Below are 72089 nucleotides of genomic sequence, written 5' to 3' on the forward strand. Positions count from 1 at the left end.
CCATAGCTTATGTTTAGATATAACTAGGGGGAGATGACTGCAAGTTTCAACTCACACAAATTGAGTAAATCAAAACTCAAAATAAGAACAACATTCTGAACCTTTCAAGAAAGTAGAGAATTATCAAAGATTGAACAGAGGAAAGAAGGATGAGAGGGGAATACCACTGTGAATGCAGTTTGAATCATGTCAGTCAGTGCTGTGTGAAGCTGATTATGAAAAAATCTGATAAAGAGTGCAATTAAATAAAAGGTAGGAACTTAGAATGTGCTTTGGACCAGAGAATGTGTCATTTTTGAGGAGAATAGTACCTCTATGAGATCAAGTAGCAGCATAGAAATAGGAGGTACTAACCAGAGGTTTTCTTGCAAGAAAAAAAGAGGAAGAATTTGATGAAAAAGAGCCAATGAAACAGGAAAATGCTCAGTTATTAATTAGACCATCTGTGAATATACATCCAAACCATAAGATTCAAAACAGACTCATATATAAAACCAAAAAACCTAATCAATAAATGGACTAAGGAACTGAACGGAAAATTCACAGAAGAATATATATAATCTATAACAAATATATGAAAAAATGTTCAACATCTCTAGCAATTAGAGCAACTTTGACTTGTATTTCTGTAAGATTTCATCTCACTCTAGTAAGAATGACAATTATCAAGTATACTAGCAACAATAAGTGTTGGCAAGGAAGTGGGGATTGCTGTTGGGATTGCAAATTAGTGCAACCACTCTGGAAAGCAGTATGGAGATTCCCTAGAAAACTTGGAATAGAAGCACCATTTATCCAGCTATCCCACTCCTCGGTCTGTACCCAAAGGACTTTAAATCAACATACGGTAGTGACACAACCACATCAATGTTTGTATCAGCTCAATCACAATAGCTAAAATATGGAACCAACAGAGATGCCCTTCAATAAATGAATGGATAAATAAACTGTAGAATGAATATATGAATATATGGATACACACACACACACACACACACACACACAAACACGATGGAATATTCAGCCTTAAAGAAGAGTGAATAATGGCATTTTCAGTTAAATGAATATAGTTGGAAAATATCATGCTAAGTGAAATAAGCCAGTCCCAAAAACCAAAGGCCAAATTATCTCTCTGATATGTTGATGCTAATCCCTAATGGGATGGGGTGGCAAGGGAAGATTGGAAGAACTTTGGATTGAGCAGAATGGTGTGAGGGTAGGGAAGTGGGTATTGGGGTGGAAAGATGGTGAGTGAAATGGACATTATTATCCTGTGTACATGTATGATTGCATGAATGGTGTGAATCTGCATCCTGTATAGCCAAAGAAATGAAAAGCTGTGCTTCATTTGTATATAATGAGTCATAATGCATTCTGCTGTCATGTATAACTAATTGCAACAAATTTAAAAAATAAAATTTTTTAAAAATAAGAGCTGACCAAACTAAGGAAATAATTTAAGGAAAGAATAACCATATCAATGATTCAGATTCATTACAATGTGCCCACAGGAAAGTAGGTACATTTGATAAAAGCAAAAAAAAAATAGTAATGAGAACAAAAAAGCTGAAAGAATAGAATGATCAAGAGCAATGCAGACAATCATGGAGAAAGGGACTGTTGTAATTGGAGTCCAAGAACAAGAACATCAAAAAATGTGATGATGGAAGTGAACTACAATTTAAATTGATGATCTAAGAAAATATCCCAGAAATAAAAGAAGACACGATTATACACACTGATAAATGTCTTCCATACACTGAAAAACTTGTTTTTGAAATGTATTCTAGTAAAATTAGTGTACTATAAGGATTAATTTTTATCTCCAGGTTTTTAAGACTTAAAAGGCCACTTAAAAAGAAAGGAGTACCAGCTCACCTCTGGAATTCTTGATAGCAATATACAAATCAAGACAATTGAAAAATGAATAAATGTTTTCAAGAAACGCTAGGGTAGAATGACTAAGATTTCATATCTAGTCAAATTTTCTTCAAAAAGTTATTCTTAGGGATCGATATTGGCCAAATTAAATTGTTATATTGTGTGCATGTATTAATGCATAACAACAAATTTCCATCATTATTCACAACTATAATGCACCAATAAAATCTCTGGAAAGAGAACAAAAGTTATGCTTAAGAACTGGATATGGAGATTACTGAAACACAGTAGGAATCCCAAGGACTTTGGGAAGCTAAGGAAGAACTATCATAAGTTATAGGGAAGCCTTAGGATCTTAGTGAGATCTTAAGCAATTTACCAAAACCTGATCCTAAAGTGAAAAATAAAAAGGCACTGGGGATATAGCTCAGTGGTAACGTGTCCTGGGTTTAATCTCCAGGACTACACTACACACACACACACACACACACACACACACACACACATATGGTTTGGGGTGTATATATTTGTGTCTGGCAAGTGGAGAGCTATCTCTCTGCTCTCTGATCATAATGTGAGCCACTTCCCTCTGCCACACTCTTCTGTCATGGTGTTCTGCCTCACCTCAAGCCCGGAGGAATGGAGCCTGTTGTCTATGGATTGAGACCTCTGAAGCTGTGAGCGAACAAATAAACTTTTTCTCCTCTACAATTGATCTGGTTGGGTCCTTTAGTCACAGCGGTGAAAAAGTTGACTAAAACAGAGCTCAATATATATATATATATATATATATATATATATATATATATATATATATATATATATATATATATATCACAATATATTCCTGAAGAAGAATCCACACTTTGGAGCTATCTACTCATTTTGCTAAAGGAATTTGTGACAAATACAATAGATAGTGAAAGTTAAAAATGTTCAGATGGATTAAAGTATGGAATAGGAGCATCGACTTTGGAACAGTGCTTGACAAAAAAATAGTACAACTAAAAAGGAAATGAGAGGAGACGGGAGAAAGTGTTAGTAGTAAAAGCTCATGAAATAGTATATCATTAGGATTTTGGAGTAAAAAATCACTAAATTACTATTTCAAGCTGAGAAATCAAGTAGGAGAATCTTAAGTAAAGAAAAAGAAGAATAAGGACAACATAAGTAAATATTATCCCAAAGTAATAATTAGGAAAAATACAAAGCTTTTTATCAAAAAAATAAAAAAAAGACTCCTGACCTCCATGAAGTGAGAACAGGAATCCTATGGGTTAAATAAGTTGTTCCAAGCCCTGCAGTACCTATCACAGAGGTGGTTGGGTATTTTTCATGACTCCAGGACACATACTCTACCCCCCACAATCAGTTGGCCTCTAATTTGAGAAGCAGGGCAGTATTAACTGCAGACCCATTTTATCTATCCTGGTTCTCAGGAAGGGTGTCCAGGCCACCATGACATTAGGCCAATGAGGTTCATGGGCACATACTTTGGACTCCATCTTGGACTGCTCCCTGTATGGGAACCTCCAGCCAAAGTTTAGGATGAATTTCTATATGGAAGAAGATGAAGGCCTTGTGGGAGTTTTGGTTGGAATTGTGGTCATTTGTGTGGTGGTTGTAAAAGATGACTGGGTCAACCTCAGCTTGAACTCTGTTGTGATTCCCATTAGAGACTCAGTTCTGGAACTGACCTCAGAGAAGTATTTCCATGAATAGTGTTGGGATTTGAGGAGGCCAAGCATGAGAGATGCCCTTGGAACCTAAGATCTAGGCCCAGGGTGGCTTTCTCCACTGCACTGAGAATCTCAGCCATGATGTCACATGATTTTCTTGTGAAAGCCTTGTCAGCCATAGTTGAGAGGCAAAACACACATGGACCTCACATTTTGCACCCCAATGGGCCTGGCTTCCTGTGACCTTTTGGCCACTCTTTCGAAAGACTTCCCTGTGTGAGTTGTACAGAGCTTTCTTTGAAAGAATATTCCTCACCAATTAATGGTTACTGAAAGAATCAAAAACTACAGTGCCACCTCCTTCATTCTTGAATGATGGTTAGACCAATAGCATGAAATATTTGAAATTCCCATGACCAGGAAGCACTGGAGAACTTTTGGATCTCTTTTTGCTCATCATGACTGAACCAGATAGTGCCTTTATTGACTAGAATTCATGAAAAAGGTTTAGAACAGAGATTCCATTGAGTTGGATTCTGCTGGGAACTGGGTTTGGAGTAGTGAAGTGCAGGTATGTGATAAAACATCTGTGGTGGGGCCATGTGGATCTGCCTTTGGCCTCCAAATGACATGTGACTGACATGGGGCAGCCATCAAACCCTTATATGTAAAGGCATCTTGTTGTGGGGAGAGGTTTTGGGGTGATGCTCAGAATCAGGTTACTATGCTCAAGTGGGAAAGATGTATGGGATAGCAACCCAGTTGGTGTTTTCTCCTTCAGACCATGACTCACCACCCATGACAGAACTTCCTCCAGTGCTGTGTCCCAGTTGATAGTCTTGTATTTCATGAAGCAACTACCAAATTCCCAGTGAAACTGAAAGAAAAGCCATTGGAGGATGACCCAATGGCTTCACAATTCACCCGGGGAAACATTAAACCCCCAGTGGACACCATTTATCTACAAAGAAAGGATTTAGCTCTGCTGCCTCAATTTCACTGGAAAATATTAAACCACGTTCTCCAGTTCACATAGATGCAAACCAGCTTTGATGGTCTCCCTACAAAGGAAGCTAATGCTCCTAACACGAACATATATTTCAAGAGCCCAAAGATCAGAGGCAGGTTGTCAAGAAGTCACTAGGACAGCACAGTGCCATATTTGTGGAATATTTACCCTTTCCCCTACTTTTGTAATCTCCTCTGCCACCTCCAGTTGTGAGCTCCTGAGGATTTTTCATTCCCGATATGTATTCACAGGTTTTCTTCCTCTTTTGCTCTAATTGTGTCTTGGGTGATGGTAATGTCAAGGCATTGTTCTGGATGACTGTGGGAAGTTTTTTGTGTAGCACATATTCGCATACACATTGGATACATTTTCCTATTTTCCATTCAACATATTGAATCTCTGACATTAACCCTTACCCTACTAGACTCTGACTACTAATCCTAACATTATGGATAAAAATAACCTAAATGAAAAGAAGTACAGGCAGTTTATAGGAGGCATGTTGTATACTTGGACTTTCCTTTTGCTTTATCAAGGGTATGTTATAAAACTAGTCATTTTTTTATTCTAATACTTCTCCATGAATTTTCAAAGTTAACACTGTGTAACTTTATAACTCCCTTTCTCTGTAGCCTGGGTCAGACTATATATATATTTACTCTTCACGTTTTTCCCAATATTAAATATATGTGTCATATGATACACTACCTTGATTCTTCAATGTTCATGTATGTGGATTTATAATCAACTTTTCACAAGATCATTCTCAGAAATATTCATTTTCCCGACATAGATATTCATTTCCTAGTACTCAAAACTAACTTCAGTGAATATTGAGTACTAATCCTAATATTTCTACTGTAACTGACCCCCTTTTAACATCATTGCAAGCATATTTATATGGGACATGATGTTTATTTTTACATTAATTTTCATTCAACATTGGTACCTTAGGATTTCTTCAGTATATATACTTCATAGGATATATCCTTTCATCTACAGGTTCACATATTTTTATGCATATGATTCACATTCAATCACTTCCTGCATTAGAACACATGTATTCCTCCATGTTTCTTTACTTGCTTTTTCATGAGACTTCTTTCATAACACAGTTTTCTATTTCTATAATCTTTTTCAAAGCAAAACTCACACACATTTCAGTATAAATAGTAACCCTAATACTAGCACAAGATGTATAACTAGTTGGAATGAATGTATGAATGTGAATACCAGATTTCCTGTATATTTTAAAATACCAATTCAATCCATTACTTACTATTGGAACCAGTTATATTATTCATTCCCAGTATGGTCTATTCATACATCATGTCTATATTCATAGACACAGGGTATACCTATTTGTATCCCCAAATACTAATTTAAGAGTTTCAAAACATGCTCCTAGACATAGTGGAAGAAATACTCATGTCACCTGATCTACATATCTCTTTCATCACAGTAATATTCTGGACACAAAATGCAAAGCTCACACTTATCTTATGATACTACCAAAGCCTAATTTTAATGAGAGCCTGGATAACTAAAACATCCATGTCTACATTGCCTAATGTGTTCAAATTTTAATCCTATTTGCGACTATATATTAGATTCCTTCTAAGATTATATATTCAACTGCCCGCATTTGAAAATATTTCTAATCCTATCACTTACTTTATACTTTGCCTTATCTCCTAACTTCTATATTGATATCTATTTTTCTACATATTTTCCCAAGTCCATTCTTGTGACTGACTCTTCAAGTGTGCTGACATTCACATTCACTCTCTAACAGAAACCCTATTGCAAAAGGACTTTTTGTCAAAATCCTAAACTCACTCATCTTCCTAAACCTACACTTCAATCCTACCTACTAACTATTTCTCAGGATTTCTCTTCTACATTCAAAAATCCAAGGTACCAGATTCTTTGCCATTGTATATTGATTAATATGATACATCTGTGCAGAACCTATTTCAAAACTATGTATCCATGTCAAGAGCCCAATGTCCTTCTGTGCTTCAAATCTTACCTAGATTTCTGTTTTCATACTTATATTTCACCTTACATTCTTATAAATATCAAAGTTTCTCAATACCAGTATTCATCCAGCAGAATGACTCCTAACCCATATTGAACATAATATTAACCCTAACCATACTCTGTTCCCTGTATCTCATTTCATTTAAGACCAGGTACAGAGTTTATCTTGAAATTCAGGTATGAAGAAGATCCTACACCTGCTGAAAACCTCAAAGATAGATGCAGAAATGATCCCTGGAGAAGATGTAGGCAACTATGTAGGATCTGAGAGGCCTAAAGTCATCTTTCATGGCAAACAACCTGTCAGGATGATGGGATCTGTTTGAATCAGCCTCTCTCTTCTCAATGCAGGCAAGATGGACCAAACCAGGCCTGTGTGGATAGCTGATCCTGGGGCGCCTATGGTATGTATACCTTTCTAACTTTTGAAAAGGTTACAGGAACATGGGGTAGCCACCATCTCATGGAACCCTTGGAAACCTCTGTTAGGACAAAGTGGTGGCCAAGGGAGTGACCTTCCTTGAAAAAGTGACCTCACCTCACTTCCTCTCTAACTTTGGATCCAGGTATCCAGGTACCCAGAGCCAGCCCCACTACCAGTGGGCTCACTTTTTTGGATTTACCAAGGACAGAGTCATTCTTCCTTGGCACCTACTGATGTGGGGATGGCCAAATGCCAGGAAAGCTCTGAAGAGGGGTCTTTTCTGAGAAATAAGGTACTGACTCATTGTTGGTTCCTGACAACTTCACAGTGTTGTCCAAGGAGACCAGAGCTGAGACAGGATAGGCCACTCCTGGGGAACACAGTGTCACCCATCAGTCAGAGGACACTTTGGATAGATGCAGACCAACTCAAGATGGTGTGTGTGTGTGTGTGTGTGTGTGTGTGTGTGTCCTTGTGGTTTTGTCTCATGTTCTAAGAATATGGAGGAAATATAAATTGTTTGGTTTGGAGTGGACTGTTTATTAGTGAGTCCTTTTGCTCAAGGCGAGTGTTTCTAGGTTGATGTATCCCAGTGTGTCTGTGGTCATAGAAAGTAGAAAAAAGAATGTATCATTGGATGTGTCCTGTGTAGTGGAAAGCTTTCCAGCACTCATCCTGGCCAATTTAGGAATGGACTGCTGCTTGCCTTGCAGATAGGCAACACCTACTATGGTCCTTATTTCCTGTGTTCTTCCTGAATTTTGGACACTCTCTGGAAGGGGCTTGTGGTTTTGCATCCAAGATATGTACCACCTTCAAGCTCTGTGACATGGCAATGGACTTGATTGCTGAAGAGAATGCCAAGCATCTCAGAAAACTCAGAAATCAGTGTGAGCAGTAAGGCTCTGAGTGGAGAAATCCTGCTTGGCTAGATAGCAACCCAAGTAGCATGATCAAGAGCTGTCAGTGCCCTAGTGTTAACCTTGTGGAAAAGTCTGCCCCAGGGCTTTTATCTTACCTATTGTTCTGTTCCTCTGAATGTCAGGAAAGTCTTTGCCTCAGGCCACCCCTTTGTGAAACCTCAAGAAAACAGTTTCAAAATGAGAATAAAGGGGCCTCACTGTGGCTCTTTGGTAAAGTGCTTTGTAAAGGGATGTGTCTGAATCAAACTCTTGGCCCTGTGTGAGGCTGTGCCTTAGATTCTCAGCACCCCATGAAACTAAATAAAGATACCATGAGTCTATCCAAAACTAAAATGACCAAAAGAACAGTAATTTTGGATGAAGTCTCTCACCTTCCTCTGGTAAGGCTCCTGACTCCATGAAGTGAGAACAGGGATCCTTTGGGTTAAATGAGTTGTTCCAAGCCCTGAAGTAGCTAGCACAATTGTGGTTGGGTTTTTTCATGACTCCAGGATACAAAGAATCTACCCCCGGCAGTCAGTAGGCCTCTAATTTGAGAAGCAGAGCAGTATTAACTGCAGGCCCATTTTATCTATCCTGGTTCTCAGAAAGGTTGTCCAGGCCACCATGACATTAGGCAAATGAGAGGCATGGGAGCTTACTTTGGACACCATCTAGGACTGCTCCCATATGGGAACTTCCAGAGAGAAGGTTATGATGAGTGTCTATATGGAAGAAGATGAGGACCATGTAGAAGTGTTTTTGTTGGAATTGTGGTCATTTGTGAGGTGGTTGGAAGAGATAACTGTGTCAATCTCAGCATGAACTCTGGTGTGATTCCCATTAGAGACTGAGTTCTGGAACTGACCTTAGGAAGTATTGCCATGAAGACTGTTGGTATTTGAGGAGGCCAAGCATGAGAGACACCCTTGGAAACTGAGATCTAGCTCATGGTGGCTTTCTCCACTGCACTGGGAATCTCAGCCATGATGTCACATGATTTTCTTTGAAAGCCTTGTCAGCCATAGTTGAGAGCCAAAACACACATGGACCTCACATTTTGCACCCCAATGGGCCTGGCTTCCTGTGACATTTTGGTCACTCTTTCAGAAGCCTTGCCTATGTGAGTTGTCCAGAGCTTTCATTGAACGGATATTCCTCACCACTTAATGGTTACTGAAAGAATCAAAACCCACAGAGCCACCTACTTCATCCTTGAATGATAGATGAATAACATGAAATATTTAAAATTCCCATAACCAGGAAGCACTGGAGAACCTTCCAATCTCCTGTTGCTCATCATGACTGAACCAGATAGTGCCTTTATTGACTGGAATTCATAAAAATGGTGTATAATAGAGATGTCATTGAGTTGGATTCTTCTGGGAACTGGGCCTGGAGCAGTGGAGTGCAGGTATGTGATAAAACATCTGTGATGGAGCCATGTGGATCTGCCATTGTCTTCCAAATGACATGTGACTGACATGGGGCAGCCATCAGACCCTTATATATAAAGGCATCTTTTTGTGGGGAGAGGTTTTGGGTGATGCTCAGAATCAGTTGCTATGCTCAAATGGGAAAGATGTATGGGATAGCAGCCCAGTTGGTTTTTTCTCTTGCAGACTCTGACTCACCACATGTGAGAGAACTCCTTCCCGCAATGTGTCCCAGTTTGTTGTAGGGACAAATGAGTCAAGGCATTGAACATAGCAGGAAACAGTTTTATTTGACTGCAGCCAGGTTCAGAGATCACAGCGATTGTTTGTAATCAATCAATTTTCTGAACCCTGGGTTTAGGGAGTTTCAGAGTTTTATACCCAGCATGTAAGGGGAGAGGCTTAGAAGTTCACAGTCTGCAGAAGTTCACATAAAAGCAGCTTTTTCTTTCACTGTTCTGGGCAAGTTAACTCTTTATGGACAACACCTGAGAATAGGAGAGCTTCTTCTCCCCTGCTTTTCTCCCCCTGCCAGCTGTTACCATGGAGCCCATTTGTAACTTATCTCAAAAATGTAGACACCTCTGTGAAGCCCAGCTCAAGGCCAGAGTCCTTGTTTGCACATTTCTTCAAAGTACTATACTGGATACGTTTGTGAAAAACTAGTAAAGGGGTGTCCAACACCTCGAGTGCTGGTATCTTCCCAGCCAGTGGCCAAGTAAACAGGGCAAGATGAAAATGGGAAGTTTATCTACATTGATCTCTTTTGCAGAGACTCTTTGGCTGAGGGTCCCCAAATCAGCCATAGAGAAGAGGGAATCTGTGGAGAAAGGGGGTGCCACTCCTTTGGGTCCCCTTCTTCCTCCAGGGAGATGTCTTTTCTGCTGTCCTTTAATAAAGCTTCAACTTTCCACTCTAAACTTGCCTTGGCCTACTTCTCTGGTGTTATACTTCAGCATTGTGGAAGCAAGGCCTCGTTACCAGTAAACAGCAGTAACAATAACAGTCAAAGTACAGATATAATGCCAAAAATAAAATCAACATTTAGAATTGAAGATAAAAATAATCTTTAGTGAAAAGAATTCCTTAATTTGATACTTATAAATAATAACAACTGTCTCCAGGGGGTAAATTTGTGACATATGCAGTCAAGGGGAGAAATAAAGAATGTGCAAAATGTATAAGACTTTACTCAGAAAATCCTGAGATTGCTACTCATTAGCATTTGTTTTATCTCAGTGAAGTTTAAAACATGAGTAAATATAAAATAAGGGAAATAAATGGATCATATGTATTAGGGACAAATACTTACCAGTAACTTATTTCTAAGAACACATTATGGTATGCCACTGTTTCCAAAATTGTTTTGTACTGAAGTAGGAGATTACTTGAAGCAAAGTGTTTGTTTCTCTTCTCGAAAGTGAGAAAATGATACACAAAACCAGGGTATTTGCTGTCCCCACCTTTTCTCTTTACTTAACAGTGTGAGTAGTAATACACATTAACACAACAAGAGAGTGAAGTCACTTTCCCAAACTATAAGATCTACTATTAGAAGCAAGGGTTTTGAGATCATAAAAAAATCATCTCTTCCTGTGGAAAATATTAAAAGTCTTTTCTCTTTATAAGGCTACTCTGAAAGTCATCATGGGACTTCTTCAGAGAAATAGAGTTGAATTAAGAACTTTACTTAATTCAATGGGACAAACAATGCCACTCTCACCTCCAAAATACGTACATTATGGTTATAAACATATAGATTTAAAACACCCTATACTTTCCCATGATTAATAGAGTTACTCTTTAACCATGTTACACACACACACACACACACACACACACACACACACACACACATTTGAAAACAGAAGAAAATAATTGAGGAAACATTTTCTTTCTGCACATGTCTATCTCTTTTTGTTTGCCAAAGTGTATTACTGAAATTTCTTTGTATAAATTCTGGCATTCTGGTCTCATGGAAATTGTAGGTTTCATTTTGTTCTGCTAAACTCTACAAATTTATTTCAGCAAGGTTTTGGCTGTATATCAGAAGGTGATAGAAGTCTAAAAGCTTAATTTAAGAGTGGTACCTTCAAGGTTAAAAAATAACACAAAAAGACTTATTCTTTATGAGTCAGTATCTTAAATTTCAACTGCACAAATGACAGACAAATTTGGGTGAGTGAAAACATTTCTTAAATACAGGCAGATATGTAATTATGAAACCTTTTAAAAAATTTTAAAGCAGTTGGAGAGCTATTTAGTCTGTATCTTAACATAAAAACTCCTAAATTGGGGGCTGGGGATATGGCTTAAGCAGTAGTGCGCTTGCCTTGCATGCGTGCGGCCCAGGTTCGATCCTCAGCATCACAAACAAAACAAAGATGTTGTGTCCACCCAAAAACTAAAAAAACATATTAAATATCCCTCTCTCTCTCTCTCTCTCTCTCTCTCTCTCTCTCTCTCTCTGTCTCTCTCTCTCTCTATGTCTCTCTCTCTCTCTTTAAAAAAATCTCCTAAATTGGTATTTTTTTCAGTGATTAAACTAAATTTCTTCATTCAGAAAACAAATGCTGAACATCTATCAGATGCTAGGATTTGCTGTAACTAGTTTTGTCATAAATGTCATCATTTAATTTTAGAGTCAGATAACATTGTGTTTTAAATCAAAATAGGAGTTCACACTCCACATACCAAAGCTTTGGAAAACAGCAGACTTCATATAAACAGAGGTCCTGTAAGTCTGTATTTCTTGGCATTGTGAGAGATCTGATGTGTGTGGGTGTTCACACCCATAATGACTGCATGTTTTTTTGAGTTATTGCATCTTCTTTTGAGGTATATCTGAAGTTAAATATGGTTACCTTTAAATTGATTTTTCCTAGAAAAAAATGTATTTTTATGTTCTGGCTCTTTGTATACTGTTTTAGTATCCTAATGAAAATTCTATATTCTCTGAAGCTTTTCTAGTTTAACACTTTTAATTTCTCCTTTAATCTTGTCTAAAACAAACAAAATTGAAAGTAGATCGTACAGAAAAGGAATTTTGAAATAATTTGGTAAATTTGAAAGTTTAACATGACTTTTTTGCCCTCTCTTAGATCCTCCCCAGTTAAAAAGATAATTTCAAGTCAAATAAGTTTTAAAGACTTATTGTTTATATACAAATTCATGAATTAAGTAGTAATAGATTTATCTTCATAAAATATGTCAGGTATACCTATAACTGGCTTACAGTGTAAAAGCATATTCAGAAATTCTTCTTTCAATATGTATCTTTTGGGGCTGGGGCTGAAGCTCAGCAGTACAGTGCTTGCCTAGCATGAGTGAGGTGCTGGGTTCAATCCTTAGCACCATAGATAAATAAAATAAAGATGTAAGAAATTTATCTTTTGTATTACTATAACCCCAAACTGGGATAAGAAATCTAAAACCTGTTATACAGTTTTTATGTTTCTTTTATGGTAATACTTTCAGCTTACCTTGGTGATCACTATGTATTTTACAAACAACTTAATAACCACTTTTGAACAAGAAAGGACCTAGTATTTCATCTAATAATGAAGACTAATATCCTTCAAGAGAAGAATGAAGAATATGTCTGTGTGTGTAGACACACACACACACACACACACACACACAATAGAGTATTAGCCATAACAATATATAGTCTATTGTCATGTATACCTAAAAAACATAAAAAAGTATATGTCCATTCAATATAGAAATCTGAACAAATTTAATTTATTAACAAGAGTGAATTTGAGTAAAATAACTTATAATCAGTTTCCATTTCATTGTTTAATGAATGTTATTGTTAAAAGTATAGCTGAGGGTCTAGCTCAGCACAAGCATATCACATTACCACAAAACCCTGGTTTGTTCCCAAGCATCAGAATAAAATCTATAAATGTATAAAAACATGTTTTAGGGCAGTAAAAAATGCCTCATTGGTGGAATACAAACTTTCCTGAGAGCAACTTATAAATCCTGAAATCTTTTTAAAGTTTCCCAACTTTAACCAAATAACTCTATATTAAATTTTTTTCAAAAGTAAACAGAAATATAGGAAATTATTTTTTCTTTTGTTCTCATTCCCATCTTTGGTACCAGGAATTGAACCCGCAGAAGATAAATCACATACCTATATCTCAAAGCCTTTTTCATTTTATTTTTAGTTGAAGACAGGGTCTCACTAATTTTCTAAGGAACTTGTTAAGTTGATGACACTTGCTTTAAACTTTTGATCCTTTTGTCTCTGTCTCCCAAGCTGCTGGAATTATAGGCACATGCCATGGTATCTGAGTAGAAAATGATTTTTTTCTAAATTTCTTGAAACATTAATTGTTTCAAGAAATTTTTTGAAACATTAATTGTAATAAAAAGTTAAAATATAAACAAATAACAATCCCATATTCTGTTTGTTAAATAAGTAGGTTTCTAACAGATGGGGTTCCATGGAGCCATTAAAATTGTGATGGGGAAAAATAAGCACTTAGTTTTTAGTAATCACATTTAATAATATGTTATCATATTTGTAAGAATTTTATAATTTATTCAAGTTTTCTCCCTTGCAAAGTGCTAACAGATAAGTCAGCAGTTAAAAAAAATCTCCTTTTTTCTACTGGAACAAAGGAAAGATTCCACCCATTCTTTCAATGAAGTATATAATACCCCAAATTGTTTCAATTATATATTTTCATGCTTAAACTCTGATACCCTTGTTTTTAAGCTCACAAATCTCATTTTCCAGTTGTGCATTTTTTTAACATATAGTGAACACTTTGTGCAGTGACTTTTTTGCGTTTTATTATTTTTTGAAGTAAAGAAACTGCTTTCTGGGTTTTGACCGGTTAACAAAATCTGTCAGAAATAAAAGAAGATAGAAGTAAAATACTTGACTAATTTACATATATGAATGCTGTATATTTCACATGCATTATTTATACACTAAACCAATGAGTGCATAAAACATGTGACACAATATGGTGTACTCTGCACATATAGCAGATGAGATTAGTCCCCTTTTATTATTTAGCTTAAAGTCTAATGGAGAAGACAGACACATAAAAAAGATCATTATAATTTCAGACAGATGATTTTAGAAAAGAGGTTTGTGATCTAATAGAGGAATCTGAGCTACAGAAAAGATTCCCTGAGGAAAATGAGAATAAACTGAGAAATGAATAGAAAACAAGTAGAATATAAAGAAGAGTATTCTTTCAAACATGAAAATTCAAGTTTTCCAACTTCCCTGTGGTCTCTGCATGTATTGTATAGAAATGAAAGGGACACTCCCTCTATAACCTGCTGCAGGACTTTGGTCTTAAGATAGGCAACTCCTTATCTTTCTTGATTTTTCATTATTCCCTGTTTATTAGGTTCATTTCTTTTTAGTTCTCTCTCAGAGCAACATTTTGTTTACTCTACCCGGATTCTGTGTGCTGCTTTCTGTTAGAGTCTGTAAACAAGTCAGGATGGCGCCTGGCAAATGTTAGAGTCTGTAAACAAGTCTGGATGGCGCCTGGCATTTTGCCAGATGGAGCGGCTTGTGAAGTAGCGCCAGCAAGCCATTAAGTGTGGAGATTCCTTATTGTTTGACTGCTGTATCAAGTTTATGTTAAGTAGACAAGCTATGTGGAATGTATAAATACCTCTGTTGTCCTACAATAAATGGCTTCCACTCCTGCTGTATCAATCTACACAAGTTGCTCGTCACCCCCCAGTTCTTTTGCTGCAGCTGGACATTCTTGAGAAATATAATTAATATTATGTTGCATTACATGTTTTAAACAATAGACCTACAGAATTCTTTAGTGTCCAAATATGAAACTTGGTTTGATAAGAGAGTGGGAATTATATGATGTTTAGCAGGAACAAACCCTTGGTGGGCTTACCTCATTTTGATCATCACAGTGTCACAGGATCTAAAGATCTTTTAGTAATTGTTTAACTGAGAGGAAATCCAGTTTAATAAAATGACAATGTAGGATTAAGAAATGTTTTTATCATACAGTTAGAAAGCAGCACACAGAATTTGGGTAGAGTAAACAACATTTTTCTCCAAGAGAGAACTAAAAAGTACACCAATGAAGAAAGATGACAGCAAAAAAAAAATGTACAGCACTTCCTGACTATTTTTCAGAGCTTGAGTCATATTGGCTCATGTGTGTTTTCTGGATAAAAAACAGGATCTGTGGGGGGGGGGACCTAGAGCAGCACTGTAGAGAGCCTCAGACCAAATGAAACCCAGAATTTTGGCTTTTAGAATTGTAAATGAATTTATGGGATGTCACCAGCCATCCATGGGCTTTGTGTGTGAGCTATGCACATTGGAATATATGAGGAAAACTGGTCTGAAATTGCTGCCTGATTGGGCTCTGCAATGTATGTGTGTCTTCTCACTCTCCCTGCCTGTGATCCCCACACAGCACCTGAGATGGGTGTGATTTTCCAAGATTTCAAATGCTGACCAACACATCACCAAGCAAGACTTCACACTCTGCAACCTGACCCCTTGCCTTATTTGGGTGAAATATTCTATAACTGGCTTCCCCCCAATAAATAGGTGGATTTCAGGCATGCTCTCTTTTGCATGCCTCTCTTAATTTTGTCTGGCTCCCTTTTATGAGCTGAGGTTGATGAGGAGCCATCCTGACACTCATAGAAAAGTATTTTCTGTGTCTGTGTAGTTATTTAGTGTCAGGACAATTCACCTTAAGTGATAATAATTCTGTCACACGTCAGGACAATAGGAGAAATATTCTGATGCAGTGTTAGAGGAAAATTACATGGTGTAAACAAAGGGAAGCTCCTCTCTACGAACCTGAGAAGAAGAATTCTACCAACCCCATTAATTATTAGAGGATACAGTAAACACTTACTCACCTACATTGTTGGTGAGTCTGAAAATAAGAACTTCCACTCTGGGAAGCAGTGTGGAGTTTCCTCAAGATATCTAGGAATACAACCACCTCAACCCCAAGTCATACTAAACCTTGATATTTATCATGAGGAACTAAAAATCAGTTTATAAGTAATTTAGACACATCAACATCACTGTTTATAGCAGTGCAATTTACAGTACACAAGTTATACAACAAGCCCAGTGAAATGAATGGACTAAAAATTTCTGCTAGGAGCATCAGGGTGCTGGAAAGAAGCAATATTTTCTCAGGGTCATTTTTCTAGTTATTTATCATAGGAGATAAAAATCCCCAGAATTTTTTAAAAATATTTTCAAGATTTTACTGTATCATTAATTCAGTGGCTTTGGAGGCATATCCCAACACTATTCTGATTGGTTTTTAGAGAGAAAATGAGTGGCAGAGACACTGAAAGCTCTGGGCAGCCACAGCATGTCTTGTGGTCTATGGAAGAACTAGAAAAACCCAGTGCACTTTCATTCTGATGTAGGTGTTTGCAGTTATGTGAAACATTCAGGAATGGATGTTTCTGGTATAAAACTCACACCATGCATCACCATATATGTGAGCAGATATCCCAGGTAAAGTCAACCCACCATGATCAGTGGCTTTTGGAATATTTGCTCCCATTTCTGCCACAGAGGTGTTTCTAAGCTCTTCCCTTAAAAGAAAAGAGTGATTGCAATAGACTCATGTGGTCCACCTCCTTTTGGAAGTATCTCTCTGTGTGAAACATCAAAAAGAACTGCCTGTCTTGTTTCACTGAGAGGAAATCCAGTTTAATAAAAATGACAAAGTAGGGTGAAGAAATGTTTCTATCATACTGTTAGAAAGCAGCACACAGAATCCAGGTAAAGTTCTCCTCACAGGATGGCAGCTCCTCTACCTGATACTAGGGGTTTATGACAGAGACTGAAGGGAATGTGCTGAATACTCTCATTAGCAAAAGGTTTGTTGTGCCAACTAGACAATCTATACAATAGAGGCCAACAGGGACACTGCACATTTCAAATAGGTACTTTGAGAATAGTGGTTGTGAGGTACAAAACCTGTGTAGTAATTCAAGAGACAGAAGGATCCAGGAGACCTGGGGCAAGTTCTGGTGAGAAGGTAGTTTCTTGCATTTTCCAGAACAAAGCACAGATTCCATCAACAAACCTCATCTACCATGCTCTAAGAAAGTGTCAGAAAACCCCTCAAGACACTGGGAATCTTGCATACCCCTGAGATAACTTACTGCAGGAGTCTCCAGCTGGGGTATGACAGGCCAGTCCCCAGACACCATGGTGAAAGGGTTTATCAGAGAGACATACTCCATCTCTGAGTGAAAAAAAAAATTACTGAGGGTGAGTTTTCATCTGCACTTGAAATCTTCCCTAAGAGCCCTCTGCAAGTATCTGGGCATAACCGAGAGAAGATCAGCTTGTGTACTTCACCATCACATCACTACCAGATTAGGTGTGTTTCAGCTGGAAAGACCAGGAAAGGGTTGGCCTACATCTTCCTTGAAGCAATCACACCATGGTTTTGGTTTCTATAATTGAAGATTCTGAACAGAAATTCCCCAATTTTATTAACAAGGAAAAATTTTATGCTTTTCTTGCTGCTCTGGGATGATGTGTGAGTCATTGTGTAAGGGGTTTTCTCATTATTTCTTTCTTCATGTTCCATCTCATTTTCTAAGATTTTGTATTATTTCTTGTATGTTTTCCCCTAAATCACCTCTTCTTGTCACTTCAAATCCAATACTTTCTCGGTTTTGTTTCTTTTTTTCCTTGTTTCCTCCTATAGCTATTTTTAGTGACATCAGTTTTATTCTTTTTTCTTATTGAATTGCACCCAAATAATTTTATGAACACTACTGCCTATTTTTTTCAGCCAGGTGTATACCGCTATTTTGCACCATAACTCACCAGTTTGTGGACTTATAAAGATCACTTTTAAACAAGCAATTTCTGAATAAGTGATATGTGTTCTGCTTTAAATTGTCATTCTTACTGGAGCTTATTCTCCACTCTTAGAAAGGTCCTGGTGAAAAAAACTAGCAAATCAGTCATGTCAAGTTGGGTAGTTGATGCTAAGATATCACCCCTGCCCAGGGTGCTTTCCAAAGGGAAAGCTTTGCATTAAAGGACACACAAATATACTAGGAAGAGAAATACATGACAATGCATAAAATACATCGACCTTACTAACACAGACAACATAAAAAAATGCAAAAAAACACATCAAATTTCTTAATTCCCCAATAACAGCATTCAAAGACTTCTTTTCCTATCCTTCACTAAAGAAGTTGGATACAAATGTTTAATAATATTGACTGCTTTATGGTATGGAAAGAAAAAAAATTAGGGAGTTCCTCCTTTTACCCAAAAGCAATGGTTCATTCTGGGAGGATTTAATTTCCTTAATGGGCCATTGTGTATCTTATTTGAGGGTACAATTTGAATTGAAGGAAACACTGATATTTAGGCTATATGAAAATCTTTCACTTTGGAATGAAAACTTGTTCATATTTAACTAAAACTGAGCCACTGGGATAAATCATCTTTACCATAAATGCATTGAATTACAATCACCAATATATATGTTCATTAATTAAAATCAGTATTCACAGGGCTGGGGATGTGGCTCAAGCGGTAGCGTGCTCGCCTGGCATGCATGCGGCCCAGGTTTGATCCTCAGCACCACATACAAACAATGATGTTGTGTCTCCCAAAAACTAAAAAATAAATATTAAAAAAATTCTCTCTCTCTCTCTTTCTCTCTCTCTCTCTCTCTCTCTCACTCCCTCCCTCCCTCCCTCCCTGTCTCTATCACTCTCTCTTTAAAAAAAATTTTAAAAAAGGGTATTCACAAATCCACCTAACTTTAACTTCTTTATCATTTAAGGGGGTTAGAAAAATGGAAGTCCAAAAAATATTCAGAAAAAAATTCTGCCTCAATCACAAGGATAATGTATACCTACATGTTATGCTGAATTCTAATGCCATTTTCAGATACATAATCAGTTAAATATTTTTAGGCTTGAAAATCATCTTTAGATTTCAAAACACTGTTATGAAAGATAATTGAATTTGCCTGTATTTACTTACTTAAAACAAGGAATACAGGGGGAAATCAGAAATTTAAATATATGTATAAACACACCTGTGGCTGCTTATTTTTGGTGTCATCAAGACCTTCCTTCTCTTCTTCAGATGATGAGAACCAAAAAGGTTCAGCTGTAAAGTGTATGTAGATTTACTTAAACTACTTAGAACATTTAGAGAGAATGATTGTCTGTCAAAAATAAAAAGTAATAATCAGCTTGAATTTTAGGTGATATTAGTTTCTAACTCTTTATTGGTGAGGTATACTTGTGTGTACTCAGTGATTTAACCTCAGGAATATTGCAACATTGGCAAATGCTCTTCCAAAGTTTTATATTTATTTATTTTTGGACTGTTACACAAGGTTTCAAATGACATTTTCAAAGTGTTTGTACTGGCATGGGACTTGCCATGCTCTTGTCTCAGTCTCCCAGGTAGCTGTGTTTGTGACTCACTGTACCAAGCAGATACTGAGTATTTCAGGGAATGATTTTAGTGATATAAAACTTTAACATTTTACTTGGGGGGGGGGGACACTACATATCACCAGGTTTAAGACACAAAAATATCTCAAAGTTATGTGTCCATCTTATAAAATGCTGCAACTCATAAACATCAAACCTGCTGCTGTTTGCAACAATCCTGGTCTCCTGCGTACCTGGGCAGCACCTTGACCTCTGCATGACCTGCCTCCTCTGTGTGACTGAGGAGTGAACAGACAGGTTCCATTATTTAAAATAGTAACCTGTTATATTTTATTCACCGTATGGTCTATTCATGCATCATCTCTATATACATAAACCCAGGGTACACCTATTTTTATCCCCAAACTCTAAATGATAGGGTTTCAAAACATGCTCCCAGAAATGGTGGAAGAAATACGCATGTCACCTGCTCTATGTATTCCTTTCATCACATCATCTTCTGGACACACAATGCAAAACTCACACTTATCTTATTCTTCTACCAAAGCCTCATTTTAATCAGAGCATGAATTACTAAAATCATCTACATCTGCATTGCCTATTGTTTTCAAATCTCAATCCTATGGTGAGTATACACTTGTTTCTTTCGAAGATAGTGTGTTCATCCACCCCCCTGTTGAAAATATCCCTGATCTTCTCACTCATTTTGTACTTTGCCTCTTCTCCTAACATCCTTATTGATATCTATTTCCCCAAGTGCCTTGTTGTGACTGACTCTTCATGTGTGCTGACATTCCCATTTATACTTTAATAGAAATTCATTGGATTGCAAAAAGGGCCTTTGGTCCAAATCCTAAACTCACTCTTTTGCCTTACCCTACACTGGAATCCTGCCTGCTATCTCTATTTTACTGCAAGTTCTCTTTTACATTCAGTAGTCCCAGGTACAAGACCTTAGGCCATTGTCTATGGATTTAGAGGATTCATCTCTGCAGAACATAATTCAAAACTATGTATCCAAATCAAGGGCCCAACAAACTTGTGTGCTTCAGATCTTACCTAGTTTTCTATTTTCATACTTACATTTCACCTTACATTCGTATAAATATCCCAGTTGCCCAATACCCGTATTCATCCAGCAGAATGACTCCTAACCCAAATCGAACATGATATGACCCTTAACCATACTCTGTTCCCTCAATCTATTTTCACATAACAGCAGGTCCTGAGTTGATCTTGCCATACAGGTATGTAGGGAATCCTCCAGCTGCTGAGAAGCTCAAGGGTAGATGCAAAAATGATCCCTGGAGAAAATGTAGGCAGCTAGGTAGGACCTGTGAGGTCTAAAGTCATCTTCCATGGCCAACAACCCAGTCAGGATGAAGGGATGAGGCTGAATCAGCCTCTCTCTTCTCAATTCAGGGAAGCTGGGCACAATCAGGTCTGTGTGGATTGCTGATCCCGGGCTCCTAGGGTATATAGACCTTTATGTCTTGTGAAAATGTCACAGGGAGGTGGGGCAGCCTCCATCTCATGGGACCCTTGGAAACAACTGTTAGGACAAAGTGGTTGCCAAGGCAGTGACCTCATTCACTTCCCTGAAGGAAGTGACCTCACCTCACTTCCTTGGTGATGGAACTCTCTGAACTTGGGATCCAGGAGGTGAGGCATCCAGAGGCACTTCCACTCCCAGTGGGCTCACTTGCTTGTCTGTACCAAGGCCAGAGTCATTCTTTGTTGGTACCTAGTGATGTGTGGATAGCCAAATGCCTTGAATGGTCTCAACAGGGGCCTTTCCTGAGAAAATAGTGTTGGCTCATTGCTGGCTCCTGAAAACTACACAGAAATGGCCAAGGAGAACACAGCTGAGACAGGACAGGCCACTGGTGGGGAACATATTTTCACCCATCAGTCAGAGGACAGGGTGGATACAAGCAGACCAAATACAGGGGTGGTTTGTGTGTCTCAGTGGGTGTGTGATTCAATTTGTCGTTTTTTCTCATGTTCTGAGAACATGAAGGAAAATCGTTTTTTGTTGTTGTTGTTCTTGTTGGTGGTTAACTAGTGAGTCTTTTTATGTCAGTGGATCCCACTGGGTTTGTGGTTAAAGAGAGTAGAGAGAAGAATGCAGCCGTGAATGTGTCCTGTCTAGTGGAAATCTTTGCAGGACTCCTCATGGCCAATTGATGAATGGACTGCTGCTTGCCTTGCAGATGGGCAACACCTACCAAGATCCTAAGTTCCTGTATTCTTCCTGAATTTTGGCCACTCTCTGAAGGGGTTCGTGGTTTTGTGTCCAAGATGTGTACCACATTCAAGCTCTGTGACATGGCCATGGACTGGATTGCTGAAGGGCATGCCAAGCATCTCAGAAAACTCAAAAATTAGCATGACTGGTAAGGATCTCTCTGGAGAATCCCCGCTTGGATAGATAGTAACCCAAGTTGCATGATTAGGAGCTGTCAGTGCCACAGTGTTAAATTAAAGAAAAGTTTTTCTCTAGGCTTCTTTCTTCCCTATTGTTCTTTTCCCCTGAATGTCAGGGAGGTGTTTGCCTTAGGGTACTCCTTTGGAACTCCTTAAAAAAACAGTTTCAAATGGAAATGAAGAGGCCTAATCTGTGCCTTTTAAGTAAAGTGCTATGTAAAAGCTGTATGTGATTCAGACTCTTGGCCCTGTGTGTGGCTTTGAATTACATTCTCAGCACCCCAGGAAACTCAAGAAAAATCACATGTGTTCAACCAAATCCAAAATAATGAAAAACAAGTGTACTATTAGATGAAGTCTCTTGCCTTCCTCTGGTGTGCCCTAAGGCAAACACCTCCTAAGGAGTGCCCTAAGGCAAACACCTCCCTGACATTCAGAGGAAAAGAACAATAGGGAAGAAAGAAGCCTGGAGAAAAACTTTTCTTTAATTTAACACTGTGGCACTGACAGCTCCTAATCATGCAACTTGGGTTACTATCTATCCAAGCGGGGATTCTCCAGAGAGATCCTTACCAGTCATGCTAATTTTTGAGTTTTCTGAGATGCTTGGCATGCCCTTCAGCAATCCAGTCCATGGCCATGTCACAGAGCTTGAATGTGGTACACATCTTGGACACAAAACCACGAACCCCTTCAGAGAGTGGCCAAAATTCAGGAAGAATACAGGAACTTAGGATCTTGGTAGGTGTTGCCCATCTGCAAGGCAAGCAGCAGTCCATTCATCAATTGGCCATGAGGAGTCCTGCAAAGATTTCCACTAGACAGGACACATTCACGGCTGCATTCTTCTCTCTACTCTCTTTAACCACAAACCCAGTGGGATCCACTGACATAAAAAGACTCACTAGTTAACCACCAACAAGAACAACAACAACAAAAAACGATTTTCCTTCATGTTCTCAGAACATGAGAAAAAACGACAAATTGAATCACACACCCACTGAGACACACAAACCACCCCTGTATTTGGTCTGCTTGTATCCACCCTGTCCTCTGACTGATGGGTGAAAATATGTTCCCCACCAGTGGCCTGTCCTGTCTCAGCTGTGTTCTCCTTGGCCATTTCTGTGTAGTTTTCAGGAGCCAGCAATGAGCCAACACTATTTTCTCAGGAAAGGCCCCTGTTGAGACCATTCAAGGCATTTGGCTATCCACACATCACTAGGTACCAACAAAGAATGACTCTGGCCTTGGTACAGACAAGCAAGTGAGCCCACTGGGAGTGGAAGTGCCTCTGGATGCCTCACCTCCTGGATCCCAAGTTCAGAGAGTTCCATCACCAAGGAAGTGAGGTGAGGTCACTTCCTTCAGGGAAGTGAATGAGGTCACTGCCTTGGCAACCACTTTGTCCTAACAGTTGTTTCCAAGGGTCCCATGAGATGGAGGCTGCCCCACCTCCCTGTGACATTTTCACAAGACATAAAGGTCTATATACCCTAGGAGCCCGGGATCAGCAATCCACACAGACCTGATTGTGCCCAGCTTCCCTGAATTGAGAAGAGAGAGGCTGATTCAGCCTCATCCCTTCATCCTGACTGGGTTGTTGGCCATGGAAGATGACTTTAGACCTCACAGGTCCTACCTAGCTGCCTACATTTTCTCCAGGGATCATTTTTGCATCTACCCTTGAGCTTCTCAGCAGCTGGAGGATTCCCTACATACCTGTATGGCAAGATCAACTCAGGACCTGCTGTTATGTGAAAATAGATTGAGGGAACAGAGTATGGTTAAGGGTCATATCATGTTCGATTTGGGTTAGGAGTCATTCTGCTGGATGAATACGGGTATTGGGCAACTGGGATATTTATACGAATGTAAGGTGAAATGTAAGTATGAAAATAGAAAACTAGGTAAGATCTGAAGCACACAAGTTTGTTGGGCCCTTGATTTGGATACATAGTTTTGAATTATGTTCTGCAGAGATGAATCCTCTAAATCCATAGACAATGGCCTAAGGTCTTGTACCTGGGACTACTGAATGTAAAAGAGAACTTGCAGTAAAATAGAGATAGCAGGCAGGATTCCAGTGTAGGGTAAGGCAAAAGAGTGAGTTTAGGATTTGGACCAAAGGCCCTTTTTGCAATCCAATGAATTTCTATTAAAGTATAAATGGGAATGTCAGCACACATGAAGAGTCAGTCACAACAAGGCACTTGGGGAAATAGATATCAATAAGGATGTTAGGAGAAGAGGCAAAGTACAAAATGAGTGAGAAGATCAGGGATATTTTCAACAGGGGGGTGGATGAACACACTATCTTCGAAAGAAACAAGTGTATACTCACCATAGGATTGAGATTTGAAAACAATAGGCAATGCAGATGTAGATGATTTTAGTAATTCATGCTCTGATTAAAATGAGGCTTTGGTAGAAGAATAAGATAAGTGTGAGTTTTGCATTGTGTGTCCAGAAGATGATGTGATGAAAGGAATACATAGAGCAGGTGACATGCGTATTTCTTCCACCATTTCTGGGAGCATGTTTTGAAACCCTATCATTTAGAGTTTGGGGATAAAAATAGGTGTACCCTGGGTTTATGTATATAGAGATGATGCATGAATAGACCATACGGTGAATAAAATATAACAGGTTACTATTTTAAATAATGGAACCTGTCTGTTCACTCCTCAGTCACACAGAGGAGGCAGGTCATGCAGAGGTCAAGGTGCTGCCCAGGTACGCAGGAGACCAGGATTGTTGCAAACAGCAGCAGGTTTGATGTTTATGAGTTGCAGCATTTTATAAGATGGACACATAACTTTGAGATATTTTTGTGTCTTAAACCTGGTGATATGTAGTGTCCCCCCCCCCAAGTAAAATGTTAAAGTTTTATATCACTAAAATCATTCCCTGAAATACTCAGTATCTGCTTGGTACAGTGAGTCACAAACACAGCTACCTGGGAGACTGAGACAAGAGCATGGCAAGTCCCATGCCAGTACAAACACTTTGAAAATGTCATTTGAAACCTTGTGTAACAGTCCAAAAATAAATAAATATAAAACTTTGGAAGAGCATTTGCCAATGTTGCAATATTCCTGAGGTTAAATCACTGAGTACACACAAGTATACCTCACCAATAAAGAGTTAGAAACTAATATCACCTAAAATTCAAGCTGATTATTACTTTTTATTTTTGACAGACAATCATTCTCTCTAAATGTTCTAAGTAGTTTAAGTAAATCTACATACACTTTACAGCTGAACCTTTTTGGTTCTCATCATCTGAAGAAGAGAAGGAAGGTCTTGATGACACCAAAAATAAGCAGCCACAGGTGTGTTTATACATATATTTAAATTTCTGATTTCCCCCTGTATTCCTTGTTTTAAGTAAGTAAATACAGGCAAATTCAATTATCTTTCATAACAGTGTTTTGAAATCTAAAGATGATTTTCAAGCCTAAAAATATTTAACTGATTATGTATCTGAAAATGGCATTAGAATTCAGCATAACATGTAGGTATACATTATCCTTGTGATTGAGGCAGAATTTTTTTCTGAATATTTTTTGGACTTCCATTTTTCTAACCCCCTTAAATGATAAAGAAGTTAAAGTTAGGTGGATTTGTGAATACCCTTTTTTAAAATTTTTTTTAAAGAGAGAGTGATAGAGACCGGGAGGGAAGGAGGGAGGGAGGGAGGGAGAGAGAAAGAGAGAGAGAGAGAGAGAGAGAAACCTCCTTGCAGATTTCTATGTGCCTTTACTTCTGCTCAGGCCAACTCTTGATTTCCTTGAGTCAACATAGGTTATTTTTTTCCTCTTCACAGTAAACCATGTCTACTCTACTTGTAAACACACTGCTGAAGCTAGGAGTGTAGCTCAGTGGTAGTGCACCTGCCTAATATGCATGTGGCCCTGGGTTCCACCCCAGCACCAAAAGCAAAACCAAAAATGTAGGTTTGTAGCAAATGATTTGTTTCTCTAGCTCTTCCCCTCACCTGATAGATCTTAAGTGACCATTTCAGCTTGACAACTATTTCAATTCTGACCTAGGCTATCTTTACACACACACACACACACACACACATACACACACACACACACACACATACATTTAAGAAGAAAAATGGCCCTTGAAAAATGTTGTTCAGATTGACAAGAATACTAATTCAGAGCTTAACTATAAAATGGTCATTATTCATTCACTCAAGGCTATATTGAGTGCCTTTGATTTTGGACATTATGTTAAATATGTTTGTTAAATTCAATGTTTCAAATAGCTTAGTGGTTTGGCCATAGGAAACATTCCTGACATACTGAAGGCCAGACTTGTAAAACACTGAAAATCAATTAAGACAACTTATCTACATTTAGTCTTTCAGGTCATAAAGATATTAGATACTATAAAATAATCCACGATTTCATAGCTTTCAACATTCAGTCATCAAAAGATTCTCAGACTCTGGGGGTGATTTTGGAGACTAAGCCTCTCATCCAGGACAAGAACTTCAACAACCAATCATCTTTTCCTGAACTCTCTTACTGATAGAGGGACCTGGTTCTACTGATAGTTGCTGAGTTGAAAGCTACCCTTCTGAAGCCTTAACTCCTTGGTCCTAATTCTGCTCTCTGAGCAAAACAGAACATAAGCCTCTAAGTATTGAAATACAGGTATTGGCCTAAATTGTTTTTGTATTAGTGAATAGTCAAAAATTCCTTTGAGAAAGGATATATACTAACTAGCAACATATGAAAATGCTAATTTCCCTCATCTCCTTATAGAATAAATCAGAAGGCTATAAAACTGCTATCAAAAACTCATATTCATACAAGGAAACATGATTTCTATAGATTCAGACTATGAGCTTTGGTGGTAGATGGTCCAGGTTCAGTTCTCTCCTTTGTCAATGATAATCTACATGTCCTGAAGTCAGTTACTTAACCGTCCTTGACTTCAGTTTCCTCATCTGTTAAATAGGCTCATAACACTTCTGAGATTATTGTAAGATCTAATGAGATGATGTACAGAATGCCTCAACATTTGCCCTCTATATGCACAGTACTCAGAAAATGGTAACTCTTGTCAAGACACTTCTTATTTTGTAGAACCCTTATGCGGCCATTCTTACTTTTGTTTCCCACAATGACTTTGCATATTGGTGCCATTAAACGTGTTGTATAGAAGAGGCAAGTGAGTTTTTGAGAGTTTGCTTGAGTCATACATATAGCCAGTGGCTCACCTTCAATAAGAAGTTACCTTTTCGGAGTCCCACATTTGATCATGTGAGATCTTAGGGCAATTCGAACTCCAAGTAAACTCCTGACAAAAGCCATTCTACAGAGAGCAGGGTCTCTGGGGGAGAACCTTTTGGATGAGACAGGCCATGGAATCTGATTAAGATTGGTCAGAAACAGTTCAAAATTCAATTCCAAGATTGGTGGAATTTTGAAAGTGATACTGAGACAGGATAGACTGCTATCATTTTTATTCCCTGTATTTTATCTCCAGCATTATAAATCATACAGGATTGATAGCATGGTTTGTGGTCTAGATTAATGATTTCCAAGGTTTCCCTCAACATGAAGGGCTATAAAAGCTTTGTGAAAGTACAGGAGAGGAATTCTTTTAAGAACACATGTTTAGTCAGCAATTTCCTGACTGTCTCCTCATACTTGAATCTTTTTTTTTTAATCATATCTATTTTTCCTTGAGGAATTTGTCCCTTTTTTCATTCAACAATTTAACCTTTGGAAGAATGATATAAGCAACCATAAAGTAGTTCTTAATTCTGAAACTAGATTCCCCATTAATGGTTTTATGAGTGTAAAAGTGCAAAAAAAAAATAAAACACTAATCATGTTACAGTAGTAATTTTTAAAGGGAATGAATCAGATTGAATACAAAAATAGTTTTAGTGTGTTTTAAATTCTGGCAGTTGACGAAACTGTGGGGATCCCATACAGGGTCACCGAGGACTTGGTTTCCCCAATCCATCAAGTGCCTTGAAACCCAGGGACTTTACTTGCTTGCTTTTAGATATCTCAAATATTGCTTTCAGATGTATCAATCATAACTTGGGTATTTAAAATATGTTAAGTCATTGACTTGGGTTCACAAAAAGTAAGGCAGGACTTCTTAGGAAAGAGAAAAGAAATGGGAAAGGTTGAGAAAGTGGAGGACACAAGGGGGCATCCTACGGGGGCAAGAAACTTGGTGGAGGGGAAGATGTTGGATTAAACAGTCCCACTAGCCCAAAGCAGGGATAGAGAAACAGGTAAGGAAAGAGGGACCAGGGCTAGCGGGTGGGAAAGGGAGGTAAATAGAGGTATGTTGTTGTAGGACAGGAAATTCACAAATTGGGTGCTAAGCATAAGAAAGGTTGTAGAGTTAAAGATTTCTAATCATCTTCTATAATATTAAATAAAATGGAACAAAATATAATTTCTGAAATTTTCAATTTAAGTTCAGTATTTTGAGAGCATTAATACAACTTCAGCATGGGGCTTTAAGCCTGCTGTATGATTCATGCCCTAAAACACAGCTTAGTCATTCAGAAGAGGATCACCCACTATGAGGACCTTGGGTGCCAGCCTTCCATTTCACAGGCTTTGCAGGAAGCCAGGTCTGCAGTTGCTCCTCCCTATCAGTGTGAGCCCAGTGTAGCTTGGGAGACTAATAGGGCTACAAAGGATCCCTGCAGTGCATTTGAAAGTCAGATAGAAGAGCTACTCTCTTAGCATATTTCAAGTATATAACATGTAATATTAACTGTGCTATGTATTACATCTCCATAACTTACTCATCTTGTAACTGAAAGTTTGCCCTCTGACCAACATCTTCCCATTTCTTCCCACCACTTGTACTCTCTGCTTCTATGAGTTTTAACTCTTTTTAGATCACACTCTGACACACACATCATGATAACCATTTGAGGTGACAAATGTTAATAAACTTAACTGTGGTAATCATTTTACAGTGTATACGTATACCATATCATCAGGTTGTATATCTCCAATATATGAAATTTTTATTTGTCAATTATATGTCAATAAATCTGGGGATCAGGGAAAGCAGAGATGTTTTTAGACCTTTGGTGTTTCAATTTGTCCTTGTCACTTACACAGAAAAACAAAGACCGATTTTAATCACATGATTATTTTTGTTCACTGAGACCACAGACTTATGCTCTTGAGCAAACAACAGGCCAGAAGTTCAGGGTTTTCGGTGCACTTTTCCAATTCTTTTAGAAAAGTCCTAAGGAAATAAAAAACATAAGGATGTCTTGATTGCTACATGTGTGGGATTCAAATTGTTTAAGGTAGAACCACATAAATTTTAAGAAGTGTCTAAAAAATGATATTCTCTAGGCTTTATTGCTGCTGACCATCTTCTACACATTCATGAGGGGAAAAAAATGTACTCTGAGGCATTACTTATGATGACCATGAAACCACCACAGCTGTTCTGGTCATTCCGAGCATCAGCTGTGGACAGATGGGATACGCTGATGCTTCATGATGGTAATGTTCATTGCATCTGCCACTGCTCCTGCGGCCACTGCTTCTATCAACTATCACCCAGGCATAACCAAGTGCTTCACAAACAAACATTTCATTTAATTCTTTACCAAACTCTGCAAGACAAGGTTTCATCAGTGTGAAACCTGAGGCTCAAAGAGGCTGAATTACTTCTTTTGGGAAAGTAGCAGCCATGGGATTTCATTTTAGTTTAGTGTCTGACCAATGGACAAAGAATGAGGTTAGGAGATAACTATGGTTCAATTTGCCCAGCAATCTTTCCTCCTCCATTAATCAGGTAAAAGGACTTCAGAGGGTAAAGTAGTCAAGGAGCTGCAGTTCACTCATGTTTGAAATGGGAAGGTTGGAAGTGTCTTCTCTTTTCTTTCCCTAAAACTCAACATCCAAGCAACACTGGGCTAGAGGGACAATTTATTTGGCCAGTTAACATTTTCTAGCACCCCGTGCCATCCTATGTTAATGGGCATGTGGGTGTGTATCTTGGTCATCTTTGTATTCCCAATGCTGAACACAGGGCCTGGTATAGAATAAGTGCTCAAAAAATGCTGATGCATGAATAAATAAACAAGCAAAGGAACACAGCTAGTACAGCACTAATGCCTGACACCGAGGACATAGGCCAATGGTGTCTTTCCCCTTCCTTATTCCTCAGGGATCCCATGGAGCTTCTCTCCCCCTTGCATGCCCATCCCACTCCAATCTAATCCACAGACTCCAAATCACTTGCTCAGGCTTGACCTATGAAAACACTTTCAGCTCCAAATTCCATCAGTCCGATTTTTGCTCTTCTTTAATTTTCATTTCTTCCCCATAATGTGAATTATTATGTACCTGCTATGAAATTCATAAAGTTCTTTAATATTCCCAAAGAGAAAGTCCTTGTTATTCTGAAGAGCATCTGGAATCAGATGTTTCAGCCAGATAAAATCCATTGGAGTGATGTATCCCTGCAGAGGTGGAAACAAGGTAGGTTTTACAGATATTATATGAAATGATCTGAATCAGCTATTTCAAGAACCAAAACTTTAATGAAATAATTGGGTAATACAGTACACATGCTTCTTGGAAGCTATTCTATTAAATATGTTCTTTAGATAACAGTTTCCTTATGTGTCCATCTTCAGAAGGAGATGGCTTAATGGCAAAGACAACAAAGTGGCATTTTAATTGGAAGAACTAATACATATGTTTAAATGTGTATAAGTTATATGAGCAGAATGTGAAAGAAAGGAAAAAACTTACCCATCATTTTATGACCTGCTGCAATTACTGCTAAGTTTTATTATATTTCCTTCATAACTTTTAAAAATCTTATTTTATATGGTTATAATCATGATACATATTTAATTTGTACTTTTTTCAGGTTCATTAGAGACTCAGTTTATAAAGCTCTCTCAAGAGATTTTCTTAATGTTGCTACTTATTTTCCAAAAGAATCACATTTTTAAAACACTTGAATCCAATTTATTCAGCATATATATAATATTTTATTAACCATTCCATTTTTTAATTAGATATTTTGGTTGCTTCTGATTTTCTTATTGTGAAAAATGCATAATAAATAACATTGTACATATAATTTTTTCCTTAAGATTACTCCTTTAGAAGAAGAAGGAAAGTATACATTTTTACTCTTAAGAAAAAAATACCTTAAAACACAAGAAAGAATCTTCCCTTCTTAAGCATCAAAAGCACTTATATAATAATGCCCTTTGTTGGCAAGCATGTGGTGAGCCTAGTTGGCTATTGCTGGGATCAGTATGAACTGGCACAATCCTTTGGAGCTATTTGGTTGCAAGGATCCAGAGCCATAAGGATGTTCCTTTTCAAACTGAGGAGATATTGTGCTGTTTATTATAAGACTGAAAACTTGGTGAGATTCTAGAGACAAGGCAACTATTTTCAGTCTCTTTGTGCAACAAAACTTCTTGGTTGCATCTACGCTTAATACCCTCCCAATCTACTTACATCAATTATGCTCTCCATTTCTTTTATGTACACTTCTTCAGTCTCAAGCAAGTCATGTACAATGCGTCTGAATCACAGCAGCAGGTGGGAGGTTGAAAGAAAAAGAAACAAAGGGAGGGAGGAGTGTTCTTTGAGAGTTCTTTTAGAATTATGCTCATCAACACAGGTTCCCTTAGATCCTGGTCAGTTCATTCTGTTGTATTGAACTCTGGCATCTTACAAAAGCACACTTTGCTCACACTGATATCAAGAAGAAACAGCAAGATTAGAGGGCTCAAAATCTATGAATGAAGCCTGTTCTCTGGGTGGGCTATATGGCCTGAGGGTGTCAAGAGAGTGGATGCTGAGGTGGAGAATATCACGTTTGGATCTTTGGTAAAGAAGGTCTTCCTGACCTTCACATTGTACATGTGGTTTCGTAGATTTTCTCTAAAGCTTTCTGCTGTTCCATTGCTCACATTAAGATCTTTGACCCACATGAATGTCTTTTTCCATCCCTGGGTTAGACAGATGCTAGTCATAGCCTTTCCTCCATCATTGAACAAACCCTTTCCCTGGAAAGAGGTAGTAGAGGGTTTAGTGAGCAGAATTCTGAGATGGCCCCTAAATTCCTGGTCCCTGGTATACAAACACCTCCTCAAAGTGAGTCAGTCAAACACTGATTTAAGTGTTGCTGTAAAGAGATTTTACTCCTTAGTTGACCTTAAGATAGGTGATCCAGTGGGGCCTGTCCTAATCATACAAGTTTCTTAGTTCTGGGCCTTGACATTACAGAGATTGAAAGCACAAGAAGGATTCAGCATGGGAAATTTCTCTCTCTTGACTTTGGAGAGGTCAGGATCCATGTGACAAGGTACAAAGCCAGCCTCTGGGACCTGAGAGTGGCCCCCTGGGTAGTAGCCAGTAAGGAAGAAGTTGGCCCTATAGTTTCAGGCAACGGGATCCCACCACAACTACATAAAGTTAGAAGAGGATCCAGAGCTCTCTCTGAGAATGCAGCAAGTCAACTCCTTGACTTTACCTTTATGGGACTTGGAACAGAAAACCCAGTCCTGCTGTGTCTGGACTCCTGTCCCAGGAAAACTCTGAGCTAATCTGCCAAGTTTGTGGTCACTTTTTATACAGCAATAGAAAACCGACTGAAAGAGGGAGGCCAGTCCCCACATCTATCCCAAACAGGCTGTTTTATCTCACCTTGGGCTATGAGACCACACTGATGCTTCTTTTTTTTAGGGCTTCAAGAGGGTAAAGAAGTGTTTATACAAGTGTTCATGCATACAATATATACAATATATACATTTATGGTTTCCTATGCACTGTTAGTGGGTTATATATTAAACGGAAGCCTATCTCAGAGAAGGATTTTTTTTTCCTCTCTTAAAAATGGATAAATAATTCGACAGGAAAAAAATGGGAAAAAGACATGAAATGAGAAATTCACTCAAACAAATGATTGTTAGTCTTATGGGAAAGAAATACTCAATATACACTAATCCAACAAAGGCATGTTTAAACAGGAGCAATCATTTTAATCTTTGAGGATGTTAGAAATTTCAAACCTTAAAGGAAGATGAGGCTATGGAAACACTCTCAGACAATATGAGTGGAAGTGTAAATTTGTGCAAGCATTTTAGAAGAAAACTTAGAAATGTCACTGCTGCTTGAAACTGTAGCTCAGTGGTAGATTATGTGCTTGCAAATGCAAGGCCCTGGGTTCCATCCCCAGCACCACCAAAACCAAACCAAACCAAACCAAACAAAACATCGCATGATCCTGACTCACTAATTTCATTTCTAGGAATGTTCACGGTCACTCAAACAGTATAACTTCAAAGATAACCAGATATTAACTGGAAATTACTTAAGTACCTGTAAAAAAAAATGATGGCACATATATATAGTGAAATGCCATGCAGTTGTTAAAAAGAATGAGATCAATTGGTATATGCCAACATGACAAAGCCCAGGTATTTTAAGAAAAACTAAAAAAGCAAAATGCAGACAGTATGTATCAAATTACTACTTGCATAAAAATCAATGTGTATTGGAAAAATATAGAGCAAATTATTTTTATTGTTTTAAGTCATGAATAAACTCTTGATAGTCCAAATTAAAAAAAATAAATGTGTGTGTGTGTGTGTGTGTGTGTGTGAGTGTGTGTGTGTAAAACTACAAGTAAAATTATAAGTGCTTCAAAAACGAATGCAAAGACACTGACGATATTATTACAGGGATTGCATTCAGAGAGTAGAACTGATGACCAGAATATAAAGAGCAGAATTTCTACATTTTACTTTACACCCTTGACAATGTCTGACTTTCTTAAATGGATGAAACATCTACTGCTTTTATAATTTTTAAAAAATGTATTACATGGCATTTTAAGATGAATATTACTGGAGGTAATGGCATGCAAGCCCCATTTGAGAACTATAAATAAGTCATATAGTTTACACGTGTTATAGCTCAATAAGTCATTCTTAAAATGGGTTTTTGTATCTATTTATCTATGCTTGTTATAAGACAAGACTGATAAAGTATATGAACTGACAGAGGATAAAATACTTCTTGACAAGAAGTATATGAGACTACCAAAAATTACCTTAAGACCATACTTAGCTAAGAGATTCTTGGCTTTTTATAAACCATCCTGAAACAATGACAGTTGCTATGTCAGTACCAATCTGTTTCCATGAGCCACGACATCACTAGAGCCACAGCACCAATTCAGTGTTCATAGCAACCAGAACACATCCAGCCTCCTCTCCTCTCACCAAGCACTGGACCTGAGAACCAGCAGGTCAGCTTAAGGGTGGATTGATGATTAAATGAGACAGATGGTAGAAATAACTCAGTGGTAAGTAGAAATAAATCCTAGTATCCAACAATCATATAGGAACTTAGAGATCTTAGGAATTTTTAGGAATCTGATATAGGAAAATAGTTACAACTAGAAGAAGAAGAAGGAGGAGGAGGAGGAGGAGGAGGAGGAGGAGGAGGAGGAGGAGGAGGAGGAGGAGGAGGAGGAGGAGGAGGAGGAGAAGGAGAAGGAGAAGGAGAAGGAGAAGAAGAAGAAGAAGAAGAAGAAGAAGAAGAAGAAGAAGAAGAAGAAGAAGAAGAAGAAGAAGAAGAAGGAGAAGAAGAAATTCCTTATTAGGTCATGTCCCAGTTTGTAGTTTGGAAATTAGTCTATAGAAATTAGACTATATTCTACTGCTTCATTTTACCTTTTGTGGTATGACAGATATAACTCCAATGACAGGAACTCCTCTGAAAACTGGCGACCTATATTTCAGTTCAAATTTTAAAAATAATAATAATCCTCACACCTCCTGAAGCTATTATTCTTTCTTTTCTCTTCGGTTTCCTTTAAAACAGGAGAAAATTTATGTCTCTTGCTGAGGATTGCCTGCTGCTATTCCAAAGTGTGTTACTTTGCTGACACACAAAAAAAGACTTTCAAGGATTTACATGAAAAATCATAAAGCATATATAGTACAAATGACCAGAAAGTATTGGTAGTACTCAAGTCATTTAAAAACACTGAAGCACCTACAGCAATTTATATCTGATGGATATCTACCCAGAAGCAGAGGACTGTAATTAGGAAACCAACCTGAGTTTATGACACCTCTGGCAGCTTGCATTAATGTGTCCTGCACTAGTGTCCTCCTGGGATCCTAGCATTTTGTTTCAATTTCCAGATATTTTTTTTTTCCTGTACTGGGGATTGAACTCAGGGGTACTCTACCATTGAGCTACAACCTTAACCCTGCTCCCTTTTTAATTTTTTTAAACACTAAGTTGCTGAGGCTGGCCTTAAATTTGGGATTCTCCTGCTTCAGGCTCCCTAGTCATTGGGATGACAGGCTTAAGCCACGGGGCCCCTGAGCACTTTGTTTTACATTTCAGAATGAATCCACTGCCTCTTAGACTATTAAGGGGGAAATGGTGACATGATGTGTTTTAAAGGAACATTTCTTCTCTGAAACCATATTTCATGATAAGCAAAAAAGCAGAGCTTTGGATGTCCAATTGGGATGATTAAAATTTGCCTTTCAAGCAGTCTGAAAATCTTTTCTTCATAAGGTGCTGAATAGGACAGTCAGTGAGAAGACAGCAACAATTCTTCCTCCAGAATTTTGATTTTCTAGAGGTTGTGTAGAATCACATGATTTTAATTATTTTAAAATCAGGAAGCAATATATATACTTGATTTTTTCTGTTGCCAGGCCAAATAGGCTCTTAGACATGTAACTGGAAAAACAAATTAAGAAAAAAAAACTTCAAAAAATTTTGAGTTCTTCCCCAGTACACTCTTTTTATTCATAGCCTTTTTCCTTTGCTTGTTCTTATTTTTTTAAATTTTTTTTTATTGTGCATGGTACTGGAAATGGAACTCAGGGCCTTAAACATGCTAGGCAATTGCCCTATCACTGAGCTACATTCACAGAGCTTTTTAAAAATATTTATTTATTTTTTAGTTGTGGTTGGATATAATACCTTTACAAATTTATTTTTATGTGGTGCTGAGGATCGAACCCAGAGCCTTGCATGTGCTAGACAAGTGCTCTAATGCTGTGCCACAAGCCCAGCCCCAGTGCTTTAACTTTTATTTCTAACTGAATTCACAGCATTTGGAATAAAATCTTAAATAAATTTTTAAAAACAGATTTTGTGTTTTTCCCAGGTTTTCCTGGAAGTTCAATCCCAGATATTTCACAGGAAGTTTTTTTTTTAATAAAAAAACAAGTATGTATTCAGCTAAATGTTTTCAGTCATTTGGACTTCACATACTATAATTTTTTTCTCAAAAATATGTAAGGCAGTTCACAAATTCTGCAGTCTTAAAAAGGAAACACTACTGTGTGAATCTACTCCACTGAAGGGAACTTGAGACATCATTAACTATAAAATCAATTATTGTTTTAAGTTCATACCAAATGCAATTTAATAAGAGTTTCAATTGATGGACACTAATTTGCTATCTTGCAACTCTTAAATGGAAACGTTCTTGTAGGGTTACCACATTATTTATAATTAAAAGTGAATTCTTAAGCATTGAGAAATAATTTTACAGGCAACATAGAATCCAGATAAATGTATGACATATCTGAGTTAAGGCAATGGCCAGAATCTGGATGTATAAAGTAATTCTTGAATACAATGTTAAAATAGGAAAGGAGCTCTAGATGTGAAAACAAAAGTGCTTTCATTTGAACTTAGCTTAAGGCTTGCATAAGTCCTCTACATTTCTGAAATAAATATACTAGACTAGAACCAGGAGTAATGTGCCCCTTTGGACCTTGAAATGCAAGATATAACCATAGTATATATCACTCCAACCCATGGTGAATTGAAACATAAGATCTCAGAAATCATCCTTGCTCTCCTCCTCCATTGTATATTGCACTGGGGTTTGAGATAATGGAATTAAACAGTTGAATCTGGCAAAGTGGTTTAAGCTTTAGTCATGCTAAATGGTGCAAACTCTACCCACATAGGATGGCTGCATTCAGGGACAATGTGGGACTCTTGCACAGCATGTACCTTTAGAAGCAAGTGAGGGCACAGGTGGACAGGGATGCAGTGGGGCTGGATTCTGCATAACATGAATTCTGTGTGCCAAGCTTATGTATTTTGAATGTGCTGTAATAGGAATTTCCACATCCTCTCTACTGTGTATGTTAGAACATTGGAAATATGCCAGTGCTTTAGTTCCATTGGTTCAGAACTGGAGTCCAGATTAGCTAGGACACTGGGAATCTGCTTGATTATAGATAAAAAGCCAGTTATGTGGGGTAAGCACAACCTTGGAAAGTGTTCACAAGTTCTCAGAGGCCTTCATACGCCACCAGCCATCAGGAATGACAGATATTGGAATTACAGACTAGTCCCCAAACTCTTTCCTACTAATATAGAAATGATCCTTAAGTATGCAAAATTCCTCCTGAGTCCAGATTTTCTTCCTGGCCCACACAATGAGAGAGACACTCTATGAGTGGGCCTTGAGAATAGGCACCTGATGGCATTCAAACTGTCATTGTGAAAAGAGAAAGAAAAGTCAAAGTTCATGGGGGGGAGGAGTTTATATACATTCTCTTTTTCAGTCCAGAGAATAGGTTCCATTTTGATGTGTTGAGGAATGAAATATGTGAATATTCTGAACAACTTTTAAATGTAGTTCAGTAAATAATGCATGCAGAAAAGATACTATTTATATGCAATTTTGTATGCATAGAATTTTAAAGTACTGATGAAAGTAAGAACAAATGTATTACTGACGGGCTGTAGTCAACCAAGGAAGTCTGTGCAGAATTGTTTTTCATTTGAAGGGATATGCAGATTAAGTAATTCTAAAAGGGGTCAAGGGCCTGGAAAACTCTCTTACTGTTTTACTTAGACTGGAAGAACAAGCCAATTATATTTTCCTCAGCTGCAGGAAGTTCCAAATTTCTAAGATTTCACCTGGAAAAAATAAATATATGTAGGCAGGTAAGTAGGCAGGTCGGTAGATAGGTAGATAAAAACTTTTTCTAAAAATCAGAAGCTGAATATTGTAAAACTGTTTTATGTCAGGATCAACAGGCTGTTTCATCAACAGGATATTGATGAAAATGGCTTTACAATATATGCAAATACTGAGACAAGGATTAAGGGTTTCATAAAAATGAATTTGATGCATAAAAATGCCTGCAAGAATATTCCTAACAGACTGATCTGAAATTAGTTTAAATAATGAAAAATCATTATGCTTTTTTTCCTTTATAAAGCACATTACAGCTAATTAGAGTTTTTCCTTCAGAAAACATGTTAATGTTTCAAAAACCTAACCTTGAGTATATTTTCAGCTGTGCACACTAAAGCTGAGATTTCTTTTTTCATAGAATCACTGTATAAGTAGTTATTATGCTAAGAAATAAAAATTACTTTAGCATAACTGTGCTTCTGATATTCAGATGTTTTTATATGCTTATTTGAACCAATCTTGTTTTTTTCTTCCCTAAGTTATAAATGGATGGTGTTTACAATTGCTGTCCTCTCACTTGTTAAAAACAAATATCTGTGAATAATTCATGTATTTTGGAAGCATTTAGAATTCATAAAGATTTTTTATAGAAGTATTATTTATCTGGGGTTGGATTTGTGGCTCAGCGATAGAGCACTCACCTAGCACAGGCAAGGCCCTGGGTTTGATCCTCAGAACCACAGAAAAATAAATAAATAAATAAATAAATAAATAAATAAGATAAAGGTATAAAATAGGAGTATTGTTTATCAAATTATTGATGATAATTAATTCAATGACTACTGAATATTTTACAATGATGCCAGAGAAAGAAAATTACACCTGGCCCTACTATCTTTTGCTTCAGCAATCTTAATATACAACATTAATGTTTCACATTGGAGACAGCAGTGAGAGGAGATTTCCAAGGGAAACTGAATCTTCATCTTAGAAGGGCTGGTAGTGTAGAAACAGCACTGTTCCCACAGAGATGCTCCTGTCCCAAGGCTTTACAGTGGATAGGCACCTTGTTTTGAACACAAGCATTTTCAGCTGACTGGGGGAGTCAAATCAAAATGGTACATTCTAATGTCTCAAAATTAGGGTTTAGAGAAAATGGTCATTTTGAAAATGTATCAATTTTTGAGTTATCTGTATAAGCTTCTACTTCAAGTGTTTCCAGGTCCTGCACAAATCACACAGACTAACAGCCCTAAATCGCACAGGCTGACTATCCCATAATCCCATCCTGGTAAGGATCCTTGCTTTTGTTGGCTTTTGTCTTTTCTTTTGCCCACGTCCCTATAAAAGAAGCAAAAGCCAAAAGACAGGCAGAGGTACTGGCATCAGGGAGCTAGGCCTTGGGAGGCCATGGAGGCTCAATGAGGCTGTCTTCCCACCAGCATGATCTCTGGGGAGCCTCCTATTCAGCTCTGATATCTGAGAAACCCCACTGTGGAATCACACACCTCTATCAAAGTCCCAAAACCTAATCAAGGCCAATCTCTCTCGAGCTACAAGTCAGAGGAGGGTTCAGGGGCAGATGGACAGTTAATCAATGACATCTAGAGAACAGGCCTTGAAAAGCAGGAGTGGCCAGTGTATGCCACAGTGAGTACAAGATGACAGTGCAAACTGATGACCACATCAGGTTGGGGGAATACTGAATTCCTTACCTACAAACACAGCTGTTCCACATGGCATATGCCTCATCCAGCAAGGCTGGCCTTGATTGGGAGGACCAGTGCTGGGGGCCAGACTCAGTCAGCTCACCTCCCCAGAGCCCAAACACTCAGCAAAGTAACACTTCAGTGGAACCTTCTGATCAAGTAAACTCTTTTGTAGAAATTCTAAAAGTAAAACCCTAGGCGAGCAGTATCAGCTGAGCAAATACTTACATTATGTGTGTGTGCATGCATGTAAGTTCACTGTGTTTAAAGTGTGACCCCCAGAAGTTCAAGCACTGAAAATTAAATCCCCAAAGTCATATACTAATGGCATTTGGAAGCAGAGCCTTTGGTAGGATTAGCTGTGGTCTTGAGGGTGTGGTCCCCAAGAGAGTGTTGGTGGTTTTCCAAGAAAAATAAAGGAGACCTGAGCTGGCACACTTGCTCTGTCCCAGCAGGTGATGTGTGTGCTGTTATAATGCAACAAAAAGGCCCTCATCATTTGCTGGCACTACATTCTTAGACTTTCCAACCCCCAGAAACATGAGCCAAATAATCCTTTATCCTCTTTTATAGGTGGGGAACAGATACAAGGGATGGAACCAAGGGCCTTACACATTCCAGGTACCAGCTCTCCCACTGAGCTACAGTATTGATATAGCATCAGAAAAGGGCTACCAAAGCTTCCATAACCAGTACCATGGACCAGGAAGCTTTAACAACAGTAACCTGCTGCCTCACAGTTCTGGAGACTGCAAGTCTCAGATCAAGAAATTGACAGGGTTGCCTCATTCAGAGGGCACTTAGAGAGACAGTGTCAGGCCACACTCTTGTTGACTTAGAGAGCCCTGTCCCCTTGTGTCACCTTCAGTACCTTCTTCCATATCACCTCCTTCCACATGAGTGTGCCTGTGTCCACTTCTCCTTTTACAAGACACAGTTCTATTGGATGAGGGCCCACCCTAATGACCTCATCTCAATTTATCACCTCTGTAAAAACTATTTCTACAAATAAGATCACAATCTAAAGTACTAGGAGTTGGCACTTCAACATATCTCCCCACCCCCACCTCAGGAGGGCCTCAATTCAACACATAACACTCTAATATTCTCTTTATAAAAAAGTAAAAATGTGATTCCATCTTAATAGCCATAAAAACTGGATACTGCATTTCAAAAGACACCTATAATCCTGTTTCCACATCCACATTCTTTTAGATTTTCTGTATTTTGCTTTACTGTCAGAATATCAAGATGATTCAGATTTTTGTGACCACTTACACAATTCAGATTTTTGTGTAGTAAACTCTGAGGTTCTGGAACTATACAAAGATGGCTACTTCAGTCTACATCAAAGCAAGCTATATCCAGAGATGCCCATAGTCTCAGTATTGGTCTGGCTAAAAGTGAACTTGAATGGAGGTTTTCCATATATCTTTAAGTATGTCTAAAACGGAGTGTGCACCAATTATTTTGCAAAACCCAGATTCCCTTATGGGGAGTCTGAAAACCCACAAAACTAGCCAAGCCGAATTTCCTTCAACACCAACCTTCCATTTCCCTGATTGTTCATAAGATGTCCCAAAGATCTAAATGTGCCCCTAATGAGTTCATAAATGGCCAGCATCTACTCAACAAACTGATCCCACCTCTTCCTCGCCTTCCCCTCAGGTCAGAACCAGGACATTTTATGAAGCAAGGTGGAAGACAATGAGGGAAAGACACCATGTCAGCAACCTCCTACTCATTTAGTCATCTCCCAGTATCCACAGGGGATTGGTTCCAGGACCCCTGAGATGCCCAAAACCAGGGATGTTCAAGTCCCTTACAAAAAATGGCAAAACTGCATATAACCTACATACATCCTTCTGTATAAGTTAAATCATCTCCAGATTGCTTATGTATCATCTTATTTATATGGATTCACATACTATTCAATGTATGGCAAATTCAACTTGTTTTTTAGAACTTCCTAGAAGTTTTGTTTTGTTTAATTTTATTTATTTATTTATTTTTTAATCTGCAGTTAGTTGAATCTGCAGATGTGAAGGGCCCACTGAATTCCAACTTATAGAGATAAACACTTTCCCTGAGAGCTTAACGGAAGGATACAATATGGTGATCACTAGGCATAGGAGGTAAAAATGTTACAAAATACACTAAACTTTTTGTTCTCCTATGAATGTGGCCTCCTCATTAAAATAAATAAGTAAACAGACAACTGCAGCTAAGAGAGGAACTGACCTCCTCATCTCCCCAGGTGACCCCTCCCCATCACTGAAGTGTCCCTCCTAACAATACTGGGGATTAGGCCCCAGGTCAGATGCACTGAGCTACATAATCAGCAGCCCCTCCCCCCTTTTTAAAAATTTTGTGACAGGGTCTTGCTGACCTCAAACTTAGAATCTACTGCCTTAGCCTCTAGGGTAGCTGGCATTACAGGCATTTTAACATCTTATTCTTGAGGTGGCTATCAATGGATAAATGGGGGAGAGAAGTGAGAGTTATTAGATCATTATATGCAGTGTAAATCTGTCATTCTATAAATTTGATCTTCTCCCATCCAGAAAAGTACCACTTTGAAATATCCCTCATTAGAACACACTGATTTCTGTATTCATGTTAACCACTACATATTAACCCACAGTTAAGAAGGCACATGGTTTATTTAGCTCTCACTAAGACAGGTAGATGTTTCCAAGGTTGCACCATTACAGTGACATGCACAAGGAATAGTTCACATACTGTTCAGCAGACCACAGATGTGTGATTTTAAATGCTAATAAGCATTGCCAAATGGCCATAAATGGAAAAATTTATGCACCACAATGCAACACTCCCCACACTGAAGTTTACACACTCTTACTTACTCACTTTTAACATCAGCCAATTAGAGGAGTCAGAAGACCATAGGGTCATTGTTTTCCAACCAATACTATCTTGATAATATAACCAAAATTTTCCTATAAGTTAGTGACCTTTTGTATGTATTCTTCTGCAATCTACCTCACTACTATACCTTTGTCCCATTTCTTCCCCATTCTTTTGGTGCTGGAGACATTACCCAGGGCCTGGTACCTGCTAGTCAAGCACTACCACTGAGCTACACCCCTCTCCATTCTTATGAGTTATTTGCATGTCATGGATGTTCATCTCTTCATATGCTCTCATTGTTGTAAACCCTTTCTCCACCCACAGCCTGAAATTATAGTGAGATATAAAAACTTTCAAACCCAAAAGCACAAAACTAAGTATTTTGTTGTTGTTTGTAAATTGAGGGAAGGATACCCCCAAAAGCTAAAATGCCTTCCTCTCTTCTTTCTCCTTTCCCCACCCTAATGTCCAGTTTATTCTAATAAATCTAGGGCTCTAAGAATTGTGGAGAGTGGCCCATTTCATGGTATCATTCAGTACGCTTCTCTTGGAGGAGTACCAGGAGGACACACAAAAAGATGGTTCTTGGGAGCAAGGAAACTGGGAAACCTAGAGTAACCAAGGCTGAGCAGAATTTGTTCCCTCTGGGGATGTAACCACAAGGTGCTATGAGCTTAACTTTCCTATATCTGTGCCCAATATGACCTTAAGGGAAGTCAGAGACACTCCAAGCCTCCAAGACAGGAGCCTGAGTTTGTGTGGCCAGGACACAGGGGGTCCACGCAAATGCAGAAAAAAACAGTACTTCCAGGAATTCAGAGCACAAGGGAATACTAGGGTGTGGCTAAAGAACAATTTGAACCGGGGCATGGACAAGAGGCAAACACTTGGAAAACCAAGGTAAATAGGATGCCCTATGAGTAAAGGGCCCTCTCCAGATGGCTGGAAAACTGAGGAAGACCTGATATCACATAAAAAGAAAGACTGGTGGCTGATATTGTTTTCTGTAACAACAGTACTGTGATTATGTGGGGGAATAAACCAGTTCTGTCCAAACTTAATTCTTACACACTTAAAGGGGGTGGGAAAGTTGGCTGTCTAGTACCCACAAAGGAGGCCAGGGGAAATGAAAATAAATAACAGTATATGGTCACTCTTGAAGCCAGGTGAAAATATATGGGTGTTCTCTTTTAGTCTATTGTTGCTGCTATGGCAAAATATCACAGACTGGGTAATTTCTAAACAATAGTATATTTCTCACAGTTCTGGGGCATGGGATGTCTATGGTCAAGGTGCTAGTAGGTTTGGTATCTGGTAAGAGCTCTTCTCTGCTTCTGAAATAGCACCTTGTGGCTCTATCCCCAGAGGGGACAAATTCTGTGTCCTCACATGAAGAAAAGCAGAAGGACAAAAAGGCCTAACATGCTCCCTTTAACCTCATTCCTAAGAACAAAAATCCAATTCAAAGGTTGAAGTCCTTAGGACTTCCCAAAAGGTACCATCTACTGACATTAGGACACTAGATAGCAGGTTTCCACATATGATTTTTGGTGGGACACAAACATTCAGATCACAGCAGGGTCACTGTAATACTCTAATTTTAAATATATAGGAGATTTCTGTAATAAAAATTTAAAGGGGAAAAAGTTAAAGTTCTGGCAATCCAGACAATAGACTAAGACTGAAATTTTCAGCCCCTTCAATGAAATATTATCTGGCCTCAAAGACACCTGGATCCTGCTCCTCCCTGAATCCCTGTGAGTTCAGTTCTGATAAAATCTAACAATCTGCATCTTCTAAAAGAATGTGCCATGATTTATTTCATTGCACTGGTTTTAGCTGTACATTTGTATTATTTACCACTTTTTCTAAAAAACGTTTTAAGGGGTTGATGGACAACCGTGAAACCTCAAAAGCGAGATGGCAGTTCTCAAGAGTGGGTATCCTCTGTGGTGCTCAGGGAGGCCAAGCTCTATTCCTCTGAACCCCATTGGTCAGACCTGCTCAGGTCTCAGCTTTTCTCCAGGAGCAACCTACCCCAGGATGGACTAGAACACAGCACATTCACCTGTCACCAAACCGCCATTCTGGTTCCAAGGCTGCATCTGTTCACTGGACTAGTGAGAAGGTTGTCAGTGTTTTGCTCCTGGGCCTCCTTCCAGCTGCATATTTGAATCCTTGTTCTGCAATGGACTTCTCTTTGGCTGCAGTCTTCACTCTTCATAGTCACTGGGACCTTGGACAAGTTGTCACTGATTATGCTCATGGGGATGCATCGCAGAAAGCTGCCAAGGCAGGCCTTTTGGCACTCTCAGCTTTAACCTTTGCTGGGCTGAGGTTATTTCAACTATCATAATGTGGGCATCTGCAAAGCTTGTGCCATGCTATGGAAGCTTTGACTTTTTTGACTTGAGAATTGATTGTATGCTTCTGCCTCTGCTCTGTCATTCAACTCACAGTAAGGAGGAAATAACTGAAAGTTCACTTGTGGGCAAATCTTTTTCTAATCACATGGTTATTTTAAAATTTAATTGGTGAGGAAGAGGTTTGAGAGAAAATATATTCAAGAAATTATGAGACCTGGTTCTGCATTCTAGTGAGTTAATTGGGTTGTCTTCAAGTTCATGAGACTCATGGTATGACTAAACTTTATGCATGAGTTTTTGCTTTTGTCAGTCTGTTAAAGAGAGTTTAGCTTTATTATTATCAGTATAAGATCATGTCTGCATTTGTCTTAGAAATAATGAACAAAGGGAAAGACAGTTAATTCATGACTTTGCAAAAAATTAGATAGTGTTTTCTTTTGCAAACTTCCCTGTCTGTTCAGTTGATATCAGCTACTGAAGGTTTTATGTCCTAGGGAAACTTTAAAATTAGGAGATGCCAAAATCTCAAATTACATATTTCTGTATTCTAAGAAGGAAAGATTGGAGAGCTTCTGAATTTAGAGATGCTCAAGTTAGAGAAGCATTCCTTGTAAACATACCAGAATATTACAAATTCCAGATATAATTTTAAAATGTGTTGTATTTGTCCTACAATAATCTGTTCACAAATATAAAACTAAAAATAATGATAAATTACTTTCCCACTGTGGGAATTGGTAAAAAGAAAATGTATTCCATGAAAAGAAAATTTTTTAAAAAAGAAAATATTATATAATAAAAATGTATTCTACTCTTTTTTTAAAAAAAGATTTAAAGCATTTTTAACCTTTATTTTATTTATTTTTATGTGGTTTTGAGGGTCAAGCCCAGTGAATTGTAATGGATTACACTGTAATATATAAATAAATTAAATAAATAAAGAAATACAGAGGGGAAAAAAGAGGTTTACTTATTTCATAGTGCACTCCAGACGGTTTATGCTTTAATGGACAGCGTTTTAAATGTAATTCTTCTTCCAGGTCAAGCCATCTAAGAATGTTGATGTAATCAGTATCTGCTTAAACCCAAGCACTGCCCCCCAATATGAAAGTCCACTCAACATGCTGCCTCTGGTCCATTGGGTCAGCCAGAGTGGCAGAGCGGGCTTTTAGCATCAGGACATGGGAAGAGCTAAGTGCCCCTTGCCTGCAACTGTCCCCTAATTCTCACCTGTCTGCAGGAATGTGGAAGGAAAGTGTATACAGAAACCGCTTTAAGAGTTTAGAGTGTCTCTCACATTTTTTTTTTTTTTTTAGGTCTTAAAGCGAACCTTCTTGGCCTCCAGTCCTCCCGTGCCCTGCTTATCATCGCCCAAACCTGCAGGTTGCCTGGAATCCGGCCAAGGGTACTCAGACCATAGGTACCCTTATCTACACCGTGAGAACTAAACCGCTTTCTAGGGGCACCCCAGGCAGATCTCCAACGCTGCCTTCTGGATCCACAGTCTAGCCCACACAAGGCCCCTAGGGGACAGGGCTTCCCCAAAAGAAAATGCCAGGCACCATGGGGCTGAGTCCCTTTGCTCCAAGCGGTCGCCTCCTCCGGGAACTTGGAGTCAGGGATGTTGCTGGGGCCCCTAATCCTAAGCACAAGAAAAGCCACTTCAGCCACACTAGACGGTGAGGGACAAAAAGACTTAAAAGGGAAGCCACACACTTCAACCAAAAGGCTAGAGAAAGCCTGGTCTCTGGATTCAAGAGCTTTGGCCTCCTAAAGCTCCGCCGCAGCAAAAGTGGGTTCCCTGGGCTTTGTCCAACCCGAGCGCTTGTAGGGCATCAGCCCACGCTGGCGTTAGGGTACTCGGGAACAGATGGGGTACCAGGGTTCCTGTGCCCTGCATGGGTAACTTCGGGGAGGAAGGACCCAGTCACATTCTGAGATCCACCTGGCACTTTGGCAGATGCCGGAATGTAGCTCCAGCGCACTTGTGCTCAGTCCCACATTAGCTTGCTCACCACCTCTGGAAAGCCCCGAAGAAGGGATCTCCGCCCCCGCCAAGCCCAGCCCCCGGATTCTGAAAATACTCAGCCATTCCCAGAAGGTGGAACCAGCCCAGGGCCGCCTTAGGCGCTCTGACCAGAGCACAGGGTTCACGCTGGCCCCGTCCAGAGCACAGGGTTCACGCTGGCCCCGTCCGGAGGACTGGAGCTAACCACGAAGTGAGGGCCAAAGCCGGAGGGAGGGGTGAGCTGCGAGCATACCGTCTGAGCCATGAGTGAATACACGGGGTCTTACCTGAGGTGCCCAATACCGAGAACAGGACAGCGGCAGCTGCCCAGATGGCGCAGAGACATGCAGCATCGCCTGCCATGGCAAGCCCGATAGCCCTCCGCCTGCCGCGCTGGACCTTCAGGCTTAGGGCCAGGAGCCACCACACCTTTTTGCAGCGTGCCTGCTCCTGTTTCTCCCCTCATTTTGCAATCAGGTCCTCAGGTCCTTGTCATCATCCCCTCTCTCGTTGTGGAAGACACTCATCTGCCGCTGTGGCACAGTTGGTTCCAAAGCGCAGGCTGGGGTGTTCGGCCCAGCACAGGGGGCCAGACGTAGGAGGCAAAGTCTCTTGCTTGCCTGCCCTAAAGGTAGAAGGAGGCCGGTGCCGGTGTCCTCTGCCTGCCAAGGGCAGCTGGCGAGGCGGGCGGGAAGCGGGGGCAGCTGCTGTGTCTCCGCAGTTGGCTTCCATGCCCACCCTCGGGTTTGCGCCTCAGAATGCGTGGACACAAAGGTGATGCCTTGGGGGCCTCCAGTCGCACCTCCAGGTAGCTCCCTACACTGCAAAGATGCCCAGAGCAGTTGCCACCAACCTTCAGGGGTTAGAAAACCCGGTCACACTTCAGCCAGCCTCCCTGTACTGGGGCAAATTATGGAGCCAAGGTCCCAGAAACTCAAGACCTGAGAGGGCGTCACAGCAGGCCCTTAGGAGCAACCAAGTCCCTTGAAATGCTCAGAAATGGCTGGGAATGGAGCTGGGTGGAGAGGCCCCAGGGAGGGCAATGCTCTTTGAAGCCACCAAGGCTTTGGTTTACTGTTAAAAGAAAAAGTGTCATTTTACCCACTAAAGGCAGATCACTGTTGCGTTCTCTGTATAACCCTAAAACATGCAGAATTAATTTGCTTCACTTGTAAAAGACATTTTAAACAATTCCAATAGCATTTTTTTCATGTTTATTCTTCATTTTGGAAGGCCTATTTCTTTTGTTTGTAACTCAGATTTTTTTTTTGTTGTTGTTGTTTGGTTTTTTGTTTTTCTCTCTTGGAGAATAGATTTGGATTATCCTGCCACTCTGTTGTTTGTTTTCTGACATTTCTTTTAACTGATTACCAAGCAGTTTAGTTTTTTGCTGGATAACTATTCCCTCTTAATTATTGTTAATTAGGGAGATACCTACCCCCCCCAAAACCCCACCCCCATCCCCCATGCCAGGCCAGAGGAGGCTGGTGAGTTTGCCTTCCTGTAGCTGCTCCCCCACAGATTTAGACATGGCAGAAAATAAAAGTCCTCTAACTATGGCCAGCTGACACAATGGCTGGACCAGCCCAGACCCCACTCTTTTCAAAATACTCCTCAACCTGTCTCTGCCCAATTTATCTGAGGGAACATCTCACATAGTTCTCATTACTGATAGAGATTAGGATGACTGATTGCAGCTGGCCAGGTGCCTGCTGGAAATCCACCAGGAGAATGGGAGAAGATGCCAGCTCTTGGCTGGTTGGTAAAATCATTATCAAACTTCCTGGACCCCAAACTCCTTCTTCTACACACACTGGTGCCTCTGAACTAGGGGCTGCTCTCTAGGGTGTTGTTTGAGGTCTGCAGGTATTTATTTTTGGGGTTTTTCCTCATTGTATCTTTCCTTGGGGGCTGTTACAGATGCTTTTAAAGTAAGTAAAGTTTTAAGAGTTGGTCTTGAAACATTGAGTTACAGACCCTCCTCCATATTGGATGGAGTGAAAACCAGATAGAGGCTGCAAAGAGCCCTGCTATAAAAAAAGCCACTCAGCAAGACTGACATTTCTAAGGAACTATGTACCTTGGAGAAGGAGATGCTTGCACATTTAGCCATTTCCCATGATATTCCTATCAATAACTCCATCCTGCTTTCCCTATCTCTCACTCTCTTCTTCTTCCTCTACCTGTTGGATCAGAACTGAAAAATAAATACAATAAATAAAATTGAAGAGATCAAAGCACAAGTAAAAAAAATGGCTTAGATCCAAAGCCAAATTGAAGCTACACATTCCTTTTCCCCTATATTCATTATCAGTTTCTTCTTACCCAAATGCCCTGAAATATAACAGCTTCAATCTGTAAACATTCATCATTTCACATAATTTTAGTGGGTCAAGAATTCAGGAGAGTCTTAGCTAAGTTGTATGTTTGGGAGTCCCCCAGGAAGTTGCAGTCAGATGTCAGCAAAAGTTGGAGTTACCTGAGGCTTTATGGGTTGGACAATTCTCACAAAGTCATCTAGATGCCCATGCTGGGCAGGTTAGTGATGACTGTTAGGTATTTAGTCCCATGAACCTCTCTGTGGGGACTCTTGAGCATGGCCACTTCATGGCAGCTTGCTTACCACACAGAAGGTACAGTGTCTTTTAGAACCTAGCCTTAGAACATAGCATCATTTCTGTAATGCCCTATTGTCATGTGCCTGGACCCTCTTAAACACAGAAGAGATCTAGACAGGAATATGTACATCAGGAGTTAGAAATCATTGAAATCCCACATCACCTTTCTGGGAGGCAACCGCATGGATCCTTGTGATAAGCAGCAAGCTAGAGGGAAAGAAAAGGGGAATACTTTGTACGAGAAAAAGTAATAAGAAGAGTTATTTTATAAATTCTGGATACCAGCTCATTTCAGACCCATGTCTTAATTGCCTTTTCATTTTAAAAGTAAAATGATTTTCAAAAGTAGCAGTTTCTCAGTCTGGTGAAATCCAATTTGTCCATTTTTTTCTTTTATGGGAAGTACTTTTAGAGTCTCAATACATGCTAAAATGATCTAAAAGGAAAAAAAATCAGTGAGATTCCTGAGGATTTGGGCATACCAAAGTACAGTGCACTGATGTGGAAAGTAAATGACTGTAGTGTGGGATTTTTTTTTTTAGTTTTAGTTGTAGTTGGAAACAATACCTTTATTTATTACTATAATTTTTTAATATTTTCTCTTTTTTATTATTAATTTTTATTGGTGATTGTTCAAAACATTACATAGTTCTTGATACAACATATTTCACACTTTGATTCAAGTGGGATATGAACTCCCATTTTTACCCCGTATACAGATTGCAGAATCACATCAGTTACACATCCATTGATTTACATATTGCCATACTAGTGTCTGTTGTATTCTGCTGCCTTTCCTATCCTCTACCATCCCCCCTCCCCCCCTCCCCTCCCCTCTTCTCTCTCTACCCCTTCTACTGTAATTCATTTTTCTTCCTTATATTTTTTTTCCTTTCCCCTCACTTCCTCGTGTATGTAATTTTGTATACCCCTGAGGGTCTCCTTCCATTTCCATGCAATTTCCCTTCTCTCTCCCTTTCCCTCCCACCTCTCATTCCTGTTTAATGTTAGTCTTCTTCTCATGCTCTTTGTCCCTACTCTGATCTTAGTTACTCTCCTTATATCAAAGAAGACATTGGCATTTGTTTTTAAGAAATTGGCTAGCTTCACTTAGCATTATCTGCTCTAATGCCATCCATTTCCCTGCAAATTCTATGATTTTGTCATTTTTTAATGCAGAGTAATACTCCATTGTGTATAAATGCCACATTTTCTTTATCCATTCATCTATTGAAGGGCATCTAGGTTGTTTCCACAGTCTTGCTATTGTGAATTGTGCTGCTATAAACATGGATGTAGCAGTATCCCTGTAGTATGCTCTTTTTAGGTCTTTAGGGACTAGACCGAGAAGGGGAATAGCTGGGTCAAATGGTGGTTCCATTCCCAGCTTTCCAAGAAATCTCCATACTGCTTTCCAAAATGGCCACACCAATTTGCAGTCCCACCAGCAATGTACAAGTGAACCCTTTTCCCCACATCATCGCCAGCACTTGTTGTTGTTTGACTTCCTAATGGCTGCCAATCTTACTGGAGTGAGATGGTATCTTAGGGTGGTTTTGATTTGCATTTCTCTGACTACTAGAGATGGTGAGCATTTTTTCATGTACTTGTTGATTGATTGTATGTCCTCCTCTGAGAAATGTCTGTTCAGGTCCTTGGCCCATTTGTTGATTGGGTTATTTGTTATCTTTTTGTCTAATTTTTTGAGTTCTTTGTATATTGTGGATATTAGGGCTCTGTCTGACATGTGAGGAGTAAAGATTTGTTCCCAGGACATAGGCTCCTTATTTACCTCTCTTATTGTTTCTTTTGCTGAGAAAAAACTTTTTAGTTTGAGTAAGTCCCATTTGTTGATTATAGTTATTAACTGTTGTGCTATGGGTGTCCTATTAAGGAATTTGGAGCCCGACCCCACAGTATGTAGATCATAGCCAACTTTGTCTTCTCTCAGACGCCGTGTCTCTGATTTGATATCAAGTTCCTTGATCCAATTTGAGTTAACTTTTGTGCATGGTGAGAGAAAGTGATTCAGTTTCATTTTGTTGCATATGGATTTTCAGTTTTCCCAGCACCATTTGTTGAAGATGCTATCCTTCCTCCATTGCATGCTTTTAGACCCTTTATCAAATATAAGATAGTTGTAGTTTTGTGGATTGGTTTCTGTGTCCTCTATTCTGTACCATTGGTCCACCTGCCTGTTTTGGTACCAGTACCATGCTGTTTTTGTTACTATTGCTCTGTAGTATAGTTTGAAGTCTGGTATCACTATACCGCCTGATTCACATTTCCTGCTTAGCATTGTTTTTGCTATTCTGGGTCTTTTATTTTTCCATATGAATTTCATGATTGCATTCTCTATTTCTACAAGAAATGCCGATGGGATTTTGATTGGCATTGCATTAAACCTATAGAGAACTTTTGGTAATATCGCCATTTTGATGATATTAGTTCTACCTATCCATGAACAGGGTATATTTTTCCATCTTCTAAGATCTTCTTCTATTTCTCTCTTTAGGGTTCTGTAGTTTTCATTGTATAAGTCTTTCACCTCTTTTGTTAGGTTGATTCCCAAGTATTTTATGTTTTTTTGAGGATATTGTGAATGGAGTGGTTGTTCTCATTTCCATTTCAGAGGATTTGTTGCTGATATACAGGAGTGCCTTTGATTTACGCGTGTTGATTTTATATCCTGCCACTTTGCTGAATTAATTTATTAGCTCTAATAGTTTCTTTGTAGACCCTTTTGGGTCTGCTAGGTATAGAATCATGTCATCTGAAAATAGTGATAATTTGAGTTCTTCTTTTCCTATTTTTATGCCTTTAATTTCTTTCGTCTGTCTAATTGCTCTGGCCAGTGATTCGAGAACTATGTTGAACAGAAGTGGTGAGAGAGGGCATCCCTGTCTTTTTCCAGATTTTAGAGGAAATGCCTTCAGTTTTTCTCCATTCAGAATGATGCTAGCCTGAGGCTCAGCATAGATTGCTTTTACAATATTGAGGTATGTTCCTGTTATCCCTAGTTTTTCTAGAGTTTTGAACATAAAGGGATGCTGTACTTTGTCGAATGCTTTTTCTGCATCTATCGAGATGATCATATGGTTCTTATTTTTAAGCCTATTGATGTGGTGAATAACATTTATTGATATCTGTATATTGAACCATCCTTGCATCCCAGGGATAAAACCTACCTGATTATGGTGCACAATTTTTTTGATATGTTTTTGTATCCGATTCGCCAGAATTTTATTGAGGATTTTTGCATCTAGGTTCATTAGAGATATTGGTCTGTAGTTTTCTTTCTTTGAAGTGTCTTTGTCTGGTTTAGGAATCAGGGTGATGTTGGCCTTGTAGAATGAATTTGGAAGTTCTCCCTCTTTTTCTGTTTCCTGAAATAGCTTGAAAAGTATTGGTATTAGTTCCTCTTTAAAGGTTTTGTAAAACTCTGCTGTATACCCATCTGGTCCTGGGCTTTTCTTAGTTGGTAGTCTTTTGATGGTTTCTTCTATTTCCTCAATTGATATTGGTCTGTTTAGGTTATCAATATCCTCCTGACTCAATCTGGGCAGATCATATGCCTTAAGAAATTTATCGATGCCTTCACTATCTTCTATTTTATTGGAGTATGAGGATTCAAAATAATTTCTAATTATCTTCTGTATTTCTGAAGTGTCTGTTGTGATGTTGCCTTTTTCATCCTGTATGCTAGTAATTTGAGTTCTCTCTCTTCTTCTCCTCGTTAGCATGGCTAAGGGTCTGTCGATTTTATTTATTTTTTCAAAGAACCAACTTTTAGTTTTGTCAATTTTTTTCAATTGTTTCTTTTGTTTCAATTTCATTAATTTCAGCTCTGATTTTAATTATTTCTTGCCTTCTACTTCTTTTGCTGTTGTTTTGCTCTTCTTTTTCTAGGATTTTGAGATGAAGTATTAGATCATTTATTTGTTGGTTTTTTTTTTTAAGGAATGAACTCCAAGCAATGAATTTTCCTCTTAGAACTGCTTTCAAAGTGTTTCATAGATTCTGATAGGTTGTGTCTGTGTTTTCATTTATCTCTAAGAATTTTTAAATTTCCTCCTTGATGTCTTCTATAACCCATTGATCATTCAGTAACCTATTGTTCATTCTCCAAGTGATGCATGATTTTTCCTTACTTCTTTTATCGTTGATTTTCAGTTTCATTCCATTATGATCAGATAAGATGCATGGTATTATCTCTACTCCTTTATATTGTTTAAGAGTTGCCCTGTGACATAATATATGATCTATTTTTGAGAAGGATCCATGTGCTGCTGAGAAAAAAGTGTAACTGCTTGATGTTGGGTGGTATATTCTATATATGTCAATTAAGTCTAGGTTATTAATTATGTTATTGAGTTCTATAGTTTCCTTATTCAACTTTTGTTTGGAAGATCTGTCCAGTGGTGAGAGAGGTGTGTTGTAGTCTCCCATGATTATTGTATTGTGGTCTATTAGACTCTTGAACTTGAGAAGAGTTTGTTTGATGAACATAGCTGCACCATTGTTTGGGGCATATATATTTATGATTGTTATGTCTTGTTGGTGTATGGTTCCCTTGAGCAGTATGTGGTGTCTCTCTTTATCCCTTTTGATTAACTTTGGCTTGAAATCTATTTTATTTGATATGAGTATGGACACTCCTGCTTTTTTCCGAAGTCCATATGAGTGATATGATTTTTCCCAACCTTTCACCTTCAGTCTATGTATGTCTTTTCCTATCAAATGCGTCTCCTGAAGGCAGCATATTGTTGGGTCTTGTTTTGTGATCCATTCTACTAGCCTGTGTCTCTTAATTGGTGAGTTTAAGCCATTAACATTTAGGGTTATTATTAAGATATGGGTTGTTCTTCCAGCCATATTTGTTTATTTATGTTACTAAACTTGGTTTGTTTTCCTCTTTATTTCCCACCCCCTTTATTGTACTACCTCCCGCTGTTGGTTTTCATTGATATTTTCCATTTCCTCTTCCTGTAATATTTTGCCGAGGATGTCTTGAAGAGCTGTTTTTCTAGCTGCATATTCTTTTAAATTTTGTTTATCGTGGAAGGTTTTAATTTCATCTTCCATCCTGAAGCTTAATTTCTCTGGATACACAATTCTCGGTTGGAACCCATTTTCTTTCAGTGTTTGAAATATGTTATTCCAGGATCTTCTAGCTTTCAGAGTCTGTGTTGAAAGATCAGCTGTTATCCTAATTGGTTTACCCCTAAATGTAATCTGCTTCCTTTCTCTTGTAGCTTTTAAAATTCTCTCCTTGTTCTGTATGTTGGACATCTTCATTATAATGTGTCTAGGTGTGGATCTCTTATGATTTTGCACATTCGGGGTCCTGTAGGCTTCTAGGATTTGGGATTCTGTCTCATTCTTCAAGTCTGGGAAGTTTTCTCATTTTATTTCATTGAATAGATTGCTCATTCCTTTGGTTTGTACCTCTATACCTTCCTGTATCCCAAAGACTCTTAAGTTTGGTCTCTTTATGTTATCCCATATTTCCTGGATGTTCTGCTCATGGTTTCTTAACAGTCTTGCTGTGCTGTCTATGTTCTTTTCAAGTTGAAATACTTTGTCTTCATTGTCTTATGTTCTATCTTCTAAGTGTTCTACTCTGCTGGTAGTATTCTCAATTGAGTTTTTAAGTTGGTTTATTGATTCCTGCATTTCTAGGATTTCTGTTTGTTTGTTTTTTATAACCTCCATCTCCCTGTATAATTTATCTTTTGCTTCTTGGATTTGTTTATGTAATTCATTATCGAAGTGGTCGAAGTTGTCTTTCATTGTCTGATTTTGCTGTCTAATGTCTTCCTTGAGACTCCAGATCATCTGAAGCATGTATATACTGAATTCTTTATCTGACATTACATCTGCTGCAACTATTACCTCTTCTAAAGTTGAGTTGACCTGCATTGCTTGTGGTCTTTCTTTCCTTGTCTTTTCATACTGTTTGCGTTTCTTTCTGCTTGGTGAAACTGTTGTGTTATTGATTTTTCCCCCTATATATTTATATTGCTCTTGTATAGTTGCAATGTCTCCCTCCCAGGCACTGGTGGTGGCTCCGCCCCTTCTTCAATTGGGGCAATGTGCCTACTACGCCGGCAGGCCACTGGGCCTGTTCTTTCTGTGGTTGCAGGTCCGCCTACCTTGCAGGCGCTAGGCAGCTCTGCCCCTTCCCTAACCAGGGCAATGTGTCTGGTGGGCCCCTGGGCCTGTTCTGTCGGTGGTCATGGTTCTGCCTGCCATTACTATAATTTTTAAATGTGGTGCTGAGGCTCAAACCCAGAGCCCTGCACATACTAGGCAAGCATGCTACTGCTGAGCCCCAGCCCCAGCCCTAGTGTTTTTTTTTGTTGTTGTTGTTGGAAATAAATGTAAACTAGTGTAGTGAAATTTTCACTCATTCATTAATTTTCAGTCAAGACAATCCTCTTCTGCTCTCCTGGAAATAAACTCTACAAAGAAGATAAACAGTCAAACTTACCAGAAGAGAAGCCTCCATTTCCCACTCTATGCTTCTTGCCAGTCTAACCCGCTGTACTTACAAAAACAGCTTGGCATAGTCAACAGAGATCCAAGATTACTAAACCCAAAGACTATTTTTGTTCTCTACTTCAGCCTTTCTGCAGCACTCTATTCTGGACTATTCCCTCTTCAGGTTTGATGATGTAAAGTATTGTTGGTGTACCCCAACAGTATTAGAGATGTGCAGCAGCATGTTTGTACATGCAATGAAGAGAGGGAGGAAGCAAGGCTGCTGCTTCTCTCTCTAATGTACAAGTCTATAAAATAACACTGGCATTTTCCATATTTTCTGCTTACAGGACTACATGAACCTACTCATGAAGTCATTCTGAAATTACATATTCATCCCAAACCACAGTGTTTTTGTAAAGTATATTTTATCTCAACCATTTATTTCTACATACAACTATTTAAACTTTCCTGCCTCCAAAAAATCCAGATTCAGAAACAATTAAGTCAAGGATTCCGGTTTTCACCAATAGCTACAAAAGTTACAAGTTCACAAAGTTTGAGTGTAGTAATCATTATAATGAAGAAACAATCTGAACTTCTAATCTTTTTGTCACAATTTGGGGGCTGCAGGAGGAAACTGACAGGAAATAGTTTTTCCCTTTACAGTTCATCATTTGTATAAAGATGATTCCCACCTGGCAGGTGATGATGTTGGGGAGGCCCAAGCTCTAATATTAACCTAGTATTGATCTCCTTAGTCACTGAGGAAAGTAAACCTCTCATGGTTTATTTTTCTCCATTGACACCAAATATGTGTTTTCTTAGCCAACACCAAATGTCTGACTGAAAATCAATTAGGTATCCCACAACTTAATCCCATTCTGACACTGATGACCCAGAGTTAGACTCAAACTTCACAGGTTTAAGGGATCAGAACCCCAAGACTGTACTGACTTTAGACACCAACTTCATGTACTGATTCCTGGGTGCTTAACTGGGATTTCTGTCTGACTTGCTACAAATTAAAGGGTTTCCACAAACCCCTCCTCTGAAACAACTTGCAGAACTCTAGAGAACATTTTCACTTACTATTACAGGTTAATAATAAAGGGTGCAACTCAGAGATCACCCAATGGGATATATATATATATATATATATATATATATATATATATATATATATATATATATATATATATATAGTGAGGTATGTGGTTGAAGAGAATGAAGCTTTCATGTCCTCTCCAGGCACATCCATCCTCTGAGAATCTGGACATGTTCACCAGTTGGAAGCTCTCTGAACCCTGTCATCTAAGGATCATATGGAATTTTTATTATGAGGTTGTGAATGATTACATCATTGCACATTGATGATTCCGGGAAGTAGGGATAGGGCTGAAAGCTCCAACTCTAATCCAGGCTTGGTCTTTCTGGTAACCAGCCCCTAACCTGAAGCTATCTAGGGACCTCAGCTACCAGCTACCTTATGAGCAAAAATTCAGATAAAGTCTAACAATTTGGTATAAATGACAATTGTTATGCATCACAGGAAATTCTGTTTTAGGAGCTCTGTGCCAAGATCTGGTGACAAAGACCAAATAAGTATTTCCTATTATACCACCCATATGGTCACAATGTTTTCCTGATGGGTCAATTAAAAATATTAATTCACATTTTTGGGGGAAAAATCAATAAAATCAGGGTGTATTTTTATCACCATTTGTTACTACTTCATGATTGTTGTGTTAAAATACTAATGTCACTAAGTTTTTTCTTCAATGATATTTCATACCTGTATTATTTTTCAAAATCCCTTTTTGAGATAATTTATTTCAGTCTTAAAAGCGATATAGCCTGATATGGTGGTGCATGCCTGTAAACTCAGAAGGCTGAGACAGGAGGATCACAAGTTTGAGGTCAACCTCAGCAACTTAGTTGAGACACAGTCAGAAATTTTTGTAAAAAGTAAGTAGGGACTGGGAATGTAGATTAGTAATAGATCACTTGACTAGCATGTGCCAGGCCCTGGGTTCAAAGACCAGTACTACAAAATAGAAACAAACAAATAAACAAAATCTATTGTAGAATCTCTTTCCCCTTTGAATCAATTCTATAGTTTAAATGTGAAATGTCTCCCAAAGGCCCTTGCATTAAAGCTTGGAATCAAAGGTGGTGCTACTGGGAGACGGTGGCATCTTCAAAAAGTGGGGTCTAGTGGCAGGTTCTTAGGTCACTGAGTATGGGCCTCCAAAATGGATCATGGGAACCTGAACTATTCCTCTTTCTCTGTTATAATTGCTATTGCTCTACCACATGCTTCTTGCCATAGCCCCAAAGAAATGGGTCTCACTGATCATGGACTCCAAAATTGTGAGCCAAAATAAAACCTTTTCTCTTCATTGGTGATTATCTCAGGTATTTGTTTTAGTCTTGGAAAACTAACCCAATAAACCATCGCATGTTCGAAGATGGGGTTGTGGCTAAGCAATAGAGTGCTTGCCTAGCACATGTGAGATGCTAAGTTTTATCTTCAACCCCACATAAAAATAAATAAATAAAATAAAGATATTGTGTCCAATATAATAAAAATACTTTAAAAATCACGTTTTATTGAGCAATGCTTAGACATACAACTGCTCTCTTTAAAACATCTCTGAAATATGTAGAAAACTATGGTTTCAATAATTAAAGCTACTGGAAGGCTGAGACCTAAAGTGAGCAGCCTTACATTTACCCTACGTTTTTGATATATGTTAGGGAATTAATTGTGTTTCCCAAATCCCTCCAATGGCCTTTATTGAAAGCCAGTCCTGACAACACCTTGATCTCTGATTTCTGGCCTCCAGATCTGTAAGACAATAATCTCTATTTTTTAAGGCACTCAGTTTTGCAAACTTTGTTGTGGCAGCCCCAGGAAACTAATGCAAAGTAATAAGTGGGGCACAGAGCAAAGATGGCCCTCTCAAATTCTACTTATCATAAAATAGTTAAACAGCACAAAATTGTCTAATATAAAATGATCTTAACTAGACTGAACACACACACACACACACACACACACACACAAACACATTATTCTCGCTGTTAAGGAAAGAAGGCCACATTTCTCTCATCTCCAGAAGGGATTGATGGTCCATTGTTTCCCTAGTAGATATGAATGTGCTTGCTCCCTGGAGATGTTCTATGACATTTTTGAACTTTCATCAAAAAGAGATCCAAAAACACCCAGGAAAAAAAATGGGTCTTCAAACCTTGGTAAGCAGTACAGGAGTGTACAGTTTTGCAGAGGGACTAGAAGTCTTTTTGCTTAATAAACCCCACCACGCTAGGTTGTGAGATGTCCTTGGTGACATGATAACTGTAGGACTCTCCAATAAAGTTTCTTCAAAAAGTGTTTAGGTCCTACAGATATGCAAACAAAGCCTTCCTCTTACTGTGACTTTAATTGGATGTGTGGGACTTAGGCAGTCCTAATGTGAGGGTATAAGGAATGCTCAGACAAAGATGAAGGTTATAATTCCTGTCAAAATTTAAAAGGTTGGTGGGTCTGGAGTTGTAGCTCAATGGGAGAGCACTCACCTAGCACATATGAGACACTAGGTTTGTACCTCAACACCACATAAAAATAAATAAATATAATAAATGTATTGTGACCAACTAAAACTGTAAAGAAATATTTAAAAAAAATGTTTAGAAGGTGGGTGTATAGCAGGAGGAGATGATTACATGATGTTGCCTCTCTCATCACCCCATGAAAATGCATGCAACTTCTCTCCATTTAAATTTCTTTTTTAAAAAAAATTTGGTACCTAGGATTGAACCCAGAGGTGCTTAACTGCTGAGCCATATCCTTAGCCCTTTTAATTTTTTATTTAGAGATATATTCTTGCAAAGTTTCTCAAGACTTTGCTAAATTGTTGAGGCTGGCTTAGAATTCACTATCCTCCTGGCTCAGCTTCCCAAGCCACTGGAATTACAGGTGTGCACTACTGTGCCCGGCTGCTTTATGTATGTCTTAGCAATGTCATTAAGTACATATAAGACTATGAAAATTTAATTTAATTGGGCTATACTTGGTTTTGGCATGATATTTGATAAACACCAATAGTACCATATCTAATAAATATTCCTTTGTTACTCCTTAGCAAAATACTCCAATTTTGGTTAAAGCAGCAATGTATTTGGGTAAAATTTTGTAATTCCTGTTTCTCTTGTATTGTAGAGGTTATATTTGTAACTTCTGATATAAGAATACTCCCTTCCTGGCATTTCTTTTCTTCTAATCTGGAGTGCAGGAGTGAAACTGGGTGGAGGTAGTCATGTTAGGATCTCAAGGAAGCCATGAGGATGGCAGAATTCAGACAAAAGAGGCTGTGATATGGCTGATAGCCTGCATCTGAGACAAAATGAAGCTTATAATTCATGTGCAAGTTTAGAAGGTTGGTGTATAGCAGGATGAGATGATTACATGATGTTGCCTTTCTCATCACTCCATGAAGATGCATACAACTTCTCTCCATTTTAAAAGTCCTAGATGATACAATATAAAATGGCCCAATTCTCTATGTTTATGCTTTATTGCTTTTTCCCCTTCTATCTAGTTATACATAAGCAGAATTCATTCTGATGTAACTAGACAAGCATGGAATATATCTTATTATAATTAGTAACCCATTCTTATATATGTAACATGACGGTGGGATTCACTATGGTATATTCTTATAAGAACATAGAAAAATTATTTTGCATTCATCCCACTGTCTTCCCTATTCCTATCTCCTCTCCCTTCCATTCATTCCCCTTGTTCAATCTACTTAATATTCATTATTCGCCTCTCTGCTCTTATTGTGGAATTGCTTCAACATATCAGTCTAAACATTCAAACTTTGGCTTTTGAAGACTGGCTTATTTCACTTAGCATAATAGTTTCCAGATCCATCCATTTACTTGCAAATATCTTTAAGTCATTCTTCTTTAAGGCTGAGTAATACTCCATTGTGTGTATATACCATATTTTCTTTATCCATTAATTTGTTGAAGGACAACTAGGTTGGTTTTGTAGCTTAGATTTTGTGAGCTCAACTGCTATAAACATTGATATGGCTGTGTTACTGTACTATGCTTACTTTAAATTTTTTGGATATATACCAAGGAGTGAGATAACTGGGACAAATGGTGATTCCATTCCACATTTTTCTCCATACTGCTTTCCATACTGGTTGAACCAATTTACATTCCCACCAGGAAGGTTTGAGTGTACCTTTTTCCCCACATCCTTGCCAGCATTTATTCTTACTTGTATTTTTGATAATTGCCATTATGATTGAAGTGAAATGGAGTCTCAGTGTAGTTTTAATTTGCATTCCTTTAATTGCTAGAGATGCTGAATATTTTTTTCATATATATTTTGACCATTCATATTTCTTCTTCTGAGAAGTGTCTGTTCAGTTTCTTTGCCCATTTATTAATTGAGTTGTTTGGCTTTTTGATATAAGTTTTTTGAGTTCTTTATATGTTCTGGAGATTAATGCTGTGTTTGAGGTGCAGTTGGCAGATTTTCTCTCATTCTGTAAGCTCTCTTTTCTTTTTTTTTTTTTGATTGCTTCCTTTACTTTATAAAAGGTTTTTAGTTTTATATTACCCCATTTATTGATTTTTGGTTTTATAAAACCTTTTTAGTTTGATGTCACCCTATTTATTGATTATTGGTTTTACTTTTTGTGTTTCAGGAGTCTTATTAAGAAAGTCATTTCCTGAGCTGATATGGTGGAGTGTTGGGTCTACCTTTCTTTTAGTATGTGCAAGGTTTCTGGTCTAATTTTTAGGTCATTCATCCACTTTGAGTTAAGTTTTCTGCAGGGTGAAAGATAGGTATTAAATTTCATTCTAGTACATATGAAATTCCAGTAACACAAATATACACACAAAAACAAAAAACAAATAATCCAACAAATAAATGGACTGAACAGGCTCTTAAAAGAAGACATATCTGTGAGACAATGCAAGAAGGTTTCTAGGAGAAAGGATTGGATTATAACTTTAACATAATTAGTGAATTTATCAATGAAGGGCAAATGGCATGGTAACTGAAGTGGTGAGTTGTGGCTGGAGAAGGTGGAAATCAAGGGTGTGGTTTTGGGATTATATTTGCATATACCCCAAATTCAGAGGCTCTTTCACTGACTCATGATTACTATGTGAGCTACTTCCCTCTGTCACACACTTCTACCTTGATATTCTTTCTCACGTTGAATCTTGTGTAATGGAGCAAGCCTTGTATGGACTAACACCTCTGAAACTGTAAGCCTCCAAATAAACCTTTCCTCTCTACAATTTATTGTTGGGTCTTTTAGTCACAGTGGTGAAAAACCCATTTAAAAAATTACATCTTCTAACCTTTGATGTCCTAACCTTAAAATCTACTTTTTTTGTTTTGAGTTTGAACCCAGTATTTTAGCATCCTCTGTACACAAACTCTCATGGAACTGTTTTCCAAGCCCTAACCACGGATTTTAGATTGTATTTTATTATCCATTTAGATCTAGAGTTACTTTTCATAGGGCTAGATGTAGACCACTTTATTGCTCTTCAAATACAAAAAAAATTACATGTTTATAAAATTGTCTTTGTGTTTGGTTCATATCATGACTATTTTATCTTTATTATTGTATTACAGTTTTAGAATATACATCAGTGTCACTTAATGATACTGCTACTTCCTTTGCTTCTCTACAGCATAGATTTTGGAGGTATTTTATACATACTTTTCTTCACAGATGAATTTTATTTATTTATTTATTTATGTATATTGCTTTACGTTTCTTCTTTAATTAAAAGGCAAGAATGCTCAAATTTGATGGAAATTATTATAGATTACATTGAGAGAAAATTCTGGTTTTTGTAATGCTCAGTTTTATCTAAACACATTATGTGCATAATTGAATATTTTATGTGCTTCTGTAAGTTTTCATTCCTCTGTAAAGTGTACATATTTTGCTTTTAAACTTCTATTTAATTTGTGAAGTAGTATGCAAATGTGACATTTGTAGAATACTGATGTGGTGTTTTGTACTGTTATATTAGATATACTATGGGAAAAAATATGTCTGGGCTTTAGCAAAATTCTTCCTTGCACTTCACTATTTGTCCCTTTTTAAATGTACTTTTTTAAAACTACCTGCCAGATTTTAGCTGTATAGAACAATACTAATGTATTTTTATAAGTTACTATGTTTTACAGAGACATATATTTCAATAAGTCAATGCTACTGGTGGGAAATGATGATGTATATCAATAGTCACATAGTTTTTACAAAGAGTTACAAACTTATACTCCATCAGTAGTTCATAATAAATTTTTATTTTACATCATCATAAATACTGTTTAATTTTATGTATTTGTTATTTTATTCTATAATTCTCTAATTTCCTAAGGTGTTGACCTTTTTATGAGTATTAAACACTTAGATATCACCTATATAAGGAGGCTATTCAAGATGCTTGCTGTTCTCCTCTTGGTGTCATATTTTTAAAGTTTTTGGTTATTGATGAGGTAATTATTTCATCTCATCTGTCACTTTGTATCTTTAATGGTGCCATTTCTTGAATTGATTATTTTAATGCACAATGTATTTGTTGTTTTTTTAAAATATTTTTTATTTGTAGATGGACACAACACCTCAAATTTGTTCATTAATTTTCATATGGTGTTGTGCACAAATCAAGTGTCTCACATGTGTGTGGCAATTGCTCCACCACTGAAACACAGACCATCTTCAATTTATGATTTTTTAACATTTTGTTTTGTGTAACTTTGAAAAAAAATTCTCTTTTTTCTTTGTTATTCTTGGGTTTTAAAACAATTGTGTCATTCTATTCAAAATTAGACCCCAGTATTATTGTTGTTTTGAGACAGGGGCTTTATAATCACAGACATGCCATTGTTCCAGCAGCTTCCATTAGAAAGGTTATTATATTATGAGCAGTGGAAACTCTCATTTATCATTGTGTAGTTGGTGTCTTTTTAAAGTTTCTCCCTTCAGTTTCACAGTTCTATTAATTTGTAATATTTATGGTGTACACTGATTTCTCTAAGTTTATAATATACGGTAATGTGTGGCATAATGTTCTTTTGGTCAGTGATGGAGACTATGTATAATGATAGCTAGCTACAACCTATAGCCTAAGCTTGTAGTAATATAAAATCTACATGTCTGTACATGGTATGATGTTTGCAAAAATAACAAAATCACTTTTGAATGCATTTCTTAGAATGTATGCCTAACACTTAAGGAGACACCTTTGTACACATACTATATATTACAAGTAGAGACATACTTAGTATATGATTATTATATTTCATATTTACCAGAGCTCTTTCAATTTTATTTGTCATATTAAAGCACAAACATCTGACATTACTGACAAGCTGGGCATTAGTTTATCTTGAATATCTTTTAATTTTGTTATTTTACACAAATTTGCCATATTCATTCTCTCTCTCTCTCTCTCTCTCTCTCTCTCTCTCTCTCGTCTTTGTTTCTTTTCTTTTGTAAAATTTGCCTTTTCTAAACTACAGAGATTCTCATAATTAGCTAATGAAGTTTAGATAGTTTTAGAAGTCTAATTAAGTTTTTATGTTTTCTTTTTAAGCTCAGCTCCAGATGAGGATAAGGGCCTAGTAAAAAAAATGTGTATAATCTTATTGTTGCATATCTGTTTTCCGAGAAGTAGAATTGGTGGTTCATAGGGCATGCCTGATTAGATACTGCCAAACCATTTTTCAAAGTAGCTTTATAAAGTTATGTGGCCACAAGCAGGGTTTGACAATTCCAGTCATTTAACATTTTGTAATTGTTAGGTCTTTATTAATATGTATATGCCTTTATTGTCATTTTTTAACATTCTGCTGAGTATATAATACTCTCTGCATTCTGAATGTTAACTTATTCCTCATCATATTGACATACATGTATGTGTGTGTATATATATATATATATATATATATATATATATATATATATATATACTCAATATTTGCAATATTTTCTCCCTTTTAAGTGCTTTTTAAAACCTCTTTTTTTGTGGGACTGAGGTACCCAGGATTGATCTCAGGGGCACTCAACCACTGAGCAACATTGCCATGTCTATTTTTTTGGGGGGGGTATATTTATTGAGAGGCAAGTTCTCACTGAGTTTTTTAATTTCTCACCATTTTTGAGGCTGCCATTGAACTCATGATGCTTCTGTCTGAACCTTAACAGCTTCTGGGATTAGAGGAATGCATCACCACACTTGGCTATTGAAAAATATTTTGACTGTTGTATTTCTTTTTTGAGATTTTTTTTTCTTAGTCATATGTACTATCTCCAGTATTCTTCACTACAAGACTTTTTACTAGAAATGGGTGATACAAACATTATCTCTATTTCTATGCCTTTCTTTCATATTGTCTTAATTACATAATTTGGTCTACATTATTTTAATTCTGATAAAGTTCAACATGTGTTCATAGTATTTCTTTTTATATTTTATTTAATTTTCATAATCAATTTAAGAAGATTTTTCAAGTAACAATATTTTTTTCTGTAAAATTAATTTTTTGAATTTGAATCTATTGATTTTCTGCATGAGATTATAGAAATATATGTCTTGTTTGATATATGTCTTGTTTGTTTATTTTATTTTATTTTGGCACAAGAGATTAAATTCAAACATACTTTACCACTGAGTCAAATCCCCAACTCTTTTTATTTTTTTTATTTACAGATAGGGTGTCACTAAGTTTCTTAGGCTCTCACTAAGCAGCTAAGTCTGGTTTTGAACTTGTAATCCTTCTGGCTCAGCCTCCCAAATCACTGAAATTAATGGTGTGTACAGTTACTTTTGGTTCAATTAATATATATATATATATATATATATATATATATATATATATATATATATATATATAGATAGATAGATATATATATATATAATTTATTTGACCAAGCAGCTCTGTTTTGGAATATTGGTAATGATGTAACACAGCAAAAACTACATTTTACATCACATTTCTACCATATCAGGATTCGAATATACACACTTCATTGTACTTTTGGAAGTTTAGTAAAGTATGAGTACTTATTTTAATTTAGAAATTAAAAATGACATTCTTAGAGCTTAGCATGTTTTCCACCAATAATAATTACTTATCAAAAGAGGGTGTTTCCAGGTAAAGTGGTGCAAACCTGTTTATCATTGGCTGGGAAGGCTGAAAGAAGAGAATTGCAAATTCAAAGCCAGCCTCAACAATGATGAGGCCCTAAGCAACTCAATGAGACCCTGTCTCCAAATAAAATGCAAAATATTGCTGAGTGTACCTGAGTTTAATAACCAGTATCAACAACAACAACAACAAAAACAATACAACAATATTAAAAAAAACAATGCAACAATACAAAACAAACAAAGAGTGTGTAGACTCAGTAAATGACATTCACAGATTCTTCCTGTGGGGTTTTTGATTCAAATGTGAAGAATCTCAGTTCCTGAGGAAATGTTACACAAAGAGCAAAGTAGAAATACCTAATAAATGCTGATAAAAAATATTCATCAAACATGTTAATATAATGTTGATAGGTAAAAACCTAAAATAGAACAGATAACTTCTTGTAGTGAGAGAACTCCAAAATACGATTGGCCTTAGAATTGCGTTATCATATGAATCAAATGTAAATTTACTGGAAAATATGAGTCACTTCCAGGGCACCATCATTAAAGTCTTCCACATGATTTAAACAATCTATTTTTAAATTCAAAGGTATGATACTCAAATGGGAATGTGTTTGAGAAGAAAATTTCACAGTGCTATTCCCTATGTATTCCAGAGAAGAAATTTCCATTTCCAGGGGAAATGGAAAAGGCAGTGTCTTAAAATTTTGTTAATTTGTCTTCTATGTAAATATTTTTAACATTATAGGAAAAGTAAATTCAATAAAACTTGGTGAATTTACTTATAATTAATTGAAATATAGTTTGAAATAATACATCAAACACCATCACACATTGTAAAATAAGTTTAATTTTTTAAATTTTTTTATGTGTTAGGTGTTTAGTTAAATATAACAAAAATAGTTTCTTACTGTTGGATAAATTCCATAAGTATTTAAAAATCACACATTATTTTTACTCTTTTTACCTGTGAAAAGTTTTCAATAAGTAGCCTCTCATTTATAATTTATGTATTATACACCTTTCCTATTAGGAAATAAAATATTGATTTTAAGAATAATTAAATTTTTGTGCCTTTATGTATTAGGGGTGTGTTTGTGTGTGTGTGTGTGTGTGTGTGTGTGTGTGTGTTGTACTTCAGTTGTCCACTGCTTCATGACACCGGCCTGAAATAAAGATCTCATCATAAATATTCCTTTGTATATTATTCAAATCAAATTACTGGGGCTCATATTACCACCAGATATAAAGTCAACAATGAGATGATGGGCTGAGAAGACTCACATACCTGAGAATTAAATGGAAAGTAGGGTAAAACCAAATGTCTAACAGAAAATGTTCACTCCCTTCATAGCATTATATTTGTAATAACTTTTTTCCAAATGTATTTTTTCCACACACATCTTCACCATAGCTCTCTTAAAGCCTATGTGAAAAAGTAAACACTTCCACCTTTCTCCCTGGACCCCTTACAAATATATGATTACATGAGACCCTGTGGATCTAAGAAATATAAGATGGTCCCAGAAACTTGCAGAAGATATTTATGTTATTTTCTGGATCTCCTCATTATTTTGGGGTCCTTGGGCTCTTTTGCATATGCTTGACCCCCAACTTGTTTGTTCCTACTACTCTTTCTCATAATGTGACCCTAAAGTTTGTTGGTTTGGAAAGAGGTGAACTTCCATTCAGCAGAAATAGTAGTTGCTTTGTCTTCAAGATGAGAAAGAAACAGTAATAAATTAGGTGTCAATATAGCTCCCTTTTTGATTCAAAATTTAGAGGAGCCACATTAAAAGCATTGCCAATTTATGATGAATATAAGGCTTTTGGTTGCCTCTTTGAACGCACAATTTTATATGTGTTATGTATCCTGTGATTTATAAATTTTCTATTTTTTTTTTTGCAATTATAGCCAGGCTCCTCTAAACCTGATTTGTAATAGGTTTTAGCTGTGAATTATAAAGATTTAATTAAAACAAAAACAAAAATAAAAACCAAAAAAAACTTTATATTTTTCATACAGCTCTATCATGTAGATTTGACTCAAACACCCATTAGAAATTTCTGTTTTTTACCCATGAATACCATAAGATAGGACACATATCTCTCTTCCATTTAGTAGAGAGCAGGAGCCTAAGTTACCAAAGTAGCAGTTAATTAACCCAGATGAGTTTCCCATTGACCAAACAACATCCCATTTAAAATTGTCTACCTCTTTAACACTATTGGGTTTCTGGTCATATTCTGTTTTGTTTTGTACCTTCTTTAAAATAATCAGTCAACTCTGTTATAGTTGAAGTTTATTCACCTCAATCTTTTTGTTTTCTAATGCACTAACATATTACTACTCAATATCTTTTAAAAACCAATTTAATTATTGGCTACATTTTTTAAAAATAGGGGATTATTTCCTCATAGGAAATAATAGGGCTGATAAATTTCCCTTGTTTTCAAAATGAGGATAAACCTTTAAAAAATTAGTCTTGTGATTTGTGATGAAAATGATGATTCTAAGCATTCTATATAATATCCACATTTCCAAACTCTTTTCAGGGAGGAACATGACAATATTCAGGACCAATAAAGTACATTCAATCAAAGTAGAAATACAACTGTTCAACCTGGAGTGTTATCCAGATGATTCAGCACCACAAATCTATATATTTGAGAATCTCTGAAACATCATATATGAGAAGGTGAGTGAAGAATAAGTCCTCTAGTAGCACTGAGATTGGTTTTAATTTTTAATGTATAATTAGTCAAATCAGGTGGGACTTGCAATTTCCTTATCTTTTTCAACCACATAAAATGGAGCATTTAGACACTGGCTTCAAGTGACAAAAGTGAATTTAAGGGAAATGATATTACAAAAATTTTCAGAACAAAATCATAGAAATGTGGGAAGAACACCTGAACATACACAAAGAAAGAAAAATATATATATTTGCACAAATGTGAGGTTAAAGTCAGTGGCCCAGCAGAATTGTTGGTGAAATAAAATGATAACGTGCAAATAATAAATTAGTGAGGTTTATGCATGGTTCTACAATTCTGGGAGATGATAACAGGGGTATAGTAAATGTCATAGTTAAACTCTCTGAATGTGCCTCTTTACTCTCTACCTGTGGGGAACCATTCTTACACGTGACTGGGCGACTTCTGATTTGGGTCTGAGGTACTCTGGCTGTGTTGGAGATTTCCCGGCCCTCTCCTGATGAGAGAACCTGTCCGTGTAGGGATGTGACTGACCACTGACCCCGGGGCCCAATCACTGCCCCTGACCTTGGAGTGCGGCCCCCCCCATCAACCTTCATTGGATGGAATTCTCTCCTGAATTTCTTGTTCCCCAATAAAAGGCTACTCTCTGGCGTGATCCCTGTCTCTCTCTCCTGCTAGCCCTGAGTAATCCTTGCTGCCCTACCGGGCGGTTAGAGGTGAGAACCAGAGAGGGAGGCCGTCTCGGCCCTGGTCATAGAAAAAGGTAACTGAGTCTGTGTGTTTATTTCGATCTCACTAGTTAACTTTTATGCCAAGAACCTCATTAATGAAACCAATGCGCTGGCCGCATGGTGGATCTAACTAAAATTGATTTTGAGTTTGGTGATTTCTGAATTTTCTCTGTTCAGGATATCAAAGTTAATGTCCTCTAACATCTTATCTCATCTCACATTTGTGGCAGATTTACCATCTTTTTCAGTCTGCAGACCGAAGGAATCATCTCACTTATTCTGGGAAAAGATCTGACTTATCTAAATTTTTGTTTGGAAGAAATACCTTATTGAAGAATATTTCATAATCATTTTTCAGTACTTTATTTTTTCTATATTTTATTAGTGTATTATAGTTGTGCATAATATTGAGATTTGTTGTAAAATATTTACACTTACACACAATTGAATTTTTTCAATTTGACTCACTCCCTAGCATCCCCCACCTCCTACTCCTTGGTCCTTTTTCTTGACTGATCTCCTTTTGATTTTCAGGCAATCCACCCTCACCTTTTATTTCATTATTTTGCTCCCTAGCTTTCATATATGAAAGAAAACAAATGACTCTTACTTTGCTTAACATGATGGTCTCTAGTAGCATTGATTTTTCTGAAAATGTCATATTTTTTTCTTTATAGTTAAATAAAATTCCATAGTGTATATACAGCACATTTTTCTTATTTTATTCATCCATCATTGGACATAAAGGCTGATTCCATAGTCTGAGAATTGTGAATTATGCTGATATGTATGTATCTTAAACATGGATATATATAGTAAAATAACATTATTCAGAATAAATACTGATGAGAAGTATAGCTGAATCATATAATCATCCCATGACTAGTATTATTGAGGAACCTCCATACTGATTTTATAGTGGTTATTCAAATTCACAGCATCTCTAAAAATATATAAGTGTCTCTTTTTCTCCACATCCTCTTCAGTATTTATCATTATATTTATCATTTATGAGTGACATTCTGACTGGTATAAGATGAAATCATGCTATAGTTTTTATTTTCATTGTCCTTTTTCCTAATTATGTTGTGTCAGGGGCCACTCTAGAAAGGAGCCATGCACACACCTTTAATACCCGAGTAAAGATGTGCTGGACTGATATTGCACCTATTGCAATGCAAGTGTACTTGCCTCTTTTTGGATAGAAAGGTACAGTTCTGGGAGAGAGTGTTCTCAACTGGAGTGGAGCTGCCTTCTTGTTCCTTTATAGTACTACTTCTGACCTTTTTGGATAAAATGTTTCATGGAACTTTGCCTTGATTTTCCCCTGTATAAGAATAAAAAAATTCAGTGGCTCATTTTTTTCCCATGGACCTCAAGATCACTGAGACATCTGCATATTTTGAAAAGATTCTTCTATATTGGGTGCTTTGTTCACAATTTTCTTAAGTTATTGAAGTAGTCAGATTTTTTGTACTCAGCATAGGTTGTAAACTCAGTTAGATGATGATAATTTTGAACTTTTTTGTTTGTTGACTTATTTAAAAATATATTTATTTATTTATTATGTGCTGCTGATAATGAAACCCAGAGCCCCACCTATGCTAGGTGTGCTCTCTACCACTGAGCCACAACTCCAGCCCCTAACCATTTGTCTTTATTCTTATGAGAAGTGTTAGTTTAACTAATTTGACTATTTATTAATGGATTACTTAATGTTTTGTGTAAAGTTTATTGGTTCTTTAAATACTCTAGATATAGAGGCCAAAGATTAGCTAGCAATTTTTTTACCAATACTGTGAGTTCTATCTTCACCTTCCTAATTGCTTTACTGTGCAGAAGCTTTTTAATTTTATGTTGTCTCATGTATTAAGCCTTGGAATTATTATTGAACTTTAGGGGTCCTATTGAGAAAGTTGTTGCCTGTGACTAAAAATAGGGTGTCACTGCTCTTTTTTTTATTTTTTTAGCTTTTGTGACCACAAACTAAAGAAAACCTAAAACCATCATATTTGCAAAGCTACAAAGAATGATTCTCTCTTAGAGCCTTTAGAGGTTTTATGACCTTGACACTAATTTACCACTAGATTATTTTCAAAAACTCACATGAGATTGGACTTATAACACCCCAAATTGCAAAAGAAA

The 72089-nt window shown here is 37.6% G+C and overlaps 1 pseudogene; it reads left to right on the forward strand.

Moving 5' to 3' along the window:
* The first annotated feature begins 44693 nt into the window (after window positions 1–44693).
* On the forward strand, window positions 44694–45201 carry LOC143410616 (succinate dehydrogenase [ubiquinone] cytochrome b small subunit, mitochondrial-like; annotated as a pseudogene).
* The last annotated feature ends 26888 nt before the right edge of the window (window positions 45202–72089 follow it).

Source organism: Callospermophilus lateralis, chromosome 11 (assembly GCF_048772815.1).
Source record: "Callospermophilus lateralis isolate mCalLat2 chromosome 11, mCalLat2.hap1, whole genome shotgun sequence".
Taxonomy (NCBI): Eukaryota; Metazoa; Chordata; class Mammalia; order Rodentia; family Sciuridae; genus Callospermophilus; species Callospermophilus lateralis.